Raw genomic sequence first — 62,479 nt, 5'->3', positions numbered from 1 at the left:
CGCTTTTGGCAGTATTGGTCTCCCAACAGATATCAGGGTAATTGAAGTCCCCCATCACTACTACATCACATTTCCTTGAAACACTGGCAATTTGTTTCTCAAAAGTTTCGTCCTCGTCTTCTCCTTGATTGAGTGGTCGGTAGTAGACTCCGATTATCATGTTCTTGTTATTCCTTTCCCCATTTATTTTAATCCAGATGCTCTCGATGGGGCTCCCAGTCTGATTCGCCTGTATTTCTGTGCAGGGATAGGTATTTTTAACATATAGTGCAACTCCACCTCCCTTTCTATTTCTTCTGCTCTTTTTGAACAAGTTATATCCTTCAATTGCTATATTCCAGTCATGGGAGTCATCCCACCAAGTTTCAGTTATACCTATCAAGTCGTATTTGCCTTATTTATTTATTTATTTATTTATTTATTTATTTATTTATTACACTTATATACCGCTCCCATAGCCAGGGCTCTCTGGGCAGTTTACAGAAATTCTAAAATTGAGGTAAAAACAAGTATACAAAATTTAAAACTCTAAAACACATACACACATAAAGCATTAAAAACTGATTAAAAACTAAACATGTGGGTAAACATGTAATAAGAGTTCAAGTTCATTCTGTTTGTTTCTCATGCTCTGGGCATTAATATATAGACATCGAAGACCATGTGTTTTATAGTCTGGCTTTGTTCCTACATTGTTGCAGACACTATTTTGGGGCACTATTGGAGCTGTTCTCTGTACTGTGGTGCATTGGCCTTCATCCATTGTTGCCTCGAGGTTTACGTCTCCCGCCCCCGTAAGATTCAGTTTAAAGCCCTCCTGATCAAGTTCTTCATGCTGTGGCCGAACACATTCTTTCCAGCTCTTGTGAGGTGCAACCCATCCCTTGCCAGCAGTCCATGTTCCAAGTAGCGTAGCCCGTGGTCCCAGAATCCAAAACTCTCACGACGGCACCACCTTCGAAGCCAGTCGTTCATCCGGAGTATTTTTCTTTCCCTTTCTAATCCTCTTCCAAGAACCTTTGATTCTGCCTGTTACCAAAACTGCGTGACATTTGGGAATTTCCCAAACACACTGACAAAATTAACATCAGGTCCTCCTCAACAGAACCAACATCTTACTCACTAAGACCAAATGAGCTGGATACCACTGTTCTTGAAATAATGCACTTTGTTAAATGAGTCTTAAATCCAGCGTAACAGGCCTAGTAGATTTGAGTGGATTCTGGTACTGGCGTTTTTTAAGTTGACCATGTCTTTGAGAATAAGCTGTTGATTATATCCATGCACATGTCTCCCTCTAGTGGCTAGCCTCTTATAAACAGACTTACCAAGTTGATTAGCCTTGAGTCTTGCTCTAGCCCAAGGACAGCAACTTGTGGCCCTCCTGATGTTTTGGCTTACAACTAGTGGAGGCTAGTGGCTCCAATTTCAGTGGGGCTGTGAATCCATTCTGGGGTTCAGTCAGAACCAGCCAGAGCTCTAAAGGAGCTATTCAAGGTGCTGAACCTATTTGGGGGATATGGTTCAGCACTTTGGATAGCTCTTTTAGAGTTCTAGCTGGTTCTGACTGAAACTCAAAATGGATTCACAACCCCATCAAAACTGGACTCACCAGCCTCCACTGCTTACAACACCCACCAGCCTTAGTCAACACAGGTATGGTATTGATGATGAACAAGGAGAGTTTACCTACGTTTCCTCCAAAGGATCCAGTGTAATTGACTATTTTTTAATCCATAAGGAACTGGAATTATTGGGTTGTAATCTTAAAATTGCTGAGCGGCTCGACAGTGATCACTTGCCTTTGGAGCTCTATCTTACTTTGCCAGGGAATATAAAGACAACAGTGCAATATCCCTTCCTTTCTAATATGAACTCTGTGCCAACTATTAAAAGAATAAGATGGTCAAAAGACTCTGAATACCAGTTTAAGACCATTACCTCTGCTCCATCTACTCTAAAGATCTTTAATCGTATTATTGAAGCTACGTCCCCTGAAAGTGGTATGCTTGCTTATGAAGAGCTGTCTCAAACGCTGTACCCTATACTTTATAGAAATGCCACCAATCTAAATGGTACAAGACACCAGTCTAAAAAGTGGTTCGACAGAGAATGTGCCCAACTAAGAAGAGAAATCCAGGGGGTTTACCGTTCATATCGAGAGAACAACGATCCCCGATTACCTAGATTATATTATGAACTAAAAAAGGATTATAAAAAACTTCTTCAACAGAAGAAAAATGAGGCAGATAAAGAAATCTGGGAAATGCTGATAGCGGCCTCTATTTCCAATAACATGAACTCTTTTTGGCAAATAGTGTCAGGCGCCCTAGGTAACTGTAATGGAAGTGGCGACTGTCATGTTCCCCCTGAGATCTGGGAGTCCCACTTCCGAGCGGTCTGTGGGAACTGTGATACGCTAAACCTTGCACCCACTCTGCCTCCAGACACTCCTGAATGGCCAAACGTGGACTATACCACGGTAGAGGATCTAATTTTACGGCTAAAGCCAGGCAAGGCACCAGGACCTGACGGCATCCCCCCTGAAATGCTGAAATGTAACATTGGATGGTGGTCAGCTCTTTTATCATCTCTCTTCTCCCTAATAAACAAAACCGGAGTAGTTCCAGTGATCTGGCTGAAAGCATTTGTTGTTCCAATACACAAAAAGGGCCCTAAAGACGACCCACATAACTATCGTCCCATCAGCCTACTATCCATTGTGGGGAAAATTTATGCAAGTTTCCTAAATGATAAGTTAAAAGCCTGGATCAGTGAAAAGAATATCTTGGGAAGAGAGCAGATTGGGTTTAAATCTGGATGCTCATCTCTTGACCACTGTCAAGTTCTGGCCCACATGGCATATAAATATACTGCCCTAAAGGGCGGCAAACTTTTTGCTGCCTTTATGGATTTTAAATCTGCATTCGATTCAATCTCTCGGCCCCACCTCTGGAGGAAACTAAAACATCTCTCTATTGAAAGTAGACTTTTATGCTTGATCCAATCATTATACCATAATAATTTAATCCAAGTGCGATACAGCAAGTATGGTCATCTTACTAATGAGATTGCTGCCAAACAAGGCGCCAGACAAGGTTGCATCCTGGCACCTACTTTATTTAATCTGTATTTAGTTGATCTTCCCAACTCGCTAGCGAAAATCCAATCTCATCCGCCTAAAATCGGCTCAACCCCAGTCTCACTCCTCCTATATGCTGATGATGCCGCCCTGATATCACAAACACGTTTGGGTCTTAAACGCCTAATGAACGGCTTTGTAGACTTTTGTGAGAAGAACTCTTTAACAATCAATAACTTTAAATCCAAAGTGATGGTCTTCAGTAAGAGGAAGATTAAATTGACCTGGACTATAGGGGGGAAGAGAATCTCCCAGGTTGATTCCTATAAATACCTGGGGATTTGGTTTCGGGAAACCCTAAACTGGGGCACCCATGTTAAGCATGTAAAGACCAAGGCCGAGCAGGCAGCTGGTGCGCTTGCTCGGTTTCACTACACAAAGGGTGGGAAATTTCTACCAGCAACCATTCGGGTTTTTCGAGCCAAAACGGTGTCCCAGACTCTGTTTGGGTCACCAATCTGGCTACCTTATTACAAAGGATCTTTTGAAAGTATCCAACTCCTCTTTCTAAGGTTAATATTTGGGGCCCCAAAATGTGTTTCTGGTGCGGTTTTAAATTTGGAAGCAGGACTTAATTCGCTTAATTCTCTAGCGTGGACCTACACTATATACTTTTGGCTTCGTTGCCACTTAGCCACTACTTCTAATTCTCTACTCTCACTGATCCCGCTGGACACTGGTAAATCCCGCTGGGCAAAAACGATTGAAGAAAAAATCTGCACTAGCGGGCTCTCGCCTCCTCATCTGCTAGTAATGGACCTAGCAAAGGCTAAATCGATTGTTAAACAGCGATTAGCGGATATTGACCGGCAGGAACTACAGGGAGCTGCCTGTGGCCCATGCTCCCCATACTCATTAGGCCTAACTAGATACACTAATAAAGATGGTCCTCCATATTTATGCTGGTTGACTATTCCCAAGTATAGGAGGGCATTTACCTTGGCGAGATTTAATGCCCTTTCTTCCAGGTTGATGGAAGGTAGATTTAAAAAAATTCCTTTATGCAAAAGATGCTGCCCTTGTAACGAAATTGAAGTAGAAACCATTACCCATGTCCTGTTTTTCTGTAGCTTCTATGACGATATCAGAAAAGAGCTGATACATCCTATTATACAGGCTTTGCCTGGCCGCTCCCCAGAGACCCTGATGGTTAGCCTCCTCCAGGGCCAAAATAAATCAATTACTATACAGGTTGCCAAGTTTCTGAATCTGGCCATTCTCCTCAGACCACATATGATTGCTTGAATTTTCCTCCTATGTTCTGTTCAAGATCTAATGTTAATACATGTCCCATCCTTGCTCTGATCTTACTCCCTTTTACCCTTGATTTTTATGTATTAAAATGTATTACTAATGATATGTTTTATTTTTAGGTTATCTTATTGACCTTTTACTTGAAATAACTGTACATTTCTTTTTCTGGTCTATTGACTGTAAATAAAGGATTGAACACAGCCAGTGGAGAGGGATGATGGGAGTTACAGGCTAAAACATAAGGAGGGCACAAGTTGCCCACCACCACTACAGCCTTTGCTTTCTCACCACTTTGTTTGTATGCAGCTTTGAGAAGAATGTTCCCACTGCCGGTCTCAGGGATAGAGGCATGCTTGTGTAGCATATACATATTCATTGAAAATAGCAAATGACATATAATGCAATGGAACCCTAAGGCAATGGTTCACAAGCTGTGGCTGCAGTGAGTAGCTGGCTGGCAAATTGCTCATTCTGTTTTACAGCAACTGCATCACATGAAGAGGCAGGATGCACGCTTATTGTAAATGTTTATATTACAGGGATTTCCAGGGATCTCAGCTGGGAAGGGAAGTGGCTCATGCACTTGTAAGTCTAGTGTAGCATTGTGGCTAAAAGACTGAGCGACAAATCAGGAAGTCCCTAGTTCTTGCCTAGGCCATGAACTCACTAGTTGGCCTCAGGTCTGTAGGTCAGTAGATGGCATCATGAGGGGCTGTAGCTCAGCGGCGAAGCTTGCAGAAGGCTTTAAGTTCTGTCCTTGGCATTTCCAGTTGAACCTTGAGGTAGTAGGTCGTTGATGGGAAAGATACAATCCTGGACACACACTGGAGAGAGCCCTCAGTCAGAGTGTACAATACTGGACTGGATGGATCAGTGGTCAGTATAAGGCAGCTTCCTGTGCAGCCTACCCATCTTCAACACTGAGATATTTTATTGGAAAAAATCATTTGGAAACCAATCAACCCACCCACCAACCAAAGACACTATATCTTGTATCAGTAGCATATTATCCAAAATGGCTGAAAAAACATGGACAAAAAATCTGGCAGGGGATCAAGACATGAAAAGTAAATCATATTCTTATACAACATTCAGCAGGTCTTATCTTATCTCTTCATAAGTTTTTGTTCTGCATACTTTAACTGCATATATCATGCCACTTTTCTTATGTACTCAAAGCACAATATTTAAGAGGTGGATGCCAATTTTGATGGGGAGGCTTGTTTATTTCTAAGATATAGCACCCGCTTTTAAGCTCAACATCTTTCAAAGCAGCGTACATCATAATATAACAAAGGCGAGGGAAGAAATCTATCCCATCTTATTTAAAACCATGCTGCATATTCTATTCATGCTGTGTGACTGGTCCCATCAAATTCAGCTCTACATCCTGCTTTATGTGGCAAAGCGCACAGAACAGTACCTGGATGAGGGAAGTTAATATTTGTAAAGTGGATGATCAACCTCCCACAGGCAGGGCAGGAAGGAGAACTTGTGTTGTTGCTACTATAAAGATGGCTAACTCTAATTAGAAGTTCTAAGCCCCAACTGGGTTTTATACTAACGTTTTAAGTTCCTCCGTAAGACACTGAACACCACAGAATCTCTGTTACAATACTTTACAATCCAGTGTAGACTTAGAATACAGATTTTTGTTCCAGTGCTTTACAGGAAGTGGTGCTCCTGTAAACATGGCTCTCTATTCAAGTGTAGCCTTCCACATTATTATGGAAAAGTTTGAGAACTTCTGTCTAGAATGATGAGAATCAGCTAGCAGTGCCAAGCAGGCCTATCCCAAACTGTCAATTTGACATACGCAGTGGTGGCTGCTACTTTGCACAGACCAGCAGATAAAATGATGTGTGTGTGAGGGGGGAACACCCTTGAGAATTATACTGCCAAGCAGTATCTCATTAGCTCCATGGAAAAATAGCCCCTCAATGCTAGTACACCTTGTAAGACTAATGGTTCTTCTGGTCCGAACTTGAACCATTGATCTTTTTAGTCATGAATTTTACCAATAATGAGCAACAAACGTTAGCTTGCCAAAACTAATGCTTTATATAATGAATTGTTGCGTTGCTCCCATCAAACCAGAATACACATAATCATATTTTCCTGTTGAAAGATTTCCTAGGGCAACATATATCAGATAAAACAGCAGAGTCTTGCACTACTTTAAAAGACCAATGGTTGCACAGTTTGTCTTTAAGGTGCCTTAGGCCTGCCCTCTGGAATGTATTGGATGACATATATATGATTGGTTGCTTTATCTTCTTCTCAAGAACTTTTGGAATTCACTGGGAAACAAACATCCTGAACTATGTAAATGGTGTTTTCCTCTTCCTTTGGTTTGGTTTGTTTTTTATTCCGCTAAATACTCAATAGGCAAGCAATGAATCTGGCTAGCCTGTTTGTTCATGTCTATTATTAGCAAAGAGGCATTTCCTTTTATTGATAAGACTGAACCAAGTGCTTTCCATGTAGATAAACCTAGGGCCAAATCAGACAAGAAGTAGGCGCTCTATGATTGGATATCTCCGTGTTTTCACTTTTACCTTAAGCTACTCATGGTAGCTTAAAGTGGGCACTTACTCACCGAACAGAAGGCAAAAGAGGTTACAGAGTTGCATTAAAAATGGCACATGCTGTGAGCAGGTGACCTGTGTGCCTGATCAGTCTGCTGCCAGAAGGTTATTGCTGATGGGCAATTTCAAGGACCCTTCCGGCTCTCCCTTCTGATGGTTCTTTATCTTTCAGCAGCACTTGGTCTGCCCAGCCCTTTAAACAGAGGACTCCTTCAAATAGAGCACTGTCCTCTGCAATGTAGGACCCAGAGCCACCTTATTGCACATTTTATTAAATCAGCAGCACTCCCATACTCTAAATACACTGACACCCCTCCCCCCATCAAAGCTGCTATAGAAAAACATACGGATATCTGTATGTTTTCAGTTGTAGAATTAATCATATCTTAGGATAGGGAGTGTGATTCAGTTTGGGGAAATGGTGTAGGGTTTAACCGTCACCACCCCAAAACACACTGCAGAGCTGCTGCTCTGGTCAAATTTAGACACCCCTTTCAGTGCTTTTAGATGAAAATGAAAACATCAGGTCAGCTGTGTGTTCTCTGTTTTGGACCTTAGCTCTTCAAGGAAGATCCAATGTGAAGTTTCAACTGATAACCACGGGCCAGATTTAAAAACTGGCATGAAACAGAGAATTGAAAGAGATGATAGAAAGTCAAACAAACCCCACAATGGGGGTCTACAGTTTTGCATGACTTCAGTGGCCAAAGATGCCACGGAATTGATTAGTTTTCTAGCATGGAATCTATGAATTTTTAAATATCAACTCAGATTTCTACAAAAATAAGGGCCATATCCCATAACAAAATCGGAGTTTCAAGTAGCTTGAGCGGATTCCCCCTTAAAAGGCAACTGGAAATAATTTTAAATAGATACGTTGAATAGACTTGTCTAAATGAGGCATGCAGAACAGTGGATCATAAACTTGGTTGTATGATGACCAGTACTGTAATTTACTTCTTTTTTTGTGCATCAGGGCAATGAGAAGCACTTTGGATAGTTCCTTTAGAGTTCTGACAGGTTCTGACTGAAACCCAGAGTGGATTCACTGCCCCACTCACCGCCACCAGCCTCCACTGCATCCTGAAATGTTCTTTATTGCATCTATGTGGGGAATGTTTCAAAGGCTTCTACAATCCCATCCATCCATCCAACCCAACCCAACCCAACCCAACAAAGTTGTAAATCTTCATCTGGAAGAATAATCCACACAGTCTAGGATTTCTTTCAAGTTTCTGCTGCATTGAAGAAACTAGATTTGTCCTCTCTCTGTTGTCCTTCCATCGGTAGACAAAGTCATTATTGTTCAGGCAGGCATTTGGGATATACGTAGGGTGGTTTCTTGCTGAAGGTTTTTTTAATTGATTGCTGCTGTTTCATTTAATGTTATGTTTTCAATTTGCTTTTACATTATGTTTAATTAATATTAATATTTAATTTTTAATCTCACTTTTATTGTAGGCTGTCATGAGTGCCATTTTGTGGTGGAAAGGTGGGATATAAATTGAATAAAGAAGCTGCTTTTCAGTTTGTTGTTTTTAATTTAAACTGAATTTAAACCAGTTGCACCTTCAACTGATGGCGGAAGGTTCAGTATTTTTGTTCTGCTTTGCTTAGTCATGGCTACAGGTACACTGAAAGTGTATGGGGTACTGAATCATGTTTCAGAATTAGTGACATGCAATAGCGGTTGCATGAGCATTTCACCATGCATCCAACTTGCAACTCATCATTCTTCCTCCGGTTTCTTTATGGTGGCACAATACATCCGGTTGAGTTATGGATTGTCAAAGAGTGAAGTAATAACATACAACTGCTTCAGCGTGTGCCAACTCTTATCTTGATTATTAGGACTGGGTAGGCATTTCACACTTTTGAACCAACATGCAAACCGAAACTCAATTATCCTTCAAAATTCACACTTCTCTAATTTTTGCAATGGAGTTTACAAAAATCTGTATATTAGAAGGAGATGCGTGCAAAGATTTTTATTTATTTATTTATTTATTGCATTTCTATACCGCCCAATAGCCAAAGCTCTCTGGGCGGTTCACAAAATGTGTATATTAGTGAAAATAATTTTTTCACCGCCCAGAGAGCTTCGGCTATTGGGCGGTATAAAAATGTAATAAATAAATAAATAAACATTTTAAAATGCATAATATTAGGGAAAATGTTTGAAAAATGTGCACTTTAGGCAAAAATGTGTGTATTAGGAGGAATGCATACCAAAATGTGTACATATTTTCACGCTATTTTTTTTTTCAAAAGAACTCTCAGAGTTTTGGAGCTAGCAAACCTAAGATTGAAAAAATGAGAAACTGAGCAAAACTGAAATTGACAGATTCATGTATTCCTACTGGGTTCATATACACACTACCCCAATGTGATGAAATGACCCTAAGATTAATCTTATTACTCATTTATTTATTCATATAGGGTTGAAAGTAAGTACACCATCCAGTGGTGTCCTTCTGGTACCCCAAACCTACTGTTTGTGGAAGCTTATTTTCATCTTTGCTCAAGTGTCATGTCCAGTACTTTGATTCTACTTGTGCAAGCTCTTCCACAAACCCTTTTACAAACTGTTGCTCAACTTATTAGGACTACATTTATGCTAGAAGTGTTCTGCCAGTAAGCTGACCATATGGAAAGGAGGACAGGGCTCCTGTATCTTTAACAGTTGTATAGAAAAAGGAATTTCAGCAGGTGTCGTTCGTATGCATGCAGCACCTAATGAAATTTCCTCTTCATTCCAACAGTTAAAGCTGCAGGAGCCCTGCCCTCTTTTGTATCTGGTCACTCTAGTATAGCTCCTGCAGCTTTAGCTGCTGTGGTGAAAGGGGTATTTCACCAGGTGCTGCATGCATACAAATCACACTTCCTGAAATTCCCTTTTCTATGCAACTGTTAAAGATACAGGAGCCCTGTCCTCCTTTCCATGTGGTCACCCTAACTAACACTGTTAGCTGGACATTGCCACCTCTTGCATTTTTCTGCTAGCCTAACATTGAGCACCATCCTTACTTAAGACATTGATAAATCACTTTTCTGGCATTGCACTGAAGGTGGTCTATATTTTTTTAAAAAACACACACACACAAACAAACCCCCAAAACAAAAACCATACAATCCAATGGACATGGTAGAAAAGGACAAACAGATGGGGAGGGAAGAGGAAAATAAGCAAATTCAGGTATACAGTATTACTTAGCAATTATAATTGCAAGGTGAAATGGTCACTGGTGGAGATAATTCTGGGAGGGGATGAGCCAAGTGGCAGTTTTCAATGCTCCCTCAGAGAAGACAAGGAATAATGATGATGATGATGATGATAATAATAATAATGCCTAAAATGGCTAGGCACTATACAACATGGTGAAAAAAGGAAGGTGGATCAATTGATGAAATCCAGGGTGAATAGCTGTCAAAAGAGAACAACAGAAGAGCCAGTGTAGTGTAGTGTTGAACTGGGGCTTGGGAGATCCGGGTTCTAGTCCCCACTCAGCTATAAAGCTCACTGGGTGACGTTGGGCCAGTCACTGTCTCCCAGCCTAACCTACTTCACAAGGTTGTTGTGGGATAATATGAATAATACATATGAAGGTCATGTATGCGCCTTGGGCTCCTTGGAGGAAAAGGTGGGGTATCAATGTAATGAATGAGGAGAAAGACATTTCCTCAGATGCCTTGGTCCCAAACCATACAGTGCTTTAAAGGTTGATTGGGGAGAAATCTTCAACAGATTAAAATGTTCCAATGAAAAAGATTATTTCAAAAAAGAGCACTTTTCCGATGAAAAAGATTATTTCAAAAAAGACATTGCACATTGACTCAAACATGTCAGCCATTTTATAAAATCAGGGGAAGTTGAACTGACGAGAAGGAAATCAGCATGGAGTGGAGAAGAAGTGATGTGTGCAAATTGTAAAATACATTTTAATTACTTTTTAATATGTGCCTGGGGAGCTCTGGGGGATACGGGGATGCCCACATAACTGTGGTCACGGGTAGGGGGAGGTATGGTGCTAGGGGAGGAACAGGCCAGATGAGGAGAAGAGGGGATAGATTCCTTACAGCTATTCCCTCTTCTGGTTCCTACCCCAACCGGATAGTTCCTGGTGGCCATATCAGCTTGCTCTCGGGTCTGGTGGTGCTGCTGCTGAACGCCAGGTCAGTCCAGAATAAAATCTCCCTCATCCATGATTTGATTGTGGATGAGGGGGCTGACCTGGTATGCATCACTGAGACCTGGGTGGGTGAACTGGGTGGGGTTGCTCTCACCCAGCTCTGCCCTCCTGGGTACTCGGTGCAGCACCAGCACAGACTCGAGGGCCGGGGAGGGGGGGTTGCCGTGGTCTATAGGAATACAATCTCCCTCTCTAGGCTTCCTGTTCAGTCGAGTGCTGGTCTGGAGTGTTTGTACTGTGTGTTGGGTACTCGAGACAGATTAGGGATTCTGCTGGTGTACCGTCCACCCCGCTGCCCAACAGTCTCCCTGCCTGAGCTGACGGAGGTTGTCTCAGACCTGGTGTTGAGGACCCCCAGGATGGTGGTTCTGGGGGATCTCAACTTCCATGCCGAGGCTGCTGTATCTGGAGCGGCTCAGGACTTCATGGCTGCCATGACAACCATGGGGCTGTCTCAACATGTCATCGGCCCAACACATGCAAAGGGACACACACTTGATCTGGTTTTCTCGACTGGACAGGAGGATGGTGATCTGGAAGTGGGGGAACTAACATCTACCCCCTTGTCATGGTCGGATCACTTCCTACTGAGGTTTAGACTCTCGGCGGCCTTTCCCCTCTGCAAGGGTGGGGGGCCTATTAAAATGGTCCGCCCCCGGAGGCTAATGGACTCCGATGGATTCCAGAGGGCTCTGGGGGATTTTCCTGCTGATATGGCCGGTGCTCCTGTCGAAGCCCAGGTCGCTCTGTGGAATGCAGAGATGACTCGGGCGGTTGACACGATCGCGCCCAAGCGTCCTCTCCCTCTGAGCAGAGCCCGGTCAGCTCCTTGGTATACATCTGAGCTGAGGGCGATGAAGCAAGAGGGGAGACGGCTAGAACGCAGGTGGAGGAAAACTCGTGCTGGGTCTGATCGAACACGGGCTAGAGCTCACTATCGAGCCTACTCTGTGGCGGTGAGGGTGGCAAAGAGGCAGTTCTTTTCCACCAGCATTGCGTCTTCTCGGTGTCGTCCGGCGGAGCTTTTCCGAGTGGTTTGTGGCCTGTTACACTCTGGGCCAGGGCGTGAGATAGTTGAACCCTCGGTAGCACGCTGTGACGAGTTTGCACGGCACTTTGAAGATAAAGTCGCTCAGATTCGTCGTGAATTGGACACCACACTTAATGCAGCACCACTAGTAGAGGCGTTCAGAGCGCCGTCCGGCTCAGTTTTATTGGATGAGTTTCAGTTATTGAGGCCCGAGGATGTGGACAAGGTGCTTGGCCAAGTCCGGTCGACCACCTGTGTGCTTGACCCTTGCCCCTCGTGGCTCATTACATCAAATAAGGAGGGGATCGCCGGCTGGGTCCAGGAGGTTGTAAATGCCTCCTTGAGAGAGGGAGTGGTGCCGGCCTCTTTAAAAGAGGCGGTAATTAGACCACTCCTGAAGAAGCCTAATCTGGACCCGGAAGATGTAAACAACTACAGGCCGGTGGCTAATATCCCTTTCCTGGGCAAGGTGCTTGAGCGGGTGGTTGCAGGACAACTCCAGGCACTCTTGAATGAAACGGATTATCTAGATCCATTTCAATCGGGTTTCAGGCCTGGTTTTGGAACAGAAACTGCCTTGGTCGCCCTGTGGGATGACCTCTGTCGGGAGAGAGACAGGGGGAGTGCGACCCTGTTGGTTCTCCTGGACCTCTCAGCGGCCTTCGATACCATCGACCATGGTATCCTTCTGGATAGGTTGTCTGAACTGGGAGTTGGAGGTACTGCGTTGCAGTGGTTCCGCTCCTACTTGGATGGCCGATTCCAGAAGGTGATGCTGGGGGATTATTGCTCTGTGCCGTGGCTCCTAAGCCATGGGGTTCCGCAGGGCTCTATTTTATCCCCTATGCTGTTTAACATATACATGAAGCCGCTGGGGGAGGTTATCCGGAGATGTGGACTGAGGTGTCATCAATATGCGGATGACACCCAGCTCTACCTTTCCTTTTCATCAAACCCAGGTGAGGCAGTGACTGTTCTGAACCAGTGCCTGGGCACGGTAATGGACTGGATGAGGGCTAACAAACTGAGACTCAATCCAGACAAGACGGAGGTACTGTTAGCGGGTGGTTCATTTGTCCGGCGAGGTGATGTTTGCCCTGTCCTGGACGGGGTTGCACTCTCCGTAAAGGATCGGGTCCGTAGTTTGGGGGTGCTCTTCGATCCAGAACTGTCACTTGAGGCACAGGTGAACTCAGTGGCAAAGAGCACCTTTTATCAGCTTAGGCTGATATACCAACTGCGCCCTTATCTGGACAGTGATAGCCTAGCTACAGTTATCCATGCTCTGATAACCTCTCGTTTGGATTACTGCAATGCGTTATACGTGGGGCTGCCTTTGAAAACGGTCCGGAAGCTTCAGCTGGTACAAAACAGGGCAGCCCGTTTACTAACAGGGACTGGCTGGCGAGATCACATTACGCCAGTCCTTTTACAACTTCATTGGCTGCCAGTCCAGGTCCGGGCCCGATTCAAAGTGCTGGTATTGACATTTAAAGCCCTAAACGGTTTGGGGCCAGGTTATTTGAAGGAACGCCTCCTCCCATATGTACCTACCCGGACCTTAAGATCATCTACAGGGGCCCTTCTCCGTGAGCCCCTGCCAAAGGAAGTGAGGCAGGTGGCTACTAGGAGGAGGGCTTTCTCCGTTGTGGCACCCCGGTTGTGGAATGAGCTCCCCAGAGAGGTCCGCCTGGCGCCTACACTGTACTCCTTTCGTCGCCAGCTGAAGACCTTTTTATTCACTCAGTATTTTAACACTTAATTTTAACTTAAATTTAAATTATACTGTTTTAACTCTGTATTTTAACCTTATATCAATTTTGCTGCGTGGTTTTATACTGGTTGTGCTTTTTATATTGTATTTTGTATTTGTATTTTTAACTTGTTGGTTGTTTTATGATGATTTTAATTTTTGTGAACCGCCCAGAGAGCTTCGGCTATTGGGCGGTATAAAAATGTAATAAATAAATAAATAAATAAATAAATAACGTGACTCATGGTTCCTTCCTTTGCACTCCCTCCAGTGCAATGTGCAGTGTGGAAGACACATACATTTGCCACAAGGAAGTTGTGCACAAGAAGATAACGGAAGCTCAGCTCCATCAGCTGGAAAGGACAGCTCAGCATCCTGTTTCCCAATGGGCCAGCAACGTCATGCTTCCCACAACCTCACAAGTGGAGCTCCCATCTTCAGATGTTATACCGGAAATGTGTGAATACATAGATATGTGAAATGAGTGCATTTATCTTAGCATCTTGCCTGGATCGTCATGAGTTGCTGTGAGAAAATACTAGATAAAAAGCTCCAGACCAGACATGTCTCATAGCAGCCTTTTCCAACCTGGTGCCCTGCAGATATGTTGGTATACAATTTCCATAATTTCCCAGCCTGGCTGGAGGATTATGGGGATTGTAGTCAAACAAATCTGCAGGGCACCAGGTTGGGGAAAGATTCCTTATGCCAATATATATTAAAAAATCTGTTCCCACATCTAAGGCGTGAAATCCAGTCTTCTTGCTCAGCCTTTCTTGCTGTTTCCAGGCTAGTAGCAATGAAAATTTAGAAATTATTATTATAATTTAAATAGAAATACAATACATCTCACCCTAATGTGGAAGACTGAGACTGCCTGTTCAGTCTGCTGACCAGGGGCTGAATGTGGATGGGCAACAATTCTGATGGTTCTTGATTGATTGCATTTCTATACTGCCTTTCTAGACTAATCAAGACAGTTTACAAAAGGTCCAAAACCTAAAAACCATAATCAATTAAAAATAACAGTAAAAACAACATTAAAAACCATAACAACCTTAAAAAAACCCAAGAATGAATGAATACCTTTATTGAATAAGTCTACTGACCATTTCAAAAAATCACATATTATTAAAAACAAACAAATACTTAAAATTTATGATTTAAAATTCTAAAACAATATACAGTTCATAATTAATACATTATATATGAAAAAACCAAGATAAAAATATGCATCTTAATCCCCTTCCTGAACGAGGGAGCATGGGGACTGATTGTAACACCAAAGGGAGTTTGTTCTAGAGTTTGCGAGCAACACAGGAGAAAGCCCTTTAAATTAAAATTCAGCAGGATAGAACCTTCAGATAGAGGACTGTCTTCTATAAAAGAGTACACATGGACACCCCATGACATGACTTTGATGACAAGGAGAAAGAGAGCTGGGTTTCATCAGCATACTGGTGACATCCTTCTCTCCAACTCTCCAGATGAACTCTCTCAGTGCCTTCATATTGATCAGCATTCTGATGCCCTTCAGATGTTTTGGACAATAACCCCCAACATTCCTGACCATTGGCCATTGGAGCCTCTGCGGTCTCTGCGGATGAACTGTCTACAATACTGCGCTCTTCGAAGCCTTCCACTTGTTCTCGTGATCCGATTCCTTCTCGCATCTTTATTAATCTTATTCCTGCTATCCTCCCTTCCTTGCTACATATTATTAATCTTTCTCTGTCCTCTGGTTCATTTCCTTCTGCTTTTAAACATGCTACAGTCTCTCCCATTCTCAAGAAACCTACTCTTGATAGGCTATCTCTGTCTAACTACCGACCTGTCTCTTTGTTGCCGTTTGTTTCAAAGATCCTGGAGCATGCGGTCTACTCTCGCTGTCTTGACTTTCTTTCTAATAACTCTGCTTTGGATCCATTTCAATCTGGATTCCGTCCTCTGCATTCCACCGAAACAGCCCTTACTAAGATCACCAATGATCTCCTTACTGCCAAATCTAAAGGCCATTATTCCGTTCTTATTCTCCTTGATCTAACTGCAGCCTTTGACACGGTTGATCATGATCTTCTCTTAGATTCCCTTCATGACCTTGGATTTTGTGGCTCTGTCTATAACTGGTTTGCCTCCTATCTAGCGGGTCGCTCTTTCAGTGTGTTGACTAATGGCAGCTCGTCTTCCTCCTTTCCCCTTTCAGTAGGGGTTCCGCAAGGCTCAGTGCTTGGCCCGTTGTTGTTTTCCTTATACATGTTGCCCTTGGGCAAGCTTATTCAATCTCATGGCCTCCAATATCATCTGTACGCCGATGATACACAACTATATCTGTCATCTCCGGAACTTTCTCCTGATGTTCATGATCGTATCTCGGCATGTCTTTCAGATATCTCAGCTTGGCTGCTTCATCGTCGCTTGAAACTTAACATGGCAAAGACTGAATTGCTTGTTTTTCCTCCTAAACCTTCTCCTCATCTCTCATTCTCTCTTACTGTCAATGATGTTACGCTTACTCCGGTCAAGGAAGCTCGTAGCCTTGGCTTTATCTTCGACTCCTCGCTCTCCTTTATTCCTCATATTGAGGCAGTAGCTAAATCTTGTCGATTTTTCCTGTATAATATTGCCAGGATTCGAACATTTTTGTCTGTCTCTTCTGCCAAGACGCTTGTTCATGCACTGGTTATTTCACGGTTGGACTACTGCAACCTTCTTCTCTCTGGCCTTCCTTCTTCTCACATCAGTCCGTTGGTTTCTGTTCACCACTCTGCCGCAAAGATCATCTTCTTGGCTCGCCACTCCGACCATGTTACTCCGCTTCTGAAATCTCTTCATTGGCTTCCAATTCACTTCAGAATCCAATATAAACTTCTCCTGTTAACCTTCAAAGCTTTTCACGGTCTAGCTCCTTCCTATCTCTCCTCTCTCATCTCACACTATTGCCCCGCTCGTGCTCTTCGCTCCTCTGATGCCATGTTTCTCGCCTGCCCAAGGGTCTCTACTTCCCTTGCTCGGCTTCGTCCATTTTCGTCTGCTGCCCCTTACGCCTGGAACGCTCTTCCAGAACATTTGAGAACTACAAGTTCAACTGCAGCTTTTAAAGCTCAACTAAAAACTTTTCTTTTTCCTAAAGCTTTTAAAACTTGATGTTGTGCAGACTTCTACTGTTACTTTCTACTGTTAGTTTTACCCTACCCTGTGCCTGCTTACCCTACCCTGTACCTGTTTGCATTCTCTTCCCCTCCTTATTGTTTTACTATGATTTTATTAGATTGTAAGCCTATGCGGCAGGGTCTTGCTATTTACTGTTTTACTCTGTACAGCACCATGTACATTGATGGTGCTAAATAAATAAATAAATAAATAATAATAATAATGGGAGTTGAAGTCCAAAACATTGGGAAACCAGGTTGGGGAACAGCACAGAGGCAAGATGGAACCTTCTGGGAGTCCAGATTGAAAACCTGAATGCAAGAAACTTCTCTTGAATAGGCTTCTGCCTTGCAGATGTCCACACCAATGCATGAGCATCCAAAGAGAGGAGCCAGTGGTGTGGCCCTGCTTCTCTCCCTCCCATCATTGCATAGATCCTCCTTCACATGGCTTCTCTAACTTTCAGACTTCAGGAATTTGCAGGAGAGGATAGAAATCACTGTCTTGCTGTAGTTGCAAACCCCTCTGAGACATCTGCTTGGCTACTGCTAGAAGGCAAAATGCCATCCTACTGTATGTGGTCAGTTTGTTCTGATATAGAATGAGAGTCCTTACATTCAGCTTAAAAGAGGAACTTTCTGCTAGCTGCCATAGTTATTTTTTGGGGTGGGGGATGGAATGGGAAATGAGTGGGCAGTGTGCAAGGCCCCTAGATCACAAAAGGGTCTGGCTTGACTTGTAATGGTCAAAGCAATAGACTTGTCCAGCTTCATCTATCTATCTTGAATGCATATTTCCTTACACCAACCCTATGCATGCTGTTTTTCCATCGCAACTGATCTGATTAACATACTTGTAAATTCTGCCTGAACACACACATTTGCAGTTGGAATACATGAGAGGCAAAGTATATTCATGTAAAGTTCCCCAGTCAATATCCTTTATTTGTAGCTCATCTCTTTTCCAATGATAGAGCTTACAGAGTCTGCAAGAGCAACTGGGGTGGCCCAGTCTGACCTCCAAGGGATGAGACAGGTTGAATACCTGTTCTTCCTCTTAGTGCTGATTTCAGTCTACTGCCTGCCTGTGGTTTGCATGGTCACTCCTGGAGTAGCTGGTCATCCACAGCTGTGGTTCAGAACAGGTCATTAGGGATGATGACAGCTAGTGATTACTGCCACCTCTCATTCATGGGAAAATGTCTCAGCAGTTAATTCCTTTCTTGTTTGGGGTTGTTATAATTGACCCAAACACATGTTGGAGGAAAACATGATGGGGAAAATAAAGTATCCAGCATAATTAGTTCTGACTACATCAAGTAACATGAAGCACAACAGCACTGAAAAGTTATCGTTGATATAATCAGGCTGTGCCAAATGACAATAATACCAATTTTTGTGAAGAAGCTCTGACTGCAACTGGAGCTGGTTCTGATTGGCTAAATATATATTTCTGTAATAGCAGGTTTTTGGTGCATAAACAAACTGTCATGATTCCAAGCCCTCCAAAATGTGAGATAATAGAGGTCTGCTGTGCAAACCACAAACCTTTATTCAGTAAATAGACACCTCTTCACACCTGAAGGGAGTGAGAAAGCTAGGAGCTATCCTCTAAGCTTAATTAGCCTAACAAAGCAAGGCAGTTGCCTATCAACTAAGAGGATGCTTTCCCACCATGACTGACAAGCTTTTACCAGACTCCTTCTTCAGGGAAGGTCTTCAAGCTGTAACTTCTGCCATGTCTGCTGGGCTGCCTCCCACCTCCTCTCAACTCTGCCCACTTGACCCTGTGGTGGATTCTGGTATCTGTCAATTCCGATGCTCCCTCCTCTTCTGACAGTGAGTTCCCAGGGGGGTGGGGGTAGGGAAAGATGATCTCAGAGCCTGGGCCTCCTGTTTGATAAGCTCCTGGGAAGATTCCTTCTGGACTCCTGGAGAGTCTTGGAGAACTTCCTCCCCCACTTCCTGTCTCAGCTGGTCTTCTCCTTCTTCATCCTCCCAGAATGATTCAGAATCCATACCAGGGAGATCGAGCTTCATTCTGACATAAACTTGTTTTAAAAAACATCTCTGTCCTCAGATGTGCTCACATCAAGTTTCCCACAGCATGGACCTGTGACTCAGGCCTAATTGAGAGCTGCTTTTTCCTTCCCAGGGATGATTACTTTTTACTTTTACATTTGCTAATGCAGGAATCATTTATGTTATTTGTATACACCGGAAGAACATATTATTGCATGAATTGGTAACACATTGTCCTGACTCATCAACTTATTTATCTGATTTTATTTCAGAGCTGCCTGATGTGTGTGTGTGTGTGTGTGTGTGTGTGTGTGTGTGTGTGTGTCTTAAAAATAATATTTATATTTAAATGGATGTATATAGTTTCCATGCTTGCTTGGGAAACTCTAGATGCATCTAAAACCTACTTGTCCATGTACAGGGAATAAGTCCTTTCAGAACACAAATGCCTGGGGAAAATTTAGCTCTAGTGCTAAGGAAACTTCTTCCCTCCAGCACCCTGGTTCTACTCTGCCAGAGTACAGGCTGTAGTCCACCTGGTAGAACTGGCTCCTGAAAAACTAGTACATCCAAACTACACAAGATCACAGTGTGTGTGATGTTAGAAATGTTTGGCCATTGCAACACAGTTTTTTTGTTCCCATTCAGTTCCACTGGAAGTTTCCCCCCACCTCGTCCAATATTTTGCAGAGTAGATTCTCACAGCAGTGATCATATATGCTGTTAGAGAACCAGAAGTGTACAGTGGTTAGAGAGTGTTGGACTAGGGCTAGGGAAACCCAGGTTCAAATCCCAACTCAACCATGAAGTTCAGTCATTATCTCTCCACCCAACTTACCTTGCTGGGTTGTTGTGAGGATAAAAGAAATGAGAGTGGGAAATCTCGTAGGCCACCTTGAGCTTCTTAGAGAAGGTGGTATGTAAATCAAATCAATAATTCCCCGTGTTTTGTCTTCACTTCTTTTTTTTGTATGCATGAGGAGAAATGAGGCACTGAGATTGAAATCTCGCTATTCTGTGAGCAAAGGCAACTTGCGTGGACAGCGTTGGTGTTGTCATGTGCTGCTTCTGCCACCCTAGTGCTAGATGTTCGGTACTTTGGGTCAAATGGCAGAGGCCCGAGCCATTCAGTTGGCCTGGAAGGCCAGGGAAGCCGTGGAACCTGTCCATCTTTCTGTCATGTTTCAGAGACGTCTCACATGCTTGATTTGTCCTCAACTTTCAGTGTGGCTGAAGGAGACCTATAAAGCAAATTTGAGTGAGCTTCCTTGCAGGCATGCTGCTGGTGACTTGCTTCCATGATGTGTTCCCCAACCCCCTTAGCCTAGACGATGCTGCCTTTCCCACTTGTGGCTGCCTTTCCCACAGCCTCCTTCACATGTTCTTTGTTCTCTCGTGGTGGGTCTCCTGGCTGGATGCTTCCCAAGTTTATTCCTGCTCAGCAGGGCTGGTGTCAAGGGCAGGCATGGTTGGGCACTTGTTGAGGGCCCACACCCCAGTAGGAGCTCACTGACCAGAAACCCCCCCCACTCTCAGAGTTGTTGCCCCAAAACTGGGGTTGTTCTCCCAGGAGGACGGACCAATTGTCCCACTAAGAGGCACAGAAACTTCAGACCGGTCCAACGCTGTTTTATTCGAATATGGTACATTCAGCTGAACGGGTGAGCTCTCTTAGCTCGTGCCAAGGAGAGCCACACCTAGAGCTTACGAGCTCCTCCATTATATAGGCAAACGGACAAAGAGATTCTTAACTGACATCTCTAACTATGTGATGCTCCATCTTGAGTGAAGCCAGATGCCTTGGCTGGAGTCGGTTTGAGCTCGGTGCACTTACTAATTGGATTGATTAACTGCAATGACATGGTCTTTGATAAGGCAGCACTGGAATGTCTGCTCATTAGCAACTCTAGATACTGTACCAGGCTTCATAGTATTCCTTTGGTACAGATAAGCACATCTTAATTTGAACCTAGGCAGAAAAACTTCACTGACTCGGTCAACATACCCAAAACGCAATGCAGTTTAAGCAAAGATGCCCCCACTTTGGCTATCAGAGTTGCTCCTCCTTTTTGTAAGGCGGCCTTACAAAGTTTAAAATGTACATGGGGGGGGGGGGAGGGAAACAAAACCATAAACAATTAAAAAATACACAATAAAATTATAAAACATTAACATAGATGGAGGGCTGGATTATTCTCCAAAGGCCTGCTTGAACAAAAAAGTTTTAGCCTCCTTCCGAAAGCCCATCAAGGAGGGAGCCAGCCTAGCTTCCCCAGGAGGAGAGTTCCAGAGCACCGGAGCAGCCACCGAGAAGGCCTTCTCCCATGTTCCCACCAAGCATGCCTGTGAAGAAGGTGGGACTAAAAGAAGGGCTTCTCCAGAAGATCTCAAAGCACGGGCAGGCTCATAAGGGAGAATACGTTCTTTCAAATAACCTGGACCCGAACCATATAGAGCTTTATAGGTCATAACCAGCACTTTGAATTGTGCCCGGAAACAGACTGGAAGCCAGTGGAGCTGTTTTAACAGGGGAGTTGTCTGCTCCCTGCAACCAGCCCCGGTCAACAATCTGGCTGCAGCTCTTTGAACCAGCTGAAGTTTCCGAACACTCTTCAAAGGCAGCCCCACGTAGAGCGCGTTAGATAGATAGATGGAGATAGAGGAGCAGTAGGTGCCTCGGCCTACTTTCTCAGTGGCTCCTTGCCTGTCATGAAAACATGTGGTAGCAATGATGAGAGAGAAGGTGAGGAGCAACAGCGACGGGCGACTAACAGTGGTGGTGAAAAAATAATTGCCTTATTTCTGAGCTAGAATGAATTTACACAGAAAATCCATCTGGTTGTATTTCTGTGATTGTTTTGATTAGAGCCTTTTGTTTAAACATGCATTCTCTCTTGACTAGAACAGACGAGTGCTTTTCTCCTCTCAGTTGGTATGTTGATATACATGCACTCTGTCACTAGAGGTTGCTCAAGTCCTATTTGCTTGCTTCCAGATTTAGGCCCAGTTTTGGTCCCGAAATGGCTTTGGTCAGCCTGATTGACATTTCTGTCAAGTGACAGACAGAGGATGTGATCATGGCGATTCTCTTAAACCTCTCAGTATACTTTGGATACCATCATCCAAAGTATCTTGCTGGACCAACTTTGCAGATTCACTTTCAGAAGATAGCATTGGAGAAAGGGGTTTCTAATTGATTCCATGGCATTTATGCTGTGTGATCCTGCAAAGTTCCATCTGATCCCCCATGCTTTTTAATATGTATATGAACCTGTTGGGTGAGGTCATCAGGGGATTTGAAGAGAAGTGCCATCAGCACGCTGCTGAAAACCCATCTCCACTTGTCATCTGAGTCAGGAGACGCTGTACAAATACTCAACCAGTGGTTGGACTGGTAATGGGCTGGATGGGGGGGGCAATAAATTGAAGTTGAATACCGACAAGATGGAAGCCCTGTGGGTAGGTGGTTCTCCTGTCTAGGGATTGGGTGTGCACTCCTCTTGAAAGGGTAGGTGCATAGGCTGGAGATACCCCTGGATCCAGCTTTGTCTTTGGAGGCCTTGGTGGTTCTGAGTGCTTTTTACCAGCTTTGGCTGGTTTGCTGGCTATGACCATCCCTGGATAGGGATAGTTTGGCCACGATGGTCCATGCTCTGATAACCTCCCTCTTGGATGACTGTAATACATTGTCTGTGGGTCTGCCTTTGAAGATGACCCAGAATATTCAACTAGTGTAGAATGAGACTTTTAGAAGGTTAACCTGCATTGTGCACCAATCTTATGGGAGCGTCACTGGTTGCCTATTTAAGGTGATGGTATTTACTATAAAGACGTAAACAGTTGCGACCCAAATGCCTGCAGGAACACCTCTCCCTCAGCCTTTGTGTGTCTTAAGTTCTACAGGAGAGGCTCTTCTCAAGCTGCCTTCTAATCCTTGTATGGCAACTAAGGGAAAAAACCTTCTCTGTTTTGGCACCATGTTTATGGGGCAGCCTCTCTGTGGAAGTGTAACTGGCACTGACCTTGCAGTTATTTAGGTGCCAGGTAAAAACTTTTCTGTTTTAAGTTGGTCAATCTGTGATACAGGGTTGTTTTTTACTGCATTTTATTGCTCTTTTATTATTGTGTTTTTATTAAAAGTTGTGATAGTACAAAAAGTTTTTCTTGTTATATTCGTTGTTTGGCACCCTGATACCTTTTGATGAAGAGTGGTTTATAAATATCCAAATAAATAAAATAAAATGTAATAAATACAGTTATCAGAAGTGTCTCTTGTTCTGTGGGAGAAAATTTATTGTAAAATTATTCATTTAAAATATTTTAAAACCACCCGGCATAGAAAGGGCCTAACCAAAATAATAGTCTGAAAATAGAATAGAATGTTTTTTTTAAAAAAACCCATCAAATAAAAATGGTTAACACAACAAAGCAGCTAACAGGCCAATGCTTAAAATGTCTGGGCAAATGAAAAAGTTTTAACCTGGTACTGAAAAGATTGTAGTGTTGATGCCAGTTGTACCCTAAAGCTTTTAAAACTTGATTTTGTTCTGACTTTATACTGTTAGTTTTACCCTGCCCAGTGCCTGTTTACCCTACCCTGTGCCTGTTTACCCTACCCTGTGCCTGTTTACCCTACCCTGTGCCTGTTTACCCTACCCAGTGCCTGTTTACCCTACCCTGTGCCTGTTTGCATTCTCTTCCCCTCCTTATTGTTTTATTATGATTTTATTAGAATGTAAGCCTATGCGGCAGGGTCTTGCTATTTACTGTTTTACTCTGTACAGCACCATGTACACTGATGGTGCTATATAAATAAATAAATAAATAAATAAATAAATAAATAAATAAATAATAATAATAAGACACATCAATCACAGGAAAACAGAATGCGGGATATAGAAAAGGAAAGGAAACTTGGGCAAGCCTTTAGTTATGTAAATGAAACCTGCCCTCTACAGAGCTCCACAGTGCTTTGGTATCAAAAATGCAAGTAGGCGATGCTAACAATATTCTATAGCTGAGGAAGGAGTGGCAGAGTTTAAAACCAAAAACATGTGAGGTGCCTTAAAGTCAACCACAGCCACTTGGGAAGAACATTGGTACACAGATCTTTTTGGTCCACCAGTTAAGCCTATCATGCATGCTGCCTTCAGCTCTTTGGAGAAACAAGAAGTTTACCAAGGGTGAGCAACCCTATCCTTAATCGGGGGCCCTCTTGCTGCCGCATTTGCTGCGATGGAGCTGGCCAAACAAGCCGTGCTTTGCCACATGAGCCTGGCCTAAAAAGGCCCAAAGGAGCTTTATGTCTTTGATTTAAATAGATCAACCTCCAATTGTTTTGATGCTGCTGCCACGGCACATAAAGCTGGCATGCAGCGGGTGTGCCCCCCCTCCCGAGATGGGAATTGGCCCCAGAGCTCCCGAGATGGCCCAGCCCTGCAGAATACAAATGGGATATGTAGGTGATGCTGTTCTCAAGTCCCCCCCACCCACAGGTGCTGCTGTGGTGCATGACTTCAGTTATTTCATGCTCCATGTCTATGCAGTGCAAGTGACATGGCAGCAAGGAAAATAAACCTGTGTGAGGGAAGTACTTGCCCAAGTAAGTAGGGGAAAGCATTACCGTGGGAGCAGGAGACATGATGGTACCTGAGGCTGCATTCACACAAATAAAGATCAATAATTATAGGTAACTTGATGTGGCCATTCAGAAGCCCCTCCAAATGACCTCCTCAGCTTTGTATCTTGTGAGGAGAGTAGTGTAGTGAAGTGTGTGTGTGTGTGTGTGTGTGTGTGTGTGTGTGTGTGTGTGTGTGTGCGTGTGTGCGTGCGTGCGCATTTTGGCTCAGGATGGATCAACGCTACTGCTTTAAAATGGTTTATAACTTCTGGGATGATCCTATGAAAAGGAGGACGGGGCTCCTGTATCTTTAACAGTTGTGAAGAAAAGGGAATTTCAGCAGGTGTCATTTGTATGCATGCAGCACCTGGTGAAATTCCCTCTTCATCACAACAGTCCAAGCTGCAGGAGTATAGCTAGAGTGACCAGATCCAAAAGAGGGCAGGGCTCCTGCAGCTTGAACTGTTGTGATGAAGAGGGAATTTCACCAGGTGCTGAGTGCATAGAAATGACACCTGCTGAAATTCCCTTTTCCTTGCATCTGTTAAAGACACAGGAGCCCTGTCTTCCTTTTCATATGGTCACCCTATTTATAACATTAGTGACAACTGTTGGGGCCCAGGATACACTCCATCTGCAGTTTTCTAACTGTTTTCAAAGTGTCATATCCTGCTTGGTGTAGTCTGGTGTCTGGGTCAGGCCTAGGTGCAGATTCCTCTGAGTTAAGAGACGGAGGCCAAAATGAATCTAAGGATGGACCCTATGGCTGATAGGAATCAGTCTGAAGCAGCCCATCTGACATGCATGGGTCTTCTCTTTGTGAGGTGTGATGGTGTATCTTAGCATAACAGAAGCCATGTTGATACTGGAGTTGAACTGTTTATTTAAAAAAATCTTCACTCTGGGTGAACATCTGACTCCTAAGCAAGTCAGCCAGAATTTCCATCTTTGTAAACAAGCTTTCTGCTCATGCTCTATTTGCTTCTGCTGAACTGGCTAATAAAACAGTGGACAAACCCAGCAAACCTCAGAGAAGAGCGCTCTTTGGCAGAGGTGCATCTTCTCTCCATTGCAATGTGAATTCCTTTCTATCAATAAAGGTGTGTTGGACCGTAGAAAGCGTCCTCATAAAGTTTGGGCCCCAACAAACTTGGTGCCTTGGCCGGGTAGGACCTTTGCTTTGCTAAAAATCCCCACCTGCTCCTCGGTGTGTTTGCTGATCCTTGCCTCCTTCCCAAGAAACTGGAGGCTTCCTTGATAGAAAGGAAAAGGGGATGGGACAGGCTTGCGGCGTCAAGCCAGGAGGGCAGCAAACCTCCAAGAAGATATTGTCCCAAGTTAAGACCGGTCAAGGCTAGAAAACGGGAACTAGCCAACTGGACAAAGCAAAGCGGTGCAAAGTCCAGTGGCAGGAAGCCGGACCAGGGGTTTGAGTCCCCAAAGCGCAGCGGTGCTCTCCCTGCAAGGGAAGACCATCTGATATTGGTCTGGTGAACAGGTCAAAGGGAATAAAAGTTAAATGAGTAAAGAAAAATCACAGGTTCCAGTCCCTAATTGAAAAGTCTTTCAATAGGGACAAGATTGTGCACCTTTGGGAAACCTAAGGGCAGTGAGATGCATTTGTCTTTAACTGGTATAAGAAATAAACAAAACACATGAATGAGGGGGGAAATGAAGTCTTTGCAAATGAATGTAAGAGAATGGGAGAACAATTGGGAAAAAACAAACGTAAGAAAAGCGGGAAAAGTGTTTCCTCCACAAGCAGATTGGAAGAAAATTTATGACACTAAATGGATGGAATGAGAGAGGCAGCGCACTGTTTTGGTGTCAGATTGGAAGAAGTTTTTCAAGTGGCATTTGTTTGGGTTCACTAGCAAAACATTTTGAAGCAGTTTAAAGCAATTGCCTTAAGCTGGAAAGAAAAAGAGCAATTGAGGAAGTTAAGCAAAGAAAAGGGGGCCAGGGGGAACTGTGTTCCTCAACCCTTAAATTGTTTGAATTAACAAATATTTAATGTAGCATGTAGTTTAGCCTTCTGCCTCAGCTGTGCTCAGGAGACAGAACATGATTCCATTCCCCCCCCCCAATTCTATCCCCCTCTCTGACAGGGGTTTGCATGACCAGTGAGGGAAAAGAGGTCATCGTGGCTTCTTCTCCCACCCCCATGTGTGTGGCTTGCACATCCGCCATTTGCCTACTTGCTCGGGATGCGGTGCGGGTTACCATGTTATCCGAACCTGCTGGGGCAGAGGTGGCTTCTAAACCATCTCATAGCCTCTACAAGCAGCCATGGGTTATGGGGTAGTTTAGAAGCCCATCACTACAACCACCACTGTGCAATGCGCTGGGTTTGGACTACACAACAACCTATGCTGTGGCTTTGTCCAGTTGGCTAGTCAAATGGCGGGGGCGTGAGCAGCATGTGTGGGGCAAGAAGCCACGGTGGCTTCTTGCCGGGAGCATCATTCCAAAGGACTGTGCCCCATAATTGGTTCACGTGTAGACCTGTCTGCCTTCTTTCTCCCGCAGTGGCAGCAATGGACGGGGGACACTTTATGGTTGCTTGAGTGCCTGATTGCTTGCTGGCTATTTCCTGTCTGGAGCAGGACTCTTCTTTCTCTGGCACCAGCAAAGCATGATCTCCCTAATTCTTAGAATTTACACACACACACACAGAGAGAGAGAGAGAGAGAGAGAGAGAGATCCAATGTTTGGGAGGTATTTTCACCCCACACCCTGAAACGTGTGGAAATCACTGGACCAAATAGTTTGACTCAGTACTAATTCAGGCCGGTGCACCTCTTTGGAACAGCGGCCTGAAGGTATTTGGATGAGCAGTGGATGGTTAATCCAGTAATTATAGTGAGTACTTTAATTTGGATCAAAGGGAACAGCTCCAGTTATATGTTTCTCACCGCCAAACTAGACTTGATGATGTAAATGGGTATCTGCATTTAACGAGCAGGTTAAAAACAAACAAACAACAAAAAAAATCGCATCAAGTGTGGCGGGAGTTTCATAATTATCAAGATTGCAGGAGGTGTGGACGGAGAATGTATTATGGGATAAGTCCATAAGTTGTATGGAGTCTTTCCCCTTAACGCAAATAGCAGCTTCAGAGGAGGGATTTTCTTCAGCATTGCAGCAAGGGTGGAAGGGCTTAAATTTCCCTTCCACACCTGCTTGGATCCTGAAAATTATCTCTTCCCAACACACACTAGTAAGCTCCCTAAACCTACTCTGGTCCTGATAGTCTACAGATACTGTTGGACTGCAACTCCCATCATCCTCACCATTAGCTATGCTGTCTAGGGCTGATGGGAGTTGCAGACTGGAGGGGCACAAATTGGTAATTCCTGGTGTAGTGGCTAATAGTGCAATCTCGTGAATGTGTACTCAGAAGCAAGCCCCAGTTTTGCAAGCAAGCCCCAAGGGTGTATAGCAGAGGTGGAGAACATGTGGCTCATGGGCCCCCTGGCCTCTTCGTGGCCCTTGCCACCCCCACCAAATTCGGTGGTGTGATGGAAGGAGGGAAAAGACCAGTTGTAACACATAGCAGCAAGTGTCAGATTTGTCCTTGCCCGGGGATTGTATGGGGTGGGATTTCTGTATTTAGCTTGATCATGGTTCAGCAGGTAATGTACCCCATCCCATTTCCCAAGAACAAGGTGTCTCCAGTTGTACAGGTTTTACTGACTGCTGATATTAACTCAGAGAGCATATTTATAGAGAAGGGCTTTGAGATTAAGCATGCCTTTTTATTTATTTTTGACTTTAAAATTTAAGGCTGTTTTACATTATTCAGATGCGATATAAGAGCACAGAATATACAAAACAAAGTGGTTGCAAGCAAAACACATTTCAAAAACCCATCTAAGAATCATTTCAGGAGCATTGCTGAGCTGAAAGCAAAAAAGACCAGAGAAGTTAATGAATACTGGTGCCGTTGTCCACCTGAAAACAGACGTTGAATCCTTCAATGAGGGCCAATGTTCAATCCTGATGTTTTTAAGTTTTGCCTCTCATATTTATATTATTTATTTTTGTGCTGCTTATGTATTTTAGCTCATAACAATGAATCACTATTCCCCCACCCCATTTTTTTTAATCAGCTATGGTTTTGGGAATGATATATTTATTTTATATCCTTGTCAGCTTTGCTGAGCAACACATTTCCCTGTTTCCAAAAGCAGGACACCTTCTGGTTCTCTTCCATAGGTTGATGGTCTTCCCAAAATATTTCATGGGAGGCTCTCCCTAGAAAATTATATAATACATTAGGACATCAAGCATTGAGAATTTGCACCCTCTCAACAGAATTGCCTCACAAGGCCTCTTGCACCGTCTGGGTGTGTCACATTCTTCTGCTCTGGAGGTTTCTTCCACAAACAGGTTTAATAGTCTCACTGTGTGCCCATCCATGCGCACTCTGTTCAGCTTATCTTCGGAAACTGAAACAATATCAGCTGGCCTAAATACACAATGTGTGTTTCTCTCTGTCATTTCTTTACCTTCTTTGCTGTTTCCACTGCCTACATCTGGCTCCTTATTACACCACCACCCTCCCCTGCCACACACACACACACACACACACACACACACACACACACACACTTCTTTTCTCCCCCAACTTTTTTGTTCCTTTCCTCTCCTTGTGGACAAACTGATGTATACCAATAAGTAGAATTTCCAGCTCTTTAATTGGCTCTGAGCCCTTGCCTTTAACAGGAGGCCAACAGACAGACCCCTGCCTGTGTATTAATCTTTGCCTGCTCTCTCAACCATTTTTGCCTTGGCATGAACCCACTTATCTGTTTGTTTGTGCCTTGACCTTTGTCTGTTACGTTGACCACTCCTGCCTTAGCTTGAACACTATTGGACTGGAACCTGTGTGCTTGGATGTTTGCTGAATTCGTTGCCTTGTTCCTTGTTTAAACTGCCCTTAAAGTTTTAGGGTGACCTTATGACCGGATTTGTCTGGCTTTTCCGAAGACAAATCCGGGAGGGGGAGGGGAAATCTTCCCCAGCCAAAGAGCAGCTCTAATGGGAATTAACAAAAATGCTTATAACTCGTCATTTTTAAAGATAAAATCATGAAACTTGGCACGATGGTAGCTCTTAGATAGGGCTTTAGTCATACCAAATTTGAAACAGATCTGCTCATCCATTGATTTTAAAGGATTTTTTTAAAAAATGAGGTTTTAAAATTATTATTTTAAAAATTGTAATTTTTAAAGATAAAGAGATGAAACTTTGCACCATGATAGGTTTTAGGTAGAGCTTTAGCCACACCAAATTTGAAAGAGATCCGTTCATCCATTGATTTTTTAGATTTTTTTAAAAAAATTGAGGTTTTAAAATTATTATTTTTTAAAAAATGTTATTTTTAAAGATAAAAAGCTGAAAATTGGCACCATGATTGCTCTTAACAAGGACTTTAGCTATGCCAAGTTTGAAACAGAGCTGTTCATCCATTGAGTTTTAGGATTTTTTAAAAAGTTTGAGGTTTTAAAATTATTGTTTTTTAAAACTGCTGGAGCCATATCCTTCAAACTCAGGTTGTCAAACCTCCTCTTTGGGGTGTTGCACATTGAGCAGTTTCAGCCCTTGGCATTAAGGAGATCTCCACTCTTTAGGTAAGAAGTCTTGGGCAAGCAGGGCACCTTTCCTGTTGCAGATTTGGTGTGCAGTCAGGTACCTGGAGCTCAGCAGTGGCAAGGCATCCACAAATCAAAATATAGGAAAGGAGAGGTCAGTCAAAGCAGCCCACAGGGCAAAACAGAATGGGGCAGAGGCCTTTTTCTCAAATTTCCACATCATGGGTGATGAAGGGTCATCTTTAGAGAAAAACACTCACGACCAACAGTAAGGTGCCAGTTGAGAGAGAGGCTCTCTTCTTTGCGGATGCCCTGTTGCTGCGAATATTGGAACCTGGCATATCATTGCTTTGCTTCGCTACCACTTCCCTTCCATTTCACTTTGTACACTTGTGAGCTAGGCTCTGACTGCACTGCTGGGATGCAATGCAGAACATTTGAAGTGCATACAAGAGAAAAATGGATAGATTTGTGGCTTTGGCTGGCTGGCATATCTCTTAGAGACAGAGTTAGACTGAAGACACAACTCAGAGATGGCTGTAGCTGAGCCCTGAGAAGCTGCTGTACCACACAGAGCCTTTTTAAGAGTGTCTCAGAGTCCAGTTTTGATGCAGGCAGAGGCGGCTGGCGGTGGAGGTTTTTTTTAAAAAAAAACAAGAGTCACCGGATGTAACCAAGCTATAAGCTGTTACCCCCAGCCACAGGGTACAAGTGCACAGCCTGACTGGACTGTTGGGAGACTTTGACAGAGAGAGAGGGTGGGTGGGAGGTTATTTGAAGCTGGAAATGTTGGCAGGCTGGCATAAAGCAGAGAGAGGCTGAAGGCAACCCAGATGCACCTGTAGCTTGGCCCTGAGGCTGGCTTGCCACGCAGAGTGTTTTAAGAGTGCATCAAAGTTGTGCAAGAGGAGAGGAGGTGGAGGCAGCTGGTGGCAGAGGTTTTTAAAGTATTGGGCAAAAGGCGGGATATAATAATAATAATAATGATGGTGATGGTGATGTAAGAGTCACCAGACATGACCAAGCAATAACCTGCAATAAGCAATATCCCAAGCCACAAGTGTGCAGCCTAGCTGGACCATTGGGAGACTTTGGGGGAGGGAGTGGGGGAGAGAGAGAGATTGTTTGAGGCTGGAGGCTTTGGTTTGTCTGCAATGGCTTAGAGTGAGAGACAACAGAGGCTGCACAGACAACCCAGAGACATCTATTGTAACTTAGCCCCATGGTGCTGGCATGAAACGCAGGGCATTAGGAAGAGGGTCTCAGAGTCGCATGTTTGTGCAGGAAGTAGACAGGAGTTCAAAGTCTGGATGTGTGAAGTGGTGCCAACACACAAGCCTTGAGAAGCTAATGTATATAAGTGAGAAGTGTGAATGGGCAAAGTAGTGTTCACTGTCACAACACCTACCCTAATGTTAGAGTAGAGAAACTTGTGACAATTATACTGGTTTTGGGATCAGAATTATCATGGGAACATTCAGTGATAATTCTGATCCCAAAACCAGATAAAGATTTGACTAATCCCGATTCTTATAGACCTATTTCTTTAATAAATCAGGATGCTAAAATTTTTACATCTATTATGGCCAAACGACTAAATAAATTTTTGGCAGAATATATAGGAGCAGATCAATGTGGGTTTGTGGTAGGAAGACATATGCATAATTTAGTGGGTAGAGTTTTAAATGTAATAAATGTAATAAAAAAAGCAAATATTAAGGCAGGTATTATGGCATTAGATATTTTTAAAGCTTTTGATTGTGTGAGCTGGCAGGCACTAAAGAGTATTATAGATAAATTGGGATTTGGAAATAAATTTAAAAATGTAATAGAACAGCTATATTCCCAAAATACGGCGGTAGTGGTGGTAAATGACGGACTTACTGAAAAGATACGATTAGCCAGAGGAACAAGACAAGGATGTCCGCTCTCGCCGGTCCTTTTTGTAATGGTTATGGAAGTTTTGGCGAAGGCACTAAGGGAGGATAAAGAATTAGAAGGAATTGGAGAGGTAAGGGAAATAAAGCTAAACATGTTTGCGGATGATACTTTATTGACCATTAAGAATCCATTAAGAAAATTAGAAAGAATTAAATATCAGTTGAGGGAATTTGAGGAAATTACAGGGTTAAAAATAAATTGGTCTAAATCAGAGATGATGTTGTTTAACTATACTAAGAAGGAAGAAAAGGATTGGGAATTTAAGGGAATGGAATTGAAAGTTAAGAACGAGATTAAATATTTGGGAATTAAAATTACAAAAAATCTAGAGAATTTAGAAAGGGAAAATTTAACGAGGTTAAAGAAGGAGGTACTAGAGAAATTGGAAAAATATAAAAGATTAAATTTATCTTGGTTTGGGAGAATAGCTTTGATAAAAATGAAGATATTAGCTAAAATTAATTTTGTATTTAGGATGTTACCTATAAAAATATCAGAAACCGAGATAAAAAGTTGGCAAAATATTATTAATAAATATTGTAATGGAGAAAAGAGAGCAAGAGTGAATAAAAATAATTGGTACCTAAGCCAAAAAAAGGGGGGAATGGGTCTCCCAAACATAAAATTATACTACGTAGCAAATAGATTAAGACATGTTGTAGAAGCAATTATGGGAGTAGGAGATTTATATTGGATGGAAGAAAAAATCATAAGTAAGGTAGAGATGAATCTGGAGAATGTTTTTTTTAAAGATGGAGGAAGAAAGTGGGTTGGAAGTATAGATAATCCACTCCTGAGGACTCAATGGGAAATTTGGAGTAAATTTAAAGGGAAGCTGCTTCCGAGCAACTCTCCCTTAGCACCGATAATAATGTTAAAGAATTTCCCAGAGGATCTAAAGGGTAGATTATGTAAAATATTAAAAGAGAAAAATAAAATAAAATTAAAGGATTGGGTAAGAGATATTAAAACAAGAGAAGATATGGAAAATTTGTTAAAGGAGAAGAAGCTATCTTGGCTAGAATATGGTCAATTAGAACAATGGAATAAAAAGTGGATTAAAGATAATAGAATGTGCAGAAAGATGACGAGGTTTGAAGAATTAGTAGTAAGTAAGGAGAAAGGAAAAGGAAGTAGTATAGTTTCAAAAGGATTAATGAGTGAAATATATAAAATATTGTTAGAGAAGGAGTTTAGAGAGAATACAGAGAAAATGATTTGGGAATCAGATTTGAAGATACAAATAGGGCGACAGAGCTGGGAGGGACTATGGAAACAAAGAGTGTTGAGAAGTTTATCAGTAAGAATAAAGGAGAATTATTTTAAAATTTTATGGAGGTGGTACCTAACCCCGGTTAGATTGAATAAGATAAGTGATCAACATTCAGCAAATTGTTGGAGAGGATGTGGGGAAAAAGGAACGTATTTACATATGTGGTGGCAATGCAAATATGTACAAAGATTATGGAAGATGGTGTTTTCAGAAATTGAAGAAATAGTGGGAATGAAAATAGAACAAACACCAAAAATAGCATTGCTGTCACTATTTGAAGATATAAAGTGTGGAAAAGGAACTATAGAGCTGATATCGAGTTTGTTGGTTGCAGCACGATTGATGATAGCTAGGAACTGGAAGATTCAAGGGGAATATTCTATTGAAGAATGGTACAAAGAAGTATGGGACATAGCCATTAATGATAAACTGACATGCAATATTAAGTGGAGAAAAGGCGTAACTAAAATAAATGAGTTCGAAGGAATCTGGAAACAGTTCCTAGTGTTTGTGTTTACTAAGGGAAGTGGGAAACCACCAGCAGAAGAAATGATTAGATTTTGGACTCAAGAATGATCCCGAGGTGGGGGGTGCACATTTATGTTAAGAATGAAGATGTTGTAGTGTGATAAGGCATATGTAATAATTTTTGATATTTGTACTCAACAATTATTCAATATGTATGCAGCAGATATTTGATGTATTTTTTTTTTCTTATTGTGTTAGTTTCAGTTATATTTTGGAAATGTTTATCTATGTTTATATAGTGTTGAAAATGAATAAAAATTATAATAATAATAATAATAATAATAATAATAATAATAATAATAATGATGGTGATGGTGATGTAAGAGTCACCAGACATGACCAAGCAATAACCTGCAATAAGCAATATCCCAAGCCACAAGTGTGCAGCCTAGCTGGACCATTGGGAGACTTTGGGGGAGGGAGTGGGGGAGAGAGAGAGATTGTTTGAGGCTGGAGGCTTTGGTTTGTCTGCAATGGCTTAGAGTGAGAGACAACAGAGGCTGCACAGACAACCCAGAGACATCTATTGTAACTTAGCCCCATGGTGCTGGCATGAAACGCAGGGCATTAGGAAGAGGGTCTCAGAGTCGCATGTTTGTGCAGGAAGTAGACAGGAGTTCAAAGTCTGGATGTGTGAAGTGGTGCCAACACACAAGCCTTGAGAAGCTAATGTATTTAAGTGAGAAGTGTGAATGGGCAAAGTAGTGTTCACTGTCACAACACCTACCCTAATGTTAGAGTAGAGAAACTTGTGACAATTATACACAAGCTTTTTTAAAAAAATTGAAATTAAAAAAAGCCAGCCATCTGGCCGGCCAGTAACAAACCCTGTTAACAACAACAGCAGCTTGCAATGAGTGAAGATACAGTCAGAAAAGATATCTGAGGGAAGGGGAGAATGTAGTACACAGAGAATAGCAAAAGCTTCAAAGTACAGCAAAACCTACAAAAGCAGGAGTGTGTGAAGTTAATTTCAGATACATTGAATGTCTCACTTGTTCTTTTTTTCAGTGATTTTAACATTAAGATGTTATGTAGAACAGATTTGTCTTAAATGTGTGCTGTAAAATCAGACATGTGACCAAGGCTATGTTCGGGTGGGCACGCCCCCTTGGTGCTGGACACGCCCCCTTGGGGGCCGACCATGTTGTCCTCCTTTTTGGTTTCCAAAATATGGTCACCCTACTTAAAGCTCCATCACACCGGGGGTTAACACACTCCGTGGGTGTTTTCGTTCCTCAGTTATGTCCTCTTTTCAAAAGAGGAAGTTCAGAACGAGCAGGAGGGCCATTGAGTCCGCTGTTCTAATGGCGCTGCTTCTCCTGCACACAGCAGGAGAGAGCAGCAATTCCGAGTTTAAAAAAAATCAGACTTAATGAGGTGTTTTTTGTTGTTGTTGCGCAAGGAAGGCCAGAAGGGGTGGAAGGTGTGCGGGAGGCAGACGATGGCATGGGAGGGACCTGGACAAACTCCATGAGTGCCCAGTAACGACTGTGTAATAAAACATTCGTCGGATGGAGCTTATAAAGTCTGCTGCAGTCAACCCAGGCGGTCATCTATAAGACGCCGGGATTGCGCCTCATTATTTTTTAACCTGCATTTTCTGTGATTCGATTCTCCTCCCACATCATCATACTGCAGCAGCTACAGCGTGTTTTTCCTTCAATTTAAGGGGGCGGAATCCTGTCATATAAGCCCTTACGGAGCTAGGTTGCTCCATGTGGGCGGGAACCTTTTTTTTTTTAAAAAAAAGTATCGTTCTTTATGCACACCTCTGCATATATGCACATACAAGGGTACAGAAGTCTGCACGCCCGGATGGCTAAACATATAATTTAAAATCTACATATCGAGATTTACTTATATTAAAGAACTAAGGAAGATAAAATGAAATGGTGACGTCAAAGTTCTGCCCATAATGTTGGGGAAGGTATGCCCCCGATGGCCAAATCTCGACCATGGTCTTGCAATCCTTTGCATCTGTGCAGGTAAAAACCTGCCGGTTGCGCACACCTTGGTACCCAAAATGGCGATCGCTCCCATCTACCAATTCAACTCCCTCCAATTCTTCCGTGAAACAGTGGTCCGGTCTACCGATCTGTGCAGCATCATTTAGACAATCGGGTGCCCAGTCTACCACCTTCATTTCTTATGTAAAATGGCAGCTCGGTCTACCGATCTGTGCAGCATGGTGTATACAGTTGAGTGCCTATCCCCTTAAGTGCTCTCTCTTTAAATGGACTTTTCATGATGGGAGGTCCCATCTAACCATACAATACAAAGGCAGACTGCTCTGCCAACTTAACCCCCTTTTATTTCCATTGAAATTGGTGCCCGTAACTACAATCTCGCTTGCAGAAATGGGCAGGTATGAGAGAGGTATGGGAAGTGAGAGGTGTGGCTGGAAATGGGCAAGACATGACATCGCTTTGTCCTGCCCTCAAAGCTACGCCCACAAAAGCTGAATTTACACCCCCACCCCCACCCAGTGACACATAAGGGATAAAGCAGGGTTAACGCAAAGGTTTTGGAAAAGTCGTTGTATAATTGAAGGTACAAATATACGCATTTTGGGGGCTATACATCAACACTGCAGTGACTTTGCGGCTGTGTTATGTGACGAGCAACGGGAAAATGAGGAGGGAAGCCGATTTAAAGAGCCGGTTTAGATGTGCCCCAGGACAGCTGTCCCCTGTGACATTGTTCTGACCAGAAGAACAATCTCAATGTGAGCTGGAGACTCTCTCTGTGCAGACTCTGAGCCAGGCAGTCTGGTGTGTGGCTCCTCAAGAGTCAGCCTTCTGTCATGTAGATATCAATAAAGAACGGTACTGTGGAAGCTTCAGAGTCAGAAGTGTATGGCTTGGGAGAGCAAGGCCTAGGGGTAGAGTGCATGTTGAGCAGGTAGACTCACCCCCACATTAACCAGGCCCAAGGACCATTACAGGTATAGCTCTATCTCAGTGGTGAGCTACAGGTGGACCACATGTGGCTGTCCTGGCTATTTTGGGGTGGGTGGTGCTGAATGTGCTGTGGTGGTGGCAGCGGCAGCAGCCAAACAAGCAATTTTGGAAGAAAGCAAGTTGAGCAAGGATCATGCACCTTGTCTGGAGGAAGAATCATGCACTTGGGATTTTCTTTATAAACAAGGTGGCTGCTCCCTGCATGCCATGTTTCCTTCTAAAATTGCTGTTTTCTGGTTTTTTGTGCTGCAACCATGACAGCAAATTCAGAAAGGGTGGGACCAATTTCAGTGGTGGGGTGGGGGTGGGGTGCACCCCCAGGAGGAATCAGAGGAGCAATACAGCGCCCCACCTGCTGGACGTTGCCCACTTCTGCCCTATATCCATAACCTATTCTGTTAAATCTCATGATCCCTCGCAGGGCTCATAGATTTAGGATTTAATTTTGATGTACTCAGCTATTTTGTGTAGTTGCTTTTTAAAATAGTGAAAAAGAACTTTGCGAAAAGGGACTTTAAATTATGGCCCAAATATTTAGCTTCATCTCATGTATCTGTTTCCTCGAATTATCCCCTCCAGCGCTAGCTGTCGTCGTTGTTGTTGTTGCTACCGGGCGGCTAGATCCTTTGCATACCAGGAAATGGGTTTAAGGGGGGGGATGTAAAATGCTTAAAGTTCTCCTTAAGATCTATTACTGTGCCAATTTTGATGTCTTTATCTTTAAAGCTTACACAGACGTAAGCATTTGTTTATTTTTTCTTCGAATCCTGCTCCTGCGCCCCAGTGGCTGCTCGGATGATACGCTCAAAAACTAGTATCAAAATACGGTGAGGCTTTTGCCTTTGAAGTACAATTAAAGCAGGGTGCATGGGAGTACTTCACAATAAAAGCAGATTATAAGCTGGAAAACTCCGGAGTCCTTTGCACGCAATTCACAGTGATTGTACAGTATAACGCTGGTGTGATAAAGCTCATTAATTAGTGTTGCCAGAGATTCAAAAACTGATGCTAAATTTTTAGTGCTTTCTCTCTCTAAAAAAATCTGTATGTGTCCTTTAATACTGGGCAACGGGCATATCTTCAGGGAATTAGACACTCAAATATCTTCCCAACCTTTTTAGTAGCACTTTCATTTAAATTTATTTAAAACATTTCAGTGCAGAAGCCCTCCCTTTTTAAAGTCTCGTAACTTGCAAGGACTTGGAATTGGAAATGTATGGAACTGGTAGCCCTTTAAATAAAACCTCTCAGCCATTGTGGCAAAGGCTTACGCTAAGAAGATCAACGAAAAAGCTGTTTACATCAACACAGGTTTTGTATTAGGTAGGAAGACACAAATCAGATATGGGTAATGAGGGTTCTGCTATACATAGAAAAGTAATGAAATGGCAATCCTAATTCACAGTGGACTATTCTTCCCGCTGTCTCCCTTTGCCCCACATAAACAAATCAACCTTTAATTATAGTCTGCTATACACAGCTGAAGATACATGGGGGTAGAATTTAGAATGCACTTTAATTAAATCTATGGTCCAGGAATGTTTGTGGGGAAGATAGGCAGGGAGGAGCGACTGTGTTTTGCTTTAATACTGGGATGGCCCTTTAAGACTGGGGGGTGGGGTGTTGTGGACTTGGGTGTGTCTGCAGCCTCCTGCATGCACTGTCTTGTCTCTGTCTGGCTTTTCCTGTTTGCCTACAGCAGAGCTCGGTGCTCGCTTTGACATCACTGCTGCCCTTCCCATGTCCTTGGGCTGTGGTGAGAGCAGCAGCGCAGTTCCTGCCCGAACAGGCTGTTCTTAATGACAGGCAGAGCCAAGGGCGAGAAGTACAGCTGTGCCAGGATGGAGACACAAGCAGAAGAGGGATGGAGGAAGCAGGCAAAGCAGAGGCTGATGAAAGGGGCAGTGTCTAGGGTTGGGACCGGGGCCAGCTTTTCAGAGCTGGAGCTAAGCAATCTGAGCTCCCAGCCCAGCGAGCATTTCTGACTGCACACGGTGGCACTTCTGCCAGAAGAAGGCCACCTCCATTTCTCTGTGGCTGCTGCCCGTCCTGGGACAGCCTCGCTTGTTACTTGATCCTGTGGCAGCTCCAGGACGTTGGCTCACTCTGCAGCTGTCCTGTGCTCTGCCGAGAGATGGAACCACGGCAGGAGGAGATGCTGATGAAGAACCAGGAATGGTACACAGAGACAAGGAAAGAGAAGCAGCCCAAGGGGGCAGGTGCTGCTGGCATAGGACAGCTGCTGGAAACGTCTCCTTTAAGCTGCGAAGTGGTACAGTCAGCAGGCAATAGATTCGGGGACGAAAGGGAGAGGCTGGGGCAAGAGGACACCTCGAGCCAAGAGAGTGCAGATGCCAAGCTACAGCTGCCAAATGGTTGCAGAAGGGAAGGTCCTTCCTCTTTTGAGGAGGAGGAGGACAAAGAGATTTCAAAGGAACCACGCCAAAGGCCCACCCTCAATTACTCAGGCCTAGGCAAAGATGTGACCCTTGCTTCCCCAGCAGAAGAGATTGTCCTGTTAAAAAGATCAAGAAAGGGGGATATGCAGCTACCTGGAGAGAGGACTTATGAGGAATTCCTGATGGGGGAGCTCTCGGAGATGGTGCAGAAGGTGGTGAAGAGCAGCAGTTGGTGGGAGAGGCACGGCGTTGATTGCACAAGTATTGCTTTGAACTTTCTTACCATACCAGTAGGTAAGGAGAATTGCTAAACTTGTGAGATGGGAAGGCGAGCCTGTGATTCCTGATTGGTTTCTCTCTCCAGGAACAGAGGACAGCCCTGTGTTATCAGGCCTTATAACTTACTATCTAAATTACTGCATTATAATTTGAGAAAGTAAATAGTTGAATGGCCGTGCGCTGGTGGCTCAGCAACATCCGGCAATTGCATCTTGCTCAATTTAGGACCTTTCATGGGGGACATCTGCCTGCTCATTGAGAGATGGGCTATATATATAGAATACAAACTGGAACTTCGGTCTGACCCTAGCATGGCAAGCATTAATGTAGTTGGGATGGGATGGTAAACACTGACGACCACCATTTTCTTTTGGCATTATGACCACGAATGCTGTCATAATTGATATTGGTATATTCAACATAGACTCATAGGAGCAGGGAAGAAGTCTTCATAGGCAATCAAATCCAGTTATAATAATGGGTGTGTGACAAATGGTACCAAACAAAAATAGCTATCATGGACAAACCATTTTGCAGGGCTTTAAACCACCACCCCTGCATTGACTGGGGTGGCGAATTTCAGATGAGACCAGGATGACCAAGTTCTATATTCTGCAGAGGCACTATTTTGCTGCACAACCTGGCAGCTTTATGGTTGCTCAGGCTCAGTAATAAAGTCAGTGTGATCTAGCAGGAAAGTTAGTAATGGAAGTCCATGGGAACCTAGGCAGTATAAGGCCATTCACAGGGCAGAGGAACATTTAAGGCATGAATGGGCTGCTTCCTAAGAGAGCTCCTCCAGAGGCAGATGGTTGGTTCCTTTCCCTTTTTTGGAGTGCTCACGAGAGAACAATACAATCAAATGTATATGAAATGTACACACTGACTGGGTTCAGACAACACAACAACCCGTATTCAGGATTTATCCATGGGTTGTTGTTGTATGATGGGTTGTTGTTGAATGATGGGTTGTTGTGTTGTGTGAATCCAGCCATGCTAAAAGACCACAAGACACCTAAGGGCAACAACAGGGATAATGCAGGGCTGGGCTGAAAATAGGCCCCCAGAACTTTTGGATTTCAGCTCCCAGAATTCCTGACCATTTATCCCTGCTGGCAGGGGCTTCTGGGAGTTGAAATATAAAATATCCATAGATTTACCTTCTGCCCACCCTGTTGTAATGCACAGCTGGACCCTAAAAACAACAACACTCACCTTGTAATAACCACATTTGGGCATCCCTTAACTCAAACCATTAGAGCTCCATAGCACTCCAAAAAGCAGATCAATTCCATGTCCTGATGCTGTGTACCTGAGAGGATGTTCAGCCTCCCTTCTAGCTCTGAACTGAATCCAAATAGGAGGTTGCAAGCAGCCCTGCCTGCACTTGCTATATACGTGGAATATGCCTCGAAAAAAGTTTTTGTTTCTTCTCCATTTCTAGGATTCTTGCTTCTGCGTTCTGATAACCTTTTCACCTTCCTGTTGGGCATTACTGTACTGGGTGTGGCACATCACACGATCTCTGTGAAGGGGAGCCACCTGGCCAGCCACAATTCTCTGGTGGAGTCCAAGTCGTGGGGAAAATTCTGGGCCATCTTCTTCATAGAGGTGCGTTTTCAGCTGCTCCTGTTTTGTGAGAGGAAGGAAGTTGAAACAAGGAGTTTTGTTGGGTGTTACATTCAGCCAGAATTCACAAAATGGAAAACGGGGACATTGAAAGACATTTCTTTCCCTGGAAATTCCCTGCCCCCAACTCTCAAAGTTTCATACAGACCAACAACAAAATACTGCAAGGGTGTTTGCAAGATGTGCACAGTTAAGGATGATTTGCAGATGACACAAATTTGCAGACGACACAAAACTGGGTGGGATAGCTAATACCCTGGAAGACAGAAACAAACTTCAAAGTGATCTTGATAGGCTGGAGTGCTGGGCTGAAAACAACAGGATGAAATTTAATAGGGATAAATGCCAAGTTCTACATTTAGGAAATAGAAACCAAATGCACAGTTACAAGGTGGGGGATACTTGGCTCAGCAATACTACAAACGAGAAGGATCTTGGAATTGTTGTAGATCGCAAGCTGAATATGAGCCAACAGTGCGATATGGCTGCAAGAAAGGCAAATGCTATTTTGGGCTGCATTAATAGAAGTATAGCTTCCAAATCACGTGAGGTACTGGTTCCTCTCTATTCGGCTCTGGTTAGGCCTCATCTAGAGTACTGCGTCCAGTTCTGGGCTCCACAATTCAAGAAGGACGCAGACAAGCTGGAGTGTGTTCAGAGGAGGGCAACCAGGATGATCAGGGGTCTGGAAAGAAAGCCCTATGAAGAGAGACTGAAAGAACTGGGCATGTTTAGCCTGGAGAAGAGAAGATTGAGGGGAGACATGATAGCACTCTTCAAATACTTAAAAGGTTGTCACACAGAGGAGGGCCAGGATCTCTTCTCGATCCTCCCAGAGTGCAGGACACGGAATAATGGGCTCAAGTTAAAGAAAGACAGATTCCAAAAACTTCCCGACTGTTAGAGCAGTACGACAATGGAACCAGTTACCTAGGGAGGTTGTGGGCTCTCCCACACTAGAGGCCTTCAAGAGGCAGCTGGACAACCCTCTGTCAGGGATGCTTTAGGGTGGATTCCTGCATTGAGCAGGGGGTTGGACTCAATGGCCTTGTAGGCCCCTTCTAACTCTGCTATTCTATGATTCTATGCCAGAATATTCTTATGTATAAAAGCATCTCTCAGTAAATCACATAAACACTAAGCAGATCGCAGCATGGAGATCAACACTTCCTACCATCCCCAAAGTTATATCGTGTGTGTTCATCATGTGTGTTGATTGTAGAGATTCAGACATTATTCAGACAGACCTGACCAGATCTACACCTCATGTTATATCGATACAATCCCATTATGGTGACACTATAACCTGCCCACAATGACATCTGTTGCGGTATTCTATTCATAATACTGAATAGAAAGTGGAAAATAACACTAGAAAAGCGGTATATGGAATGCCTAATGTGCCCCAACAATTAATGGTGCACTTCAATACTGATATAAAGCACTAGTGTAGATCTAGCCCTGATTATTTACCTAGACATCTGAACTAAGCCTGAACTAAGCCTGAACTAGTATTCAAAATATCTGGAGTATATCGCACCCTTTAGCACCAGGGCATGGTGGCCTTCGGGCCTATCACAATCTCCATCCTGCAAATTGGGCCCTTCCTGCCTCTGCTCCCATTCAAGTTATTTACTGAAGGCAGAGGGGATGACCAGGGGAACCGAACTGAACCAAGATGTTTTATTCCTCCACACTTTTATGGTAGATACAGAGGGGTTGGGCAAAAACGTTGTTCTCCACATGCCCATGAGCATGAAATACTTCAGAAGCTTTCGTGAAACTGCCACATCCATGGTGTGGATTGGGTTCTTGCAACTGCCCCTTCCACAAATTATGAGAAATGCGGTAGAAAGCCTGAGTCATGCTGTTAAGGCTGCTGTCGGATCTGTGGGCCTGAGTTGCCAATAAACGTCATTTCTAGGACATTGCCATGAGCTATAAGCGTCCAGAGAGGCCCAGTCTCAATCTGGACCTACTTTAGATCAGTTGATCTCTGGCATCTGATCTGAAAGTGGTCCTTCTTGCTTGTCATCGGATCCAGCACCATACTCCAGTGGCATTTCTAGTTTATGCCTTCTCTCCTTTCTTCCTTTTCAGCACATTGGATAAATAGGAACATGCCCCCCCCAACCTCAAAAAAGGACAAAAGCATCATTAATTAATCAACAATTAATGAATAACACCAGTAGCTAAATAATTATGGTTTTTGAAGATTGAAGAGATTTAGGGCACAATCCTAACCTGTGCATAGGATTGCATTTGAAGTAACCATCAGGTAGATTAAATCCGTAAATTGGAAAGATGTTGCATGTCATGAGGGATAACTTTCACTGTCACTTTCAAATTTGGTGCTATTCCCTAACTATAAAGTTTAGTGTTTTTGCATGGCCCCTTAGGGAAAAAGTTTAGTCCAGTCTTACCCCACCTGGTGTCTTCAGATGTTTTGGATTACAACTCCCAGCATTCCTGGCCATTGGCTATGTTGGCTGGAACTGATGGAGTTGAAGTTCAGAACATCTGGAGGGCACCAAGTTGGGGGAGGCTGGTTTAGTCTTATTTTCCATTCTGTTTGATAGTACATTATGCCCAGCCAGGAGCCAGATGAAGCCTTGCCTGGGCTCTAATAAGGCTATCAATTCCTGTTCCACTGCTGGTTCTGGAATTATTACACAAGGACCTTTCTAAATCCTCTGCAAATTATTTATGTTGCATCAGAGTAGTTATTAAAAGTGGGGTCAAAATAACACTGCTAGTGCGGTTATGCACTCCAGTAGTGCTGTGGATATTCAGTAGCTTTGGTGATATTCACAGGTAAGTTAGGAAGCCCTGCAGGACACTGAGAGAGTAATTTAAAATGGAGGCAAAAATCTAACCCATAATTAACAAATCGTAATGTATTTCTTCTCAACAGTAGTCCAAAGAAGTAATGAAACAATTCCTGCATTTGGCAATGTCAAATGAAGCAAAGAATTGGGTTTTTTTCTTTGATCCTGAGAATGAAAAAACAAAAACAAAAAACAGCTAATATACCCACTCCAACAAAAAGTACTTCTTGGAAAATATTAGGTCCAGAGAACTGAGCCAGTGATGGTTCTGCAATTAGTTATATTGAGCAGGGGTTAAAGTAGAAATGTCCATATTTGAGCAACTGGTTCATTCAGGGAAACCTGTCAGTTGCTAGATCTGTAGTATTTTGTACATCGCATCTGGAGCAGGAGAGGATATATCTGGTCAAAACTTGGGACGCTTCCAGATGGAGAGCTCCTAACGCTATCAGTCTGAAGGCACAGATTATCTATAGTATGAAAAAGTTGGAAGAAGGGGTAGAAAAACATGGGAGTGCTACGAGAGAAAGATGTCATCATCTAGATTGCCTATAAAATTCCATGTAGGGAAGGGGGATGGGGAGGCAAAAGCTTCATCTGGAAGCACACTAGTACAATCACATGCTCTTCAGAGTGAAGAAAACAGTTTATTTAGTTATTTCATTTCTATACCACCTAAGAGCTGGAGCTCTCTAAATATTTCTGTGACAACCTATTTTCTGTTTCCAGACCTGGCATTTTCGATTTGGCGGCACCACACACATTTGATCCAGGATTTAACAGCCCATTTCCACCCTGCAGGTGCACTTCAAATGCATATTTGTTTAGGCAAACCCACATGAAACTCCCTGCACTTAGCAAACAATTTGGAGTAGGGAACCAGTGGGCTGCAAAAGGGCCAACTCCTCTGCCCCACTTGCTGTTTCTGTCCTCCCCCAGTTTCCTGAGGTGGCTTTTCTGCTTCAAAAAGAGTGACAAGCTACAGGGACACGTATTTATGTGTAGTTTGTTGCTTGATGCTTGGATGGTGCAAAACATCTCCACTGGTGTGTTATGAACCTTTTAGGTGAGTATTGTGAAATTATTTGCCTGAATGTAGTCTCATTTGAATCAGAGGGGATACTCTGAATTTAGTTCAAGGATATTTACACTCTAACAGCATGATTCTCAACATTTTTATTCCAAGAAGCCTTTCTTTAACATGCAGCCTTGGATTTCTGTGTTGTTGTTTTTTGCTTCTTTTTAAATTTTGTTTTAACTGTTTTATTCTGTTTTTATTTTCATTTTACCTTGTACACCGCTCCGAAATTTTTCAATGGGGAGCGGTATATAAATATTTGAAATAAATAAATAAATAAATAAATAAATAAATAAATTTAGGATTATAGCCTTATGTAAAATACCATAATGTTTTAATTTCTATAAGCCCTGAATGCCTGCTCTACTACTACATACAGGTGCTAGCAAACACAATACTCTTTTATTGACAGTTTCTTTCTGTCCCAGGTTTGCACCGGTTTTACGGCAGAACAGGCGTCCTACAACCACGTGAAAATCCACCATGCTTACACAAATGTCATTGGTCTGGGGGACTCCAGTACATGGAAGCTTCCTTTCCTGAACCGCTATGTTTACATGTTCATTGCACCTATTTCTGTACCTATTATCACCCCTTTTGTGGCAATTGGTATGTGGCTCTCCTCTGAATCCTGTTACTAATTTATAGAATACTTATCCTAATCAATATTAAGGTACTAAATGCAGAAGGCCATTAAATATCTTTATTTGTTAAGATCCATTCTGTCATGGTAACTCACTCAATGCAGCATTTGTTCTTTGACTTATAGAACCGTTCCAGAAAATGGGAATTGTAGTCTAACATCTGGAATGCCACTTGCCCCCATCTCTATTATATAGAAAGGGTGGACAGACTTCAGGCTTGCAGGTTCTACTTTGTATTTGTATTTTTGTATTTTTTACTACAATTCCAAGATTTTCTAACTGGAACCGGATACAAAAGATACATCCTTAGAATTAAATAATTGTTGCCCAGGAATTTGTTTTGAGTATCAGGACTTGACTAAGCTCACACAAAAATCCACTCCTGGTTACCCTAAGCTTCCTTCATTTCAACTAGGGTGTCCATATGGAAAGGAGGACAGGGCTCCTGTATCTTTAACAGTGCTATAAAAGAGGGAATTTCAGTGAGTGTCATTTGATTGGATGCAGCACCTGGTGAAATTCCCTTTTCTATACAACTGTTAAAGATACAGGAGCCCTGTCTTCCTTTCCACATGGTCACCCTATTTCAACAGTACAATTTGGGGAGAGGAGGAATGGTTTTGTTGTTAAAACAAAACAAAAAACTGGGAATCTGAGTTCCTTACTTATCTACTGAAAATCACCCAGAGATCTATCTGTAGATCCTGAGCAACCTTCTGCCTATGCCTGCTATATCTGAAGCAGCAAGCAGGCTAGTACACACACAAACCACTGAGGATCGCTGGACAATCCCACTGTGGGGAAATTCCTTAAATATGAGGAGGCAGGCCTAGGACAAAACCCATTCATTGCATCTTACCAAATCCAGTTTTAGGTCCGCATAGTTAAAGCAATGGTATTCATCGTAGTAACCTATGGCTGCGAGAGCTGGACCATAAGGAAAGCTGAGCGAAGGAAGATAGATGCTTTTGAACTGTGGTGTCGGAGGAAAATTCTGAGAGTGCCTTGGACTGCAAGAAGATCAAACCAGTCCATACTCCAGGAATTAATGCCAGGCTGCTCACTTGAGGGAATGGTATTAAAGGCAAAACTGAAGTACTTTGGCCACATAATGAGAAGACAGGATACCCTGAAGAAGATGCTGATGCTAGGGAAAGTGGAAGGCAAGAGGAAGAGGGGCCGACCAAGGGCAAGATGGATGGATGATATTCTGGCGGTGACAGACTTGACCTTGGGGGAGCTAGGGGTGGCAACGGCTGACAGAAAGCTCTGGCGTGGGCTGGTCCATGAAGTCACGAAGAGTCGGAAGCAACTGAACGAATAAACAACAACAATTCCAGGTTATCCAACATCCATACCTTCTTTTTATTTCCAGTCATGTAATGGCCCACTTTGTATTGGCTTTGGTGCCACAAAGGTCAGGATCTATGATTTAGAATAGAATAAAGATGAATGATAAAGATACTCTGTCAGGAACATGCATAATCCTGGCTTCTTTTTAAAAGAATGGTGCTTCTACTCTTCTCGGTGATGAAAAGGTATTTCAAAATGTGTGAGCAAGATCATCTCAGGGGCCTGAAAGTCCCACTGCTGTGTAGAGCTTTCAGTGGTCAGGATGGGAGCAGGACTTCCACAACCCACACAGCTTGTCTTTGGGGGATTCTCCCTGTGCTCTCTTGGACCCTTTAAGTCAATGTCTACATTTTTGTAGACATCTGTTCTCTTTTACTAGTGAGCTCCCCAAATTCTGAAAACACATATATTGCAGATGGAGAACATTTACAAGTAATTAGTGTGACTGAAGTGAAGAGTCTTGTTTTCTGATTGCAGGGATATGTGTCTCTGTGTGTGTGTTAGTGCTGAAATTTAGGTCTATAATCTAGGTATGCCTGTGGATCTAAATTTAGTTGCTGGGTGTGCATCTCCTATTGATGCTTAATTAATAAGGAGTAGGTCAATTAATTATATGCTATTTATTAAGCAAAATCACATATGATGTGGGAGATCTATGATCAGATCTCCTTTTAAAAAATACGTAGTAAATTCCAAATTTGTTCAGAGCAGTAGCACTGAGGGAAGGGCTATTTAACCCTTCCATCCTGCATTGTTTCCCCAATCTAATTTGCAACCATCCCCCCCACAAGCTGCTATTACTCTCACAAGGAGAAGCATATAAGCGCAGATGATCTATCTGCATTTTTTCCTCCCACAGGTAGGGAGTCATCAAGGACATGGCATGAAGGAAAGTGTTCAACACCCCACCCTTAACACCACTACTGTGATCAAATTTGGAGTCCCCCACACCTGTTTTAATTTTTTAAAAAAAGAAAAGGAAAAAAAATCTGATCATTTGCTAACTATTCGGCAGGCCTACCCAGTTGAATTTTAAGATGCCTTTTTAATAATGTGCTGCTTTTAATAATGTATTCGTTTTAAATGTTTTAATCAGCTATATGTATTTTATGGTGTTTGCATTTGTGTTGTACCCCGCCTCGATCCAGAGGGAGAGGCAGGTAACAATTAAATAAAATTATTATTATTATTATTATTATTATTATTATTATTATTATTATTAATTTTGAGAGGTCTGATTGCAGATTTCCCAAAGCATGTTTTATTTTGTCTGCCATGGAAGTGTTACAGATGTATTATGCTTGGGGCATTGTTGCATTAGGTGGTTATTGGCTCTTAAAGGGAGAAGTAATGAAGTCTTGCTGCAATTCTGCACCACATCTGTCAGACCTTCATGGGCTCTGCAGGAATAGGATTTCTCATGTTGGCAGCCTACTTACCTATATGGAGTAGGAGCTAGGAGGCAACCATGACCGCTGATCCATTCACTGATTGTTGTTTCCATAGGCATGCTCAAAGAAGTTGAATTGAAAACAGCCATCCGGACCCTTTGCTGTATATTTATTGGCCTCTACTCCCATTACTGGCTTCTGCTTCATGTCTCAGGGTTCCAGTCCGTGTGGTCTGCTCTTGGCTGCATGCTGATCACACGATCTCTCCTTGCCCATCCTTATATCCATGTTAATATCTTCCAGGTAAGAGCTACCAACTTTAGAGTATATCAAGAAATGTAGCTATTTGTCTCTTACATAGATGGTTGCTTAGGGTGCTATGTGTTGTCCTACCCTGTGACTCAAAGTACCTTACAACTGGCAAAGGGTCCATACTTCCCCAGTGTTTTGTGGTTAAGGCAGTTGAAAAATAGGGTTTTGCAGAGTCTGCAAGAGAAAATGGAACTTTTTAAAATGATATTTTTAGATGGCTCTCCAAAAGAATGCATTAAGGCTGCAATTCTATGCATATTTATTTGGGAAATCCCATTAAACTCTTATAATAAATAAACTCATTAAGACTGATTTCTAAGTAAACATGACAAGATATTGCAAGTAAACATTGGATAAGGCTGTATGAATTGTTTGATTGTATCTATATCTTCTCTGGCCATTTAGCTAGGCAGTGAACCGTTTCTCACAATGGTTCTAATCTGTTCCCTTTTTGGTGGGTTACTATTTTCTTCTCCAGAGAGCAGAATCCATAAACTGCAATGAACAGGTTGGACAGGTTCGCGCAACCTGCTTGGACAGGTTCGCGCAACCACCTCTGTACTGCATCCTTGCCCTTCTTGGCTAATAAAAGCTAGCAGGGATGGAACAGCCGGCTGGGCCAAGGAAGTGATTAATGCCTCTCTGCGAGAGGGAGTGGTCCCCGGCTGTCTGAAAGAGGCGGTAGTGAGACAACTCCTGAAGAAAATTTCCTTGGACCCAGAAAATCTTACTAATTACAGGCCAGTGGCAAATGTTCCATTCCTGGGCAAGGTCCTTGAGCGGGTGGTTGCAGGCCAGCTCCAGACGTTCTTGGATGAGACTGATAATCTGGATCCATTTCAGTCGGGTTTCAGGCCTGGTTTTGGCACAGAAACAGCCTTGGTCACCCTGTATGATGACCTATGTCAGGAGAAAGACAGGGGGGAGTGTGACTATGTTGATTCTCCTTGATCTCTCAGTGGCTTTCGATACCATCAACCATAGTATCCTTCTGGAACGTCTGGCTGAGTTGGGAGTGGGAGGCACTGCATAGCAGTGGTTCCGCTCCTACTTGGCAGGTTGGCTCCAGAAGGTGGTGCTTGGGGAACATTGCTCGGCCCCATGGACTCTCCAGTATGGGGTTCCACAGGGGTCAGTCTTGTCCCCCGTGCTGTTTAACACGAACATGAAACTGTTGGGTGCGGTCATGCGGATTTTGGAGTGCGTTGTCATCAGTACCCTGATGACACGCAGCTCTACTTCTCCTTTTCATCTTCATCAGGTGAGGCTATGGATGTGCTGAACTAGTGCCTGGCTGTGACAATGGACTGGATGAGGGCTTATAAACTGAAACTCAATCCAGACAAGACTAAGATGCTGCTGATGGGTGGTTCTTCTGACCGGATTGGGGTGTGTGTGTTCAATCTGTTTTGGATGGGGTTGCACTCCCCCTGAAGGAGCAGGTTTGTAGCTTGGGGGTTCTCCTAGAACCATCTCTGTCACTTGAGGCTCAGGTGGCCTTGGTGGCACAGAGTGCTTTCTACCAACTCCAGTTGGTGGCCCAGCTACGCCCCTATCTAACCTAGCTTAAGTTGTCCATACTCTAGTAACCTCCAGATTAGATTACTGCAATGCCCTCTATGTGGGGCAGCCTTTGAAGATGGTTCAGAAGCTGCAGCTTATGCAAAATGAAGCGGCCAGATTGATGACTGGAACAAGGAGGTTTGAACATATAACACCGATTCTGGCCAGCTTGCATTGGCTGCCTATACATTTCCGAGCCCAATTCAAGGTGCTGGTTTTAACCTATAAAGCCCTACACGGCTTGGGACCACAATACCTGATGGAACACCTCTCCCGACATGAACCTACCCGTACACTGTGCTCAACATCTAAGGTCCTCTTCTGGGTGCCTACTCCGAGGGAAGCTCGGAGGATGGCAACAAGGGAGAGGGCCTTTTCAGTGGTGGCCCCCCAATTATGGAATGATCTCCCCGATGAGACTCACCTGGCACCAACATTTTTTGGTGCCAGGTCAAGACCTTTCTCTTCTCCCAGGCATTTAACAGCATTCAACAATGCTAAGTTTGTTTTTCAATGGACCCCAGAACTTTTGTTTTTTAAATGGATACTGTTGTTTTTATGTTTTTGATGGTTTTAAATTTTGTATACTTTTTAGTGTTTACTTTTTTTAACTTTTGTAAACTGCCCAGACAGCTTCGGATATGGAGCAGTATATAAATGTAATAAATAAATAAATAAATCAAGACAGGCAGGAAGCTGCCTACCTGCTTTGCTGTCTACAAATTTTGGCTCTATGACCTCCCAAGTTCTCTCTTTGTGTTTTTGTCTTGTAGCATATTGGCCTCCCAATGTTTTCAGCTGATAAGAAGCCAAAACGAATTCACATGATGTCGTCTGGAGTTCTGAACTTACCTCGAAACCCCCTGTTAGATTGGTCCTTCGGGCACTCAATCATCAACTGTCATGTGGAACATCATCTCTTCCCAACACTTTCTGATAACATGTGCCTGAAGGTGCGAGGCTGAGTTCTGGATGGTCTGAGTGATTTGGAGGCATGGGTGGGAGAAACCAGTGTCTGTTGAATGGATCCAGGCAAGGAAAAGGGTGCATTAACAAGGCAGTGCATTAATGTGAGGTCAAGATCGCCACAAGAAACTACCGTATTTCTTCGATTGTAAGACGCCATCGATTGTAAGACGCACACTAATTTCAGTACCAGCAACAGAAAAAAAAACCCTAAGACACACCTGCGATTCTAAGACGCACCCCATTTTTAGAGAAGTTTATATGGGGAAAAAAGTGTGTCTTAGAATTGAAGAAAGAGGGTAGTTTTAGAGGAGCTGGGGCTGTTCTGTGACAGAAGTGGAGAACTGGGCCAAACCCCCAAACTCCCCCTGCCTCCATAATGGGCTGGTTGTCTTCTTTTTGCCTTTACAGTTGGCAAATGGGGATCCAGGGACTGTCCTAAACTATAGTAAGTATTACAGGTCACCAGTATTGCTAATTCTGCCTTTCCCTTTTAGATCAAGCCAATTGTTTCCCGGTACTTGAAAGAGAAGAAATTGCCCTATAATGAGGATTCTTATTGGTGCCGCTTGAAGTTGTTCCTGGACAAATATGAAGAATTGATGGTCCATGCACCACCCATTTCTGAACTTGTTGGGATTCAGTGATGGCACCTTAGGACACAAAGCTATTATAGCAATAAAGCAAGATTGTTACCTTCCCCCATCACCACTGGATCACAATACTTAGAACCCAAGTTAGGGTCCAATCCAGCTGTTAAGGAGAAAACCAGAATGTCTTCCATATGGCTAAGTAGAAAGGACCTTTGAATAAGCAATGCCAGCTGCTCAGTAATGGGTCAACAGGGGAAAATCAGTAGCTCCAATACAATAGGTTTCAAAGAAAGATGTTTTATCATCTTGATTGTTTTTCACTGCTTTCTTGTAGGTTTTTGCATACCAACCATCCTTTTTTTCTGCTACTTTACAACTCAGAGGATGCCAATTGTAAGGGCTGTTTCATATGCTATTTTTCGTCCCTTTAAAATCACTTGTATGCTGTAAGGGTGCTTCCATACAGATGACTCCTAGTGCTACCAATCAAAAGGCATAATGCAGCTTTTCTGTATTTCTCTTAACTGATTTTTTGTGGTAAGAAAAAAATCTGGAAGCGGTGGGAGAAACACAAGTGGAAGATGATATTATCTGCCGCTGCCCCCTATAAAATTCCACGAACAAGACAGGACGATGGCACAATAAAAGCCTCATGTAGAAGCACCCTAAAATATATGAAGAGCTGTGTGAAGTTTTTTCACCTTGTGGCGATGGCTCGGACAGCCAACAACAGATCAGAATGTTGCTGACTTATCTGTGAATCCACAGTGGAGGAAATATTACACCCTCTTTCATGCATTACAATATATGCATACTGTATGTTCCCAATGTAGACATTATCTTTGTGAGGGGAAATGAAACCTATGAAAGGGTTTCTGCACTACCGTGAACTTGGGGGCTTCATGTTAAACTGAGCTAGATCATTGCGTGAGGTCAAGCCTGCATTCTGGGACCTTGTGGGATGGTTAAGGGAGGGCTCTGCTATTTCCTGGTAGACAGAATTCACCTACTGCAAAAAGAAAAAGTTACCGAGCAAAGAACAATAGTAGAGCATAGGAAGCTGCCTTATACTGAGTCAGACCATTAGTCCATCTAGCCCAGTACAATTGACTCTGACTGGCAGCAGCTCTCCAGGGTTTCAAGCAGGATTTTTTCTCAGCTCTGCCTGGAGAAGCTGGGGACTGAACCTGGGACCTTCTGCATGCCAAGCATGTACTCTGTCACACTGAGCCACAGCCCCTACCTATGTGCATGGGCCAGGGAAACAAAACCACCTCCAGGGTGGCCCTTCTATATTATAAAAAACAGTGAGGAAGGAGAAGCCTGTATTAAAGACTGCTATGGTAAAATATGTAGGAGATGCCAAGTATTGAACCCCAAACCTTCAGCATTCACTTCCTCAGTATGCTTGAGCAGAATCACATCCAGTGTTTTGCTCCCTACATTAAATAAAGATATTCATATATAGTGTCACAGTGGCAACCTCCAAGATGTACAGTCACACCCATTTTGTTGATAGAATCAATCCTGTTAGAGCAGTATGACAAAACAATGGAACCAATGACCTAGGGAGGTTGTGGGCTCTCCCACACTAGAGGCCTTCAAAAGGCAGCTGGACAGCCATCTGTCAGGGATGCTTTAAGGTGGATTCCTGCATTGAGCAGGGGGTTGGACTCTATGACCCTTCCAACTCTACTATTCTACAAAATAAGAAAAGGCCTATGCAAAGCACAAGTGTGTTGCTCTTTAAGATTCTAATTCTCATATTGTGTACCAATGGAATGGCCGAATGCAGATGGAATATTACTGATTTCTTAAGTATGTTTAAGCAACTTAGCGGGTGCTTCCAGATGAAAGATTCCTAGCGCTACCAGTCAGAAAGCTTTGTGCAGCTACTCTTCCCCCCCCCCCCTTAAGGGATTTTCATTGAGGATGAAGACAGAAAATGTGGAGGGAAAACTCAGGAAATTTACAAGTGGAAGAAGATAATGACCTGGTTCACTAGACATGGTGGGCTCATCAAGGGTGAGCTACAGTGTGTGCTGGGGACCATTATGAATATGCACCCCCTGATTGGTGTGTTGTCTGAACCCAGCCATCATTGGTTATTTGAGGTTTTAAAAGCCTCATAACCTTTGGTTTGTAGTAAAATTATGCGAGAGTCGTTTAACTCTTGAATAACCCATGATGGCTGGGTTTGGGTAACATGGTACAATCTCAATCACCCTGATTGAGGACTGCATATTCACATGGCACTGCTCATCATAGGTTATATAACACATGATAAGCCCCTCTCATCATGCAAATTGGCACATTGTCTCTGGATCCCTTATAAAATTCTGTGAATGAGAAAGGGAGATGGCACAATGAAGGCATCTGGAAACAGATGGAGGTGCTCTTGTGGACTCCATCTCCTCCCTCTTGCCTTAACTGTGGCTTCACACGACTGCTACAGCACACCAAGTTCCATCAAAGCCATGGTTTCACTCTGTGCTTAATGAGGGAAGAATGGTTTGCATCATACATGTTTTGAATTAGTGAACATATAACATGAAACCATGGGAAGGGAAAGAAGTGGGAAATCAATCTGGAGAGAGAGAGAGAGGGGGGGGGGAAGGAAGGAAGGAAGGAAGGAAGGAAGGAAGGAAGGAAGGAAGGAAGGAAGGAAATAAATGCATGAGCCTGTGTCCTGCTCTCAATCTTTTAATCATAGTTAGGAGATTGGCAGCATCACTTCTGCACCAGGCCAGTATATCAAATTCATTTTGTTCTGAATATTCAGTCCAATCCAGTTAATCCCTGATGTTTCTGTTATTAGACTTAATGGGAGCTGAACGGAATATTCATTGCAGAGCATAGGCGTGCGCACTGCGCAGCACATTTCATTAGGTTGCCAGCCAGGGAATTTGTTTTTAAAAGGTGAACATTTATTGACTACTCAGTCATAAAGGACATTATTTTTATTCATTTATTTATGAAACACTGTAGATTCTGATGCTCTACTCTGTGTTCGGCTTGCCTGTCTGCAGGAGGGCCGTTGGAGTTTGGGGGTGGGAATGAGGAGACACTCCTCAAGCCCCAGCATTGGTGGGGCTTTGTGGCGACACTGGCCAGAAAAGGGGCTTATGAGGCGATATTCGCCTTCGTGGCCCCTCCTCCTGATCTCTTGAAAGTGTGGCTCCTGGCAGAAAGACTCCCAGTAGAGCGACTCCTTTTTGCTCCTGCTGTTGGGAGCAATGGTGCGCTGTCAGGGGCGGTGACAGCAGAGCAGCCAGAGGGCTGTTCCTGCCATGTGGGCGCCGTTTTGGTGCACCATGTGCCCAGTATCATTTACACGTCCCTCTGTTGGTGGAACGTCAGTCGGCGCAGTCGCTCCAGCAAAGGTCTAGTCGCCAAGGGGGTGCAGCTCCTGGCAGAGGGGCTCCCGAGACGGCGATTCCTTTTTGCTCCTGCTGCTGGGAGCAATGGTGCCCTCTCTTGGAGGCAGCGGTTCTTCAGCATGGCGGCAGGGCAGTGGAGGACCGTTCCCGCTGTGTCTGGATCCCCTTCTAGATCCCTACTCAATGTCCCCTTCAATTCGACGATTATTGCTTAAGACATTAGTGTGTGCCTGGGCATCACTTGAACTTATTGGGGAAGTAGACTGCATTTGAAGTTCTTTCTACATTGTGAGGTTTATAACTAAAGTTCCTGTTGGCTTTTATGAACAAATGAGCCACAAAATGGCAATATTAAAGGCTGGTCATAACATCCTATGATATAAACATAATTCAAATCCTTAATGACTGATACATTGGCTCAGTTCAGACATCGTGTCAAAACAGGCTAAGAAAGCTTAACTACAGGTTGGTATGATGTCTGAATTGACAAAGTCTAGTTACAGCTACCAGCCCACCTCCAGAGGCTCCTTCACCATTGAGAAGATGGAAAGAAGATGAGCAGATCTAAGCCATGTTTGTCTGGAAGCTCCAATCTATGGTTTGGTTCTAAACTACAGTTAGCACAAACCAGGGCTTGGTGCAATGTGTGATTTGCACCTGTGTGTGATGTATCATTGTTGACCTGCAAATGAATCATGGTGAATGAAGCAATATATGTCACAGGTGAAAAATTGTCAAGGTAGAATACAAATCTGAAGATTCACATATATGTGGAAATTTGACTTTTCATCACAATCTCAAAACAACAACAAAAAACCCTCAAAATTTTCAACTTTCATTTTGGCAGCCATCAACTGAAATTAGTCTGGAAACAAACACTGAATAGGGAATAATCTTGAACTGGCTGACAGGGTGGGTTTAGTTGGTCTAATTTCCCATCCATCCATCCCTCTCTATTTATTTGATCATTAAAGGCTTGATTAATCATCATGATGAATTTCCTCCACGATTTTCAAAGCCCACAGTGCTTCCCAGTCCAATGGCACAAAGGCAAAGGGGGGAAGGATTTAACTCAGCTTAACTTCGATACCATTTCAGATTGTGTGAAGAGGTTAATCCCAATGCCACATGCTGCTAACATAATTACAGCTCAGTTCGGAAACAATCATGTTTCACAAGCTCTTAGCCTGTTCAGAATAAAGCTTAACTATACAGTACATATATACAGCAATTCCTATTTCAATAGGTTGTATGCAGAATTTGCGATGAAAAATTATATGTGCACATGTGGGAGTGATATATACATACATAGAGATTAGCAGTGCTGTCCTATGCATTACTACTCAGACATAAATCCCATTGAGGCCAATGGGGCTTACTCTCAGGAAAATGTGCATGGGATTGCAGTCTTAAGCAATATCTGGAGGTTGAATGAAGTTCACACTATAGATCCAACATTCGGGAATTATTTATACCACTAACTTGATGGCGTTAATTTATCTAAAAAATCTATAGGGTGAAGAAATCTGATAGAAAAGATTATTTTCTCCTAATGTTAAGATGTGGGATCATCCATAAACCTGATAGGCAATAAGTTCACAGCTGACAAGAGAAAGTATGTTACATAATGTGTAATTAACCTGTAGAATTCAAAGTCTATTTATTAGGACCAAGCAAAAAATATACTAAAAATGTGCTCATTTTTGTGAATTTTGATTAGTCCCAGTAAAAGTACTGCCCAACTGTAGGTTTGGCATTTTTCCCTTCCTGGATCAGCACTTTGCTTTAGCACTCTTTGCCTTTTTGTAGAATCCACTATGACAAAATGTGATGGTGGCCACTAGCCTTTAAGAAGCATTAGACACATTTATGAAGGATAGGTCTATCAATGGCTATTCGCCATGATAGTTAAAGAAGCTCGTCCCCCTCACTTTAGGAATTCTCTCAGACTAGCCGGAAAGGATGTTCAGAAAGTATCTTCTTCAATACTTGAATACACTTTGCTGAGGAACATGAGTGAGGGGGTACTATTACCCTCACATCCTATTTACAGGCCTCCCATAGGCATCTGGTTGGCCACTGCAAGAAAGAAGACGATGGACCAGATAGGTGTTTTTTTTTTTGTCTTGAGCCAGAAGGGCTCATCTTATCTTGGCCTGGCAGTTCTGAGGGGTTGAGTGGTAACCTTGTGTACACTTCCAAAATATACTACAGGAAGCCACAATTGGCCCTAGCTTCCAGACATATTTTTTTTTGCAGTGGCCATAAGGTGGAAAACGTGCATGCACCTTTAGTATCTACATAGTATCTACATGGACTATGTGACCATTAAAGTCCAGTGAGGATTTAGAATGTATTCTCTTTAAAATAAAGATATATGAAATAACATTTAGAGTGAAGCTATGAAGGGGTAATTAGCCAATATGCAGATCTCCATCACAAGTATGATTGAAAGACCAGGACCTCAGTTCAGTGAAACAGCAGACAGATCTTCCTGTGGTTGGAAACATTTATTAGAGGACTAGCAGTGCTACTCTTCAGCTACAAGTAAGGAGTAGAAAAAGTCTCTTCAATCCAATGTCCTAACATTTAGCCAAAAAAACTTCCACTCATTGTTTCTAGTCCTATCCTCCGGAGCAACTGAGAACAATTCTGCTCCATCTTCAGCATGTCAGCCTTTCAGGTATTTGGAGACCACTATCGTGTCTCCACTTAATCTTCTCTTCTCCAACATACCCAGCTCTTTCCATTGTTCCTCATAGGTCTTGGTTTCCAAACCCCTCATTATCCTGGTTGCTCTTCTTTGGACACACTCCAATTTGTCAATGCCCTTCTTCAAATGGGGCGCGTAGAAATGGACACAGTACTCCAAATGTGCCCTGACTAAAGCAGAATAGAATGGAACTATTACTTCTGGTGATCTGAACAATAGGCTTCTGTTGATGCAGCCTAAGATTGCATTCGCCTTTCTAGCAGTTGCATCATGCTGTTGACTCATATTCAGCTTGTGATCCACTGAGGGCCCAATCCTATTGGGATGACCATAAGCCTCTGAACTTGGAGGCTTACGGCCATCTAATGCAGAATGGGAGGAGTGACAGAGGCAATCTTTGCCTCCACCCACCAGTATGCCCTCTTTCCCTCCTCTCTGATGTTGCCAGCGCAATTCTCTCCACTCTAGCTGTGAGGGAGAGGGGCCTGGAAGTTCAGATTCCTGGTTCCAAGGTAGGAGCAGTGTCCCCAACCACGGTCCAGGGATACAAACTACCGTATGCCCTTCTCCAGATTCTGTCTAGGGGCCATAGGACTGCACCCTAAGACACCCAGCTCCATTTTAGATTTATTGCTGCTGCCAAGCTAAGTTTCCCCTATCCTATACTTATGCCTTTGATGTTTTCTTTTGTCCCAAAATGCAAAAGTTTAATTTTATCTCTATTGAAATTTATCTTGTTAGTTTCAGCCTGTCAATTTCCTTTTGAATATTTAACCTGTCTTCTATTTAACCCCAGAATAGCTGTTTTTATAAGGATACTGTTGTTTTTATGTTTTTAAACTTTGTATATTTGTTTTTAATGTTTACTGTTTTTAACTTTTGTAAACTGCCCAGAGAGCTTCGGCTAGGGGGTGGTATATAAATGCAATAAATAAATAAATAAATAAATTCTATAGTGTTGGCAATCTCTCCTAGCTTATTGTCACCTGTAAATTAGATCAGGAACCCCTCTACATTGGCATCCAGGTCATTTGTAAAAAATGTTGACCACCACAGAGCCTAGGACAGAGCCCTACGGCACACCATTTGAGACCTGCCTCCATGAGGATGCAGAGCCACTAATGAGCATTCACTGAGTCCAGTTGCTCAATCAGCTGTTGGTCCACCTCACAGTAGCAGCATCCAACCCCCATTTTGCCATTTTATCTTCAACGAAATGCTGATTGCAATCTAAATTCTGACGCACAAAACTGGTTCGTGGATTGCAACATAAGGCAGCTTGTCTGCAAATAAAACTTTTTACAATGCCCTCAGCTTTTAAATTAAAGAGAGAATGGACAATGTCAGGAACTTTTGTGCTGGGGTACATTTCCTGAACAGTGACAATTCCGAAGATCAAAGACGACTACAAAAGATGAAAGGACAATTTTGTGATATATTTTAGACAGATCCATTATCTAGCCTTGCTTTATCTTTCTGCAAGTGACTTATCTAGCAGAACTTTTAGGAAGGAGATATTTTTGGCTTCAAGGTCTTTAATAAAAAATAATCTTTTTGATCTGACGGCATGGTCTAGAAATTGGAAGGTGTCAAGGGGAATGGATCCGCAGTAGTGCTAAGTCATTTATATGACGCAGCCACCATCGTGGAGCCATCCCAGGGCATTCCCCCCAAAGCTCCAAATTAAAAGTCGGTAGGCATGGCCAGACAGGAGGAGGGGAAAGGAGGGGGTGGACCAGCGAGCCAAATTACTGCTGGAATGCAGAAGGACGCCCACACCAGAGAAACATGTAAAGGAAAAAAAGTTTAAAGATTTTTTTAAAAAACATGTGAAGTACACGGGACGTGCCACAGTGTCTGTGCAATGATGTGCAGTTGTGTGGCTATGCATGGGTGTGGTGCCAGAAAGATTATTTTGAAAAAAGTGGGGGAGGACCCTGCAGTGCTTGTTCCATCCCAGAACCTGCCTGAGGACGAGGAGGAGGGTGGGAGGAAACCGCAGGGAGAGGAACAGGGCACATGGGGCGGCAGCCCCTTCTCCTCCTGGTGAGGTTTGAAAACCCACATTTCTGCTCCTTGCTGTGGGGATAATGTGAAGGAGAGCAAACGCAGGGGTTGGAGGGCTCGCAGCGCCAATGCACCGCCATCAAGACCTGGCCCTGGGAACAGAACAGCCCCATCCTTCAACATGTATGTGATGCCAAAAAATAAATGAAAAAGTTAGCTGCCAGAGAACAAGCCACATTTTTTGGCAGGACTATAAAAAGCTATGCCAACTTGAATAATCACATTCTTCAGTGGGAATGCTGTGGCATTCTAGACACTGAGTCTACAACCCTAAATATACCTACCTGAAAGAAAAGCTGCAATCCTTAATGGAACTCGCAGACTGGATATCTCTGTGAAACCAATGTGACTTACTTCTGAATAGGGTGAAAACTGGACTGCGAGGATACAATCTAAGGGTGCAATCCTATGCACATACAAACAGAAAAAGGTCCTACAACTCCCAGCATTCTCCAGACATCATGGCTGGCTGAGACATGCTGGGAATTGCAGGACTTTTTCCTATCTAAACATGTATAGGATTGCACCCTAAGCATATGTACAATGAATGGGTCTTATTTCTGACTGAAGAAGTTTAGGAAAGCAGCAAGGATGAATTTCCAAGCCCTACCTAGAGTACAGCTGAAGCAAATTGCATACAAAACACTTGCCTCAGCTAGCTTGCCATTTTCTTTGGAAATGACATTCGTTTATTCCATTATTACAGAGAATCCTGGCAGACACTGCTCAGCGGTTGCTTTTCTGTATTGTCCTCTCATCTTTTATTTATTTATTTAAAGACCATTTTTTCTGATTTTGTTCAGATTTGCAATGCCATCCTATCTAATGTGGACTGGCAAAACGCTATTCATTCACCTCGCTTGCTACATGTTCCTTCTCCCACTACATTTACAGCCCTGCCTGGGGTCTTTTTCTTTTCTTTAACTGCACTTCAGTATAACACAGAAAGAATTAAACCAGCAAGAATTTGTTTTAATATTTTTGTTGGTGCTCTAGTCTAGAACTCCAAACGGGGCAAGGGGGCGGGCTTGGCCCTGTTGCATTGAGCCTTGTGAAGTGGCAAAATGTTTCTCTGCTTCCCAAGGCTGTTTATTTGTTTTTATTTACATTTCTATACTGCTCCACATCTAAGACAGATTCTGGAGCATAAGGGTAAAACATTAAAAAGATAAAAAGATTAAAACAACATATTAAAATTGTTCTTTTTAAAACAGAGTACCAATAAAACTTGTGGCTGGTCAATCAAGGAATGCTTCTTGGAATAGGACTCTTTGCAGGAGGCACTGGAAGGAACACATTGTTGGCACCTGCCTGACTTCCATGAGCAGGGAATTCCAAAGAAAAGGGGCCACCACACTAAAGGCTCTTCTCCAGGTGGACTCATCAGGCCATAGGTCCACGTGGAACCATCAGGCGCATGCCCTCTGATGACCTCAGTGACTAGGCAGGTTGGTAAGGGAGAGGGTGCTCTCTTAGTTATCGAGCCTGAGCATGAGGAAGGAGATTCCCCCACTTGCTCCAGAGCCAGGACAGCTCTTGCTGCTGTTGCTTTCCGAGTAACTCCACAGCTTAGTGCAAAGTCTGGGAGATCCATTGCCCTTATCTAGCCTTTCTTGCTATAATGATTTTTGTTTTGCATTTTCGTTGGGATCTAGAGCAGAAATACATTTCCAATAAAATAAGAAAATTTAATTGGCAAATGATTCCTTCCCCCATTACTTTGCACAACTTTTTTAAAAACAAAAAACTTTGGTTGTATGGATGTGCATTACATGATTTTAATGGGGATCTAGTGCTGCATTAAATTCTGTATCACACCTAGCTGTACTATTTTTCCAGATGATTGTAGAACAGCAATAAAGGTTACATTACTTAAACAAAAACAAGGAGTTCTTGTACTATTTTAAAAGCAAACAAATTATTCTGGCATAAGCTTTTGTGGACACTGTCCACTTCATGCACCAGTAGCAAGTAGACAGTGTCCACAAAAGTATATGACGGAATAAATTTTAGTCTTTAAAGTGCCACGACACTGTTGATTGGTTTTACTACTACAACAGACGAACAGGGCTACTCCACTGGTAATTATTTGAACAAGTTATGAGATGGTTTCCTTACCCAGGTTTACTGATTAAATTGCATTTTGCAACCAGTTCTGCATACACCGCTTGCTTTCTATTACTAGATGGGCCATTGGGCACATTTTGGGCCGAACTTCATGGGGGCTTTTACTA

General features: G+C 43.1%; 1 protein-coding gene across 1 annotated transcript; it reads left to right on the top strand.

Moving 5' to 3' along the window:
- The first annotated feature begins 38,962 nt into the window (after nt 1–38,962).
- FADS6 (fatty acid desaturase 6) lies at nt 38,963–53,298 on the top strand. The gene is made up of 6 exons (XM_063120257.1): nt 38,963–39,743; nt 41,173–41,339; nt 45,692–45,872; nt 48,767–48,954; nt 51,300–51,479; nt 51,990–53,298. The coding sequence occupies exons 1-6, from the start codon at nt 39,185–39,187 to the stop codon at nt 52,137–52,139; spliced, it is 1,425 nt and encodes a 474-aa protein (XP_062976327.1). The 5' UTR covers nt 38,963–39,184; the 3' UTR covers nt 52,140–53,298.
- The last annotated feature ends 9,181 nt before the right edge of the window (nt 53,299–62,479 follow it).

Source organism: Elgaria multicarinata, chromosome 3, assembly GCF_023053635.1.
Source record: "Elgaria multicarinata webbii isolate HBS135686 ecotype San Diego chromosome 3, rElgMul1.1.pri, whole genome shotgun sequence".
Lineage (NCBI taxonomy): Eukaryota > Metazoa > Chordata > Lepidosauria > Squamata > Anguidae > Elgaria > Elgaria multicarinata.
Note: the sequence above shows the minus strand (reverse complement) of the source record. Positions and strands in the feature narration are given on the sequence as shown.

Excerpts from the sequence above, each read along its gene's own strand:
- FADS6 (XM_063120257.1), top strand. The coding sequence starts at position 39,185 with ATGGAACCACGGCAGGAGGAGATGCTGATGAAGAACCAGGAATGGTAC. Across the intron at positions 39,744-41,172 it reads CTTTCTTACCATACCAGTAG|GATTCTTGCTTCTGCGTTCT; the intron begins GTAAGGAGAATT and ends CTCCATTTCTAG. Across the intron at positions 45,873-48,766 it reads CACCCCTTTTGTGGCAATTG|GCATGCTCAAAGAAGTTGAA; the intron begins GTATGTGGCTCT and ends TTGTTTCCATAG.